Source organism: Manis javanica, chromosome 14 (assembly GCF_040802235.1).
Source record: "Manis javanica isolate MJ-LG chromosome 14, MJ_LKY, whole genome shotgun sequence".
NCBI classification, from domain to species: domain Eukaryota; kingdom Metazoa; phylum Chordata; class Mammalia; order Pholidota; family Manidae; genus Manis; species Manis javanica.
In genome coordinates, this window is record NC_133169.1 from 13050621 (window position 1) to 13122709 (window position 72089).

Consider the following 72089-nt stretch of genomic DNA (forward strand, 5'->3'; position numbering starts at 1 on the left):
ACTTAATTGTTCAATTCTAGTATACATGTATAGCAATACCAGACTTGTTACCCTTTACCCCATGCTGTGGGGCACAACTTTAATAACTAGAGTACAGTGCTTATGCACAGTTTCTTTGGCCTGGAGTCTTACACACTAATTTACACTGATTTCTAAGGTTACTTATGTCAACACTGTTGCCCCCCTCCCTTTCAGTAAGATTGTTTCATATATTCATAATACAGTTAGATTATTTTGTCACATTCTGCATTCCATCTTAACCTAAATTTTTAAAAAATTTGTGTACATTAGAGTTCACTATTTGTGCTACTAAATGCATAGTGTCATGGATTCAGAATTGTAGGGAATTTGTTTTACCCTGAGGCTAGTTTAGAAAAGTTTCTTTCAGATTTGTTATTCATTCTTTCTTAGCAAAGTCAAATATGCCTTTAGGATTATTACTAAAGTTAGGAAAACTACTGAGCTTTCATAAATGAGCTGAAGATTTGGAAGAACTTTCCATGGACTACATCTGGTGCCATACATTTCAAGCCTTGTTTCTCTTCCACACCCACATACTTCTGATGCCACAGGCCTGTGTCTTTGTGTCACAACAGCAAGTGAGCCCACACAGTGGACAGTTGGGAGTATTCCTGGAAACCAGTTTTGCTCTGGAATAGCTAAGGGACTTAACATTATATGAAGGTGTTTGGAAACACATAAAACACCCCACAGCTTTAAATAATTGCAACTTAAATATACTTTTGCATTAAAAAAGTGTAATTATGTGGACACAATCCTACAACTCTTAGAAAACAAGGGATCCCAAAGATTAAATTTATTGTTTCAGGGTAGATCATTCTGAGTCAGATCATTCATTCATTTTTCAACAAATATTTATTGAGTGTCTTATATGTAAAGAGCTGTATATTCAAGACAAAAATGAGACACAGTCCTTGGCCTCATGCCCTCATCAAAAACCTATTTCAGCAGAAAGAGAAAATACAAATGGCCAACAAATAAACATGTAATTTCAAAATCTTATTTATGAAGAAAATTAACAGGGCACTACAACACAACATAAAAGGAGGATCCAATTTAGAAAAATCCTCAATGAGGTGATATTTAAGCTCAGACTTGAAGGAAGAAAAGCAGTCAGATATGCAAAGAGCTGGGAAAGAGGCTGCCAGGAAGGAAAACGGCACAGCAAGATACGGGAGGCTGGAAAGAGGTCAGCCTCTTCCTGGAACTCAGGGCTGGAGTTTAGGGAGAAAAGGAAACAGATACAGTTGAGGCTACACAGGGAGACAGGCTGGACCTTCCTTGCAGAACCAGGGAAGAGTGAATTTTGTTTAAAAGACAGAGAGATAGCCCAATAATAGGTTTTAGAAAGAGAGTGACTGGTTGAGGCTTTCTTCTTTTAAAGAAGAATTCTGTAAGAGGAACAGAGGGATTGGGAGGGAGGTAACGAACGGAGCAGGGGGACCAGTGATCGGAGTTGAGGGCTGGCTTTTCCATTTCCAGACCGTATGGCCTTGGGTAAGTTATTTAACCTCTCTTAGTCTCGGTATCCTAATCTTTAAAGTGGAAATACAGTTCTAATATCTCACAGGATATTGTGAAAGTTGAATGAGACTATACAAGGAAAGTGTTTATTAAACACAATGGCTGGCAGACTGTCAATGCTCAAAAATCATTAGCTATTATTACTCTTATTATTATTGTTAGTAGCAAAGCAAAGTGTAGTCCTAGGAGAGAACTTGGAATTAACAGAGCAAGGAAGGACCCAGAGATAAGTGCCTGAAGCCAAAGTCAAGTTAAAAGAATGCAGCCTCAGTGGCCTCAATGGGGGAAGGGCTGGAAGGGGAGGCCGGGAACCACATTCTGAGCAGCACAAATCACCCAGCGCATGTGCACTGAGCACAGTCCTTCCTACCTGCAGTCAGAGTTGTGCTGGAGCCCGGGGATGCAGCCACACAGCAGATGGCCCAGGAGCTGAGTTGGGCTGGGGCCCAGGAGCTGAGTTGGGCTGGGCCCCTCAGCTTGCCCTTTGGCTGCCCGGGGTGTCCTCTGATGAGACACACACCACCTCTGAGACAGAAGAGCAGCTGGAACTTGCAGAATCAGTCAAGGTCTGTCTGGCCTTCGCTGTTTTCTCTCATCCAGCCAGGTGCACCATTGAGTGAATAAGGGAACAGGAAGCTAACACCCCAAACAAACAGAAGCTAAGGAGAATAAACATCTAACTTTTATTTACTTTTGTTGTTATGTTCATAACATGGGCAGCAAGGAAAGGAACTATTTCAACCTCTTCAATAATCATTTTTAAGTCAGTAATTTGAAGCACAAGCTTTGTGAGAAGACAGTATGAGGCTAGTTGCTTTATATGCAGTTAGATATCCAGTTGGGAGGGTATGACGCAAGACGTTGGGATACACCAATGAGCAAAACTGGTGGAATTGCTACTGTCACAGCCCAGTGGTAGAAAGTTATACAATTAAAAAATAAGAGAAAGGCTGTATGTTCTCAGAGTCTGGGGGCCATCCTTGTCTGAGGAAATGTGAAGAGTTAGACAAAAAGTTGCTTAAATTATGCAGACTCTCCCCCAAAGTTCTCTTTCCTGAGAAGCTTACAAAATGCTTTTCTCCACTCACACTATTCTGTTATCTCCTCTTCTTTCCCCAATTCTCTATTCTCTGTCCCTGCAAACCTGTTCAACCTCTGTTTTCCCTTTGCCTACATGTCCTTTGGCCCAACCCTAGCTCGAATTTTCCCCAAAGCCTATTTGTTTCTCATATAGAGTATCTGATGCCCTCTGGACTTCTCCAATTTGCACTGCCATCCTCTGAAAATAACTGAGCATTTATTTTTTTCCTCTCATACATATAAAACATTTATTGAGTATTTATAATGTGTGTCATTCACTGAGCAACTTTTCACATTTAATTTTCACTTCTACCTTATGAGATAAATTCTGGTATTTTCCTGATTTTTCAAACAAGAGAACTGAATTGTAGGAAAATTAAGTAACTGGCCCAAGCTTACACCGGAAGTAGAATTCACCAGCCTTGACCTCAGGTTGGTCGATTTCCAAGGCCATGCTCTTAACTATTATGCCATTCTGTCTCCAAGTGATTGTGATATGCCCCGTAACCTCTGGATGACCTTCACATGGGGAGGGGGCTTTGTTGAGTTAGCAGGGGTCATGGGAAACTAAGTTGCACCTGCCCATAAAGAGCAGCTCCGTTCCGTGAAAGACAGGACAGCACCAGAGGGCCTGCCACTGTGCAAGTGGTGCCCAGACTTCTTGGCACTGTGTGGGGGATGTTCTCCCCAAAATAAGGGATGGAGAAAACATCCTCATCCCTCATGGGAGACCCAAGCAGGCCAGCTTAGAGCAGGAAGAACAGACTCCAAGGGGCCTAGAACATGGTCTCAGGAGCCATTATAGAAGAGAGGAAGCAGAGATCTGGCCCATGGGGTTGGTGGGCTGGTTGCTCAGAGTCCAGGGGAAGATGATAGCAAAGCCAGGCTGTCTCAGGTGCCAGGGCAGCAGAGAAGGGATGGTTGCAGTTGCATAGCCACACTTCTCACAGGAAGCAGTCTTAGGCAGAAGGAGCATCTGTGAAAGTGGACACTGTGACAGGCATGAGCCAGGCCCAGGGATTCCTTTTTGAAAATCAACCCATTTATTTAGTCATTAAATACTTATTGTGCACCTCTTGGCTTCTAGGCCTGAGTCTAAGGACTGAGCATTTGGGGCTGAACAGAGGAGACAAACGGCCCTGTCCTGTGGAGGTTAATTTGTGCACCTCTTGCAGCGAAGTGCATTAATCAGTGATGAAAATGCACCGGATGACAACGGCAGTGTGGGTATGACAGCCTCAAAGATAAGCAGTTAGAGCTCTTAAGAGAAGTAGTGAGGCAGCAAACACTCATGGTAACAAACTTCTTTATTTCATAGAAAATGTTTATTCGGGAGTCCTTTCAAAGATGCACCTGAGCATGTGCAAAGTAGAACATAAATGATCAAAAGTGTATTTATACCCATGTTTTCAGAAATCTACCTCATAGAGAGAGCAGGATGTTCCCATGAGCAGGTGCCCTAATTTCCATGACTGGCTTTACAACACCCTGTGTAGTTGCTAGTTCCACAAGTCATTTGATGGCAAGGCTATTCCAAACATTAGATAGTAACAAATGTCTAGTAACAACAATCATAAATTATAGTCTCTAATATTAATTTTGTAACTAACCTTTCTCATGACCGTAAACAAGTCATTTCAGTTTAGTAAATTCTATGTTCCTTTCTTGGAAAAAAACAAAAGGGGGTGCATTAAACAACTTCCAGGTTCCCTTCCCATCCTGATATAGTATTTCTGTAAGGTTCCATGACGGAAATCTTCCAAGGGATTAGTATAAATAGAATGTAGCTAAGATGCATACCGGATGCAGAAGATAAGACACCAAATCAACCACAGGGCCCCAGCTCTGGGAGCCTCTATCAGGCAGTCTCCTGTATCAGGAGTACTGGACATATGATTGTATATGTAAGATAAATTCTAGCCGAAATAAGCAGGCAAAGAGAGGCAACCAAGGGCCTGGTAGTTTATTTGAACGCAATTCCCGGGCGAGATTTCCCAGTCTACAGAAATGGAGGCTGGGGAAGTCAGGCATAAGTAGACAGGCAATGGGTTTTTAAAGAAGGTAGGGGAAGGCCGAGCTCAGATTTACAGCGGCATGAGGATTGGCTAGCCCAAGGCACATTTTTCAGGTTGGGAGGGGGCAGCAGCCGGGGACTTTGGCACGTCATCAGTGTTCGACGTGCTCACTCCTCCCTCCGGTGCCTCCAGCCTTACAGTATAGACTATAGGCATTTTCACTCAGATGTTCTGCGGCCTCTGAGCACAATGTTCGTGACCGTGTATATAAAGGGGAGGTGCTTTAAGAGCAATGGCAAATGTATAGGACCCCTTGAAGAATGAGGAAACTGGCAGGAGTGAATTCCCAGAAAATCCAAGCTTATATCTGTGGACAACACTCATTCAGTAGCATCTAACTAATTTCCTAAGGGCCAGTGTGAGGAACAGCTGCCATCATTCTGTGCTGAGCTGTGGTGATACAGTGTAGCTTGTTAAGGGGTTTGGTTCTGATGTCCAGATAACTGAGCACTTTTTACCTTCAAAGATTTTATTTGCCTACTTGTTTTTGTTCTTCCCTCTGCAATCTGTTCTCCCACTGCCTCTGCTTTTTTGCTTTGTTTTTCATTTGTTTGTTTGTTTTACCCATAGCCGCCTTACTGAGGACCCGAAGGTGACTCCACAGTGCCTGATGTATATTCTGAGCTTTGTGATGGCCCGTTTCTCACCAGAGGCTTTTTAAACTTTCTATCAGGATGACAGGACTACAAGGCTGACTGACCTTCATGTGCTTACTTAGGTATGAAAATCTGTATTAAGAAATCAAGAATTCATGAAATAAACCATTATTTGCTTTAATGATTCTCCTATTTGAAATAGGGAGTCCATGGCCACTGTGGGTATGAACTGAAGGGAAAATCAGATCTTGTCAAGTCAGGACACGTTCTTGCTCTATGAAATGTGAAAGATCAATTCCCCCCTTGAACTTCATGCTTTCTTACCTGCCAAATGAGAATAGGAGCATGTGCCATAGAGCTATGTAAAGTTTAGATGCGATAAAGTGTACAAAAGCATTTTGGGAAGGACAACGTGAAATACGATTGTTACCATTGTTATGACACAGCATTGCACTGGAGTTATTTGCAGACATATCTCATCCTTTAAACTGTAAGCTATTTTAGGACAGAAAGTTTGTCTTATATCCAAGGGTGACATTCAAAATATTTAACAACTGGTAGGGCGTCAGCCAATCAGGCTGGACACTGGCCTAATCAAAGCAGATGCTGGCTGTAAACAGCCAGAATGCCTAAACCAGTGCTTAGATTAGCCCTGTGCACATGCACAGGACTCTTTCAGAGGTACTAGTTCAGTGCCTTGCATATAAGGGATGCTCAGTGAATGAGTTGAAAACATTACCTTCCTTGTGGACTTCAGTTCACTCATGAAATCTTTAGAGGAAGTTCCAATGCAAAAATGAGCTACATCTCTTATTCTAGTTCCCCACAATTTCTGAGGGCATGTGATCTACTCCTGCCCTACTTGACACCCCAGTGGAATTTTCTTTTTTCCAAGCTCAGTTCCTGGTACTAATCCCTGAACACCTGAAGCCTCTATCTCTCTCTCTTTTTTTTTTAACCTGAGTTACAGATTCATTAGCCCAGACTTTTCAGAAATGTTATTATTAGAACTTTAATCACCCATGTCCTCCTTTTAAGTTCTTTCTAAAATTACTTTCTGATCATAATTATGTCAATCAGGGGCCAGCCAAATATAGCTGTGGCCCTTGAACCAAATCAGGATGGGAGTTTCCAGCCATAATCTATTATTTGACTCCAAATGGTTGTGCTAGTTTCCCTTCCCCACTCGTTTCTCTGTCCTACCTATGGTCTTTGGCATAAGCTAACGACATAGCAAGTGGAGATCTAGCGATGAGGATAAACATGTCAGAACTGGGTCCATCTTAACATCTACTGCTTTGCTGGAGTCTGTGGCCAGATTCTGCAGGTCAGATCTTTTAAAAATGCAAAGGCAAAAATGAGTTGGTAAGTAAATAGTATCTAAGAGATAGTAAGTAAATAGGGTCTAAGTCAAGGGCAAAAGCCAAAATGGTAGTGGTGTTGATGTTAGGAGGTTAGTGACATTCAGATTGGAGGAGAGAGAAGCCAGGGAATCCTCAAATGAAAATCAGCTGACAATGTACACAGGTGGTAGGACTCTATTTTGAAAGAAGATCTCAGCCACAGCTGCTTTTGTTGGGATCCAGGAGATCTTTGATGAATGGATCAGATTCAGCGAGAGGAATATGGCCAGTGGAAGCCTTTCAGTAGTGGCTCACCTGACTTCTAGTCACCACTGTATCCTACCTCTCTTCCTGAAGTTCTGTGACTCCATCTACAGGACTTTCCCAGTCCAGGCTCTGAGGCCACCTCGACCACAGTCAGGCAGAATCTCATGTCCCCTTTTCATCCCCTCTGCACAGTATGAGGTCAAGTAAGTTGTCCCTTTCTATCTTGACTTCACTTATTAATTCAACAAACATGTGCTAGGTACCTATTCTTTTCCAGGCACCGTGCTCAGTGTTGGTGTTACAAAGACTCTATTCCTAGGGGTAAGGAACTAAGATGACAGACATGTAAATTACAAATCACATGTGATAGGAGCAACATGCACAAAAACTCAGATGTTTTTACCTCAAGAAAGGGTAAAAAACTTTTATTCAGTTGTTTCGAATGTCTGGGTTGCGAGGAGGGAACTGTGAGCCAGTCCAGGGCGTTTACATAGATTTCTGAGGAATGATTGAAAGGTTTACCAGGGGAGCAAAGTGTTTAGATTTGGGCTTTTGACAGCTCACTGGGGCAGCAGCATGGAGGATGGCTTGCCTGGGGCCTGTGCCTATATCCAAGCCAGGTTTTGGTGATCTAGACTAAGTGATAATAAGGATGGAGAGAAGAGAATGGATTTGAAAGTTACGTAGGGAAGAGTATCTACTAGGCTAATGAATGATTGGTCAAGTGAGGCGAAGGACACAGTATAGGATAAACTACCCTCCCCCATGTTTCTGGCTTGGACACCTGGTTAGGGGAGGTGCCAACTTCCTGAGGAAGACAGTAAAGGAATAGAAGCAAATTTAGGAAGTAAGTTGAATTCAATTTGGTGAGAGATGCCTATCGTGTATTGAAGTTGAACTGTCAGTAGGAGATTACATGGATGAGTGTTACCCGAAAGCACTTCTTTGCACTGTGCTGAGGAAGGGAGCCTGCCAGAAGGTAAATCAATGCTCTGCCTGCTTCTAGGAGAGGAAACAATTCAGCTGAACTAAACAGTGTGCTTAGTAATGCTGTTTATTTGCATTCTGACACGAGGTCCTTCTCTGGATTTAGACCAGCAGTAGTGTGAGGTCTCGCACTGATGCACGGACTACACTTTGAGACGTCTGCGTCTAGGCTAGGAGCCCAGGAGAGTCAGGGCTGGAAGTACAGGAAAAACATCAGCAAAGGATGCCCTCCGTATACTCCCTAGATTATCCTGCCTCCTTCTCCTCTTAAACTCTCCTTCTCTCCTTTCAACATACAACTGAGCATGTAGCACATTTCCTTTTCATCTCAGAAGCAGAGGTGTCTCCTTGCTTTCTAAGGCTAATAATTGCCTGTGTTCTGCCTCCATCGTCCCTTCACCGGGACTTGGTGCTGACAACTGCCTTCTTCCCACCTTGTGCTTTCTGCACCTCAATTCAATCAGAAAGTCAACCCAGCCTCTGAAGATACCAAGTCCTCCATTCTAAAATAAAACAAAACAAGCAAAACCCCCTGGTGCTGATGCTTCCTCATCTAGCTCTTGACTCTCTCCATTTCTTAATTACAAAACTTCCAGAAAGGGGAGTCCTTGCCTCCGCTAGCTCACCTCCGCTGCCTCCACTTGCTCACCTCCACTGCCTCTGGCCTCCACCTCCCTGCCTGTCTACAACCTGCTTCCAGTTGTTTTGCCCAAATCTGCTCTCTGACCTCAGCCTGCTGACATTCCCTACCATGTTTGACACCTTCAGTTTCATTCTCTCTCCTTGAAACTCATCCATTTGTACTTGCCGCCTGATTTCAATGACTGCTTATCCACAAACTCTTTTCCTTTCTCAGGTGCCTAGCTGATTTGGCAAGTGTGTTCTTTTCCAGAACTATGATTCAAAGTGTGTTCCTAGGTGAGTCACTTCAATTCTGGCTTCTATTATCTTCTGCAAATGAGGAGGTTTGTACTAGGACCCTTACAAGATCTAGCCTAGGTAAAGATTCAAAAAATATTTGCTGAATGCTTCTTATGCACAAAGAATAGGTTAGGCAATGTAGTCAAGATGTTTGAATTATACCAGGAGTCAAAATTCACCTACCATCCATAGTGTGACAACCATCTAACCAGCTACTACTACAGATTCTCTGTGGAATGAGGTGGGGTGTTAGCCAGGGTTCTCCAGAGAAAGACAACCAAGAGGATATATGTACATCTATAGATACAGATAAGAAAAAATATATTATAGGAATGGCCTATGCATTATGGAGGCTGAGGAGTCCCACAGTCTGCAAGCTGGAGAGCCAGGAAAGCTGGTTGTGTAGTATAATTCCGACCAAGTTCAAAGGCCTGAGAACCCAGCTGGGGGTGGGCCAGGGGCTGGTGGGGGCTGTTGGTGCACTCACCATTGATATAGCCCCACAGCTCAGGAGCTGGAAAACCAGGAGCTCTGATGTCCATAGCAGAAGAAAGATTTGCCCCTTTTCACCTTTATGTTCTACTTGGACCCCAGTGGAGTGGAGGATGCCCACTCACCTTGGTGAAGGCTATTTGTTTCACTATCTGTTGATTGAAATACTAATCTCTTCTGGAAACACCCTCATCGATCACACCCAGAAGTAATGCTTTCCTAGCTCTCTGGGCACATCTCAGCTCAGACCAGTTGCCCCGTAAGCTGAACCATCACAGGCAGCATATAAATGAGCAAACAAATAAATATGATCAGGGTTGCTCATTTTTATTTAGCCAGCCAGCAACTATTTATTGAGCACCTACTCTGTCAGACATAATGTTAGCTCTACAAAATCCTCACAAGACCCTGGAGGGCAGTGTTGTTATTCCCATTCCAAGAATTGAGCTGAAGAGTGAGAAAAGATAAGGAATGTTCACAGGAAAAAATAAGCTGGGGTTATAGTTTATAACCTATTTATTCATGTGCTTTCTAGTTTAATGTCTGTTTTCTCAACCATTAGTATTGGATTAACTAGTTAAAAAATTGGTCAAATGAAACTCCAGGTCTCTTGGTTCTAAAGACCCTATCCTTTTTGCTACAAGATTTGGTCTCTTATAAATGCTAGATATGTGTCACACACCTTTTTGGAAACAGAAAAGAGAGTCCTATTCATGAATTTTTGAGATGGTTTCTGTGGATAAAGGGAAGGTTCCTGTGGCCAGGATTCTCACCTGGCCCTGGTCGGCTAGCTCACTACACACATGTGGGCAATACATCGTTATTGACTCTATATAAAGAGCTCTGCCCAGTGCTCTGGGCAACATGGTGGCATGGAAGGCTGAAGGGGGGCAGAGACGAGATTGGCATGGTGACAGCACCAAGGACAGAGACTGAGACGGCTAGCGGGGCCGAGAGGCCCAGAGCCAGAGACTGGCTTGCTGCATGCCGACTCGCTCTGACTGGATGGGATTCTAGTGATGGACCTGCCACAGTGGGAATAAAGTTGGGTATAAACCCTTTCACCCCAAGAATGTTCTACTGTCATTTCTTTGGTCTCATTGAATCTACAGTGAACTTGCCCAAGGCTGAAACCCATTGGCAAGACAGTTTCCATGTCGTTTCTGGCTAGGCCTTGCTAGAGAGTATACACCCTGAGCAACGGGATGCACGTGGCCTTGTAGTCTAGGAAGCAACTTTGGAAGGAGTTGGGGGGGTGCAGGAGCAAATAGTGCAGCGACAGTTCTCAGGAGAGGAGGTGGATTAAGAGGTGGATTCAGTGCCCCATGAAAAGTGATGTAAGGAGTAAGGAATTCACTCTCCCTCGCGAATGCCTCCAGGACCAGGCCTGCTGATCTGGAGCAGAGCTATCCGATGAGACCTAGCACAAGCTACAATTGCAAGTAGTATGTGTAATTTCACATTTCCTAGTGATGCCATTTAAAAAAGGAACAAGACACAGGTGAAAGTAATTGTAATGTATTTTATTTAACCCCATGTTTCTAAAATGTTTCTTCAACATACAATCAATATGAAATTTTTAGTGAGGCATTTTGTTCCTTTTAACTACTGAATCTTTTAAGCTCTGGTATGTCTTTTATACTTAGAATAAACCAGTGTAGCCACAATTCAAGTGCTCAAATAGCTACATGTGGCTCGTGGCTACTGTATTCGATGGGTGTGGGTCTAAATAACCACGGGTGGTCTGTGGAAATCACAGGACATCATCTGAAAGCATGCTAGGAAAGGTAAAATGTCCAGTCCCACCCCTGACCTGCTGAATCAGAACTGGCATTTTAAACAAGATGCTCTGGTGATCTGTGTGTACTGGGAGGTGAAGGAGCTCTATTCTGGGGACAGGCAGGGAGCTTGTTGTCTACTAGAAACCAGGGAGAGTGAACTGCAGAGTTCATCACAGTCGAGCGCCTCACACATTCCTGATAAAGAGCCAGGGAAATGGAAAACATCACGCAGCTGTGAAAATAGAGTACATTTTTGTCTCTAGGGTGGTTTGGTGAACTACGACCTCTTCATTTTGAGAAATGCACTCCTTCGGCCCTTATGCTGAGGATCTTAGAATAATTCAACCATATGTCCATTTACTTGGAAAAGTAAAGTAATAAAAATTCAATAACTGCAACAAGATGTCGGTGTTACTTTTGGGATTTAAAATGGCTTTCTTTAATACACGATAGAAAATTGGGAAAGCCATCTGCACTTACCATGGAAACTCCTGACAGGCTTACAACTCAGGATGTTTAAATAAAGCTTAAATATGCATTTTTGGGGGAAGCAAAAATATCCCTATCTTTCTTCTTTCAGGCTGAATGGACCCAAGTCAGAGGCTCAGAAGCATATCACAGGTTTCCTTTTATAGTTCCAATGTCTAGATTGCTTTAGAATCCTAGCCATAAGCCCCCTTGGGATTTTCTACCTTCTTCTAATAAATTGTAGGGGGCACAATTTATTTTTCTTCTGTCTCAATAATCCTATCTTAGATTTAAAATACATTTTTAGTTGTCCTATTTAAGATTTATTAAGTGTCTCCCATCACCCTTCCAGAGAAATTTTAGTCTTGGAAATGAAGACACTCAGATAAAGATACACTTAATTCAGTATCTTCAGTAGCTCAGGACAGGAATGGAGACAAGTGGCACTCGGCACTCCTCTCTGAGGCTTTGCTTTGCTCTGTCCACAAAAGGAGAGGAAGGTATGTCAGTGGGGTTCTCCAGACAGACAGAGGTAACAGGATGTAGGTATGTCCGTATAGAGAGATTTAAGGAATTGGCTCTTGGATTCTGGAGCCTGACAAATTCAAACTCTGCAGGCTGGCCCATCCGCTAGACACCTAAGAAGAACCAGTGCTGCTGTTGAAGCCTGAAGACTGCCTGCTGTAGACTCTTACTTGCTTGGGGAGATCCGTTTTTATTTTGCTGAGGCTTTCTGAGGCTGGTGGGAGAATTGAATGAGGCCCACCCACATCACAGAAGGCAATCTGCTTTACTCAAAGTCCATCAGTCTCATCCAAATACAGCCCTCACAGAGTCATCCAGAATAATGTTTGACCAACTATCTGGGCACCGTGTCAACACAAGTTGACACATGTCATTAACCGTCACAGACGGAGATCATGGCAGCTTAAACACACAAAGGGAAAAGCTCTGTATCCTCACAGGGGAGAGGCACAGATCAGAGAAACAGGTCTTTAGGATTCTCCTAGGTTTGCACAGAGTGGCTCTGGGCAAGGACTTGACCATCCATCCCTAAATGTTCTCTCACTCAGCTTTCCCAGAGAGCAGGGACTGGCTTCTCTCATCTTTGAGGCCCCCTGGCCTCAGGAGCAGGAGTGACTGGTTAATGTCTGAGTCAGAGCTGCCCCTCATCTCTCCCAGATGTATGGGTGCAGTGCCTGCTGGCGGCAACCCCACTGAGCTTCAGTGCTGTCATGTTTTTTGGCCACACAGCATTCAACAACCCCTTTCTGTGGGCTGATTCTGTGCTAGTCTATTTAACTTGTGAAAATGAAAGATGTCTGGAGCTGGCAACATTTCTTCTACTAGTCTACTCCTTGCTCTCTCTCTGTCCAAACATACCCTTCCCAATTCTGTAGTCAAAAATACAAGCAAAGATGATACACAAAACAAAAATTCCCAGCCTTCTCAGCTTGTCTGCCTGTCTGCCTTCCCTCCTTCCTTCTTTAGATCCTTCCTTTTTCCTTCCAAAAATAATTTTGATGACTAGAGGATGGGAAATAGGACAGAAAAAGTTTCACCTTTAGGGAAAATAGTCAAATGCCAGATAGGCTAGAAGCAACCACCTTCTGGAACAATATAGTGTATGATCTTGATGAGTAAAATGCCTGTCTCTAACTTCTCTAGTCTATATTCTGGAGAACTCATGTGTCATGTGAGGATTGGGACTGGCATTTCTCTTCTGTGAAGAATAGGGAACGCAATTTGCTGGACTGGTTGCTGTCATTAATCCAATTTAAAATTCAGAGTAGCAGTTTTTCAAGTCGCATTAGTTCTCCTAGTTCCTAGGCATAAGAATTGCAAATGGAAGGCTAAACATGACTAACAATTCCCTGTGAACCTCTTAGTGTTTCTGTGGAAAGGCGATACAGTTGGTCAGCCGCCTACACCTGCTGTGTTGTAGGCCCTGGACATCAGCAAATGAATGAAACAGCTCCCATACCTCTGACCACTTTCTGATTCCATCTATTTATCTTCTCTTACCTGTTGAATAACTCGGGTTGACTTGGCCTGACCTGACTTGAGTTCATCTGAGCACTTATTATGTGCGAGCGGTAGTACAGTGGGCTCAGCACGCAGCTCACAGTGAATGCTTAAATTCACCTGCATCCATCACATTTATACATTCATGACCCATACAGACCAAGAGTGTCATTTTAAAGCGGTTGTTTGATTTATCCCATAAGTCAGGAGGCAAAACTGAATACCACACCTGGGTAGGAAGTCGAGGGGGATGTGAGCCACCTTCACAAGATACTAGAGCCAGGACTCCTTCCTTTCAGGGCAGATGGCCCCACTCCCAGGAACATGGGACTTGTAGGCACCATTGATGAAATGACTCTTTCTGAGTAAAGCTATTGATGGGCATCAGTTATGTGCTAGACAATCAACACAGGCCAAACTATCTGTCAGGGAGATGAACACAAGGAAATCCATGCTTTTAAATACTGTAAGAGTCAAGATGCTGTAAAGGAAATGGAAGATACCTTCATTCTGCTGCAACTCAGTAAACAAGAAGGGAGAAATTTTCCTAAGCAGACAATCATACAAAAGGAGTGCTGACTGATGTGAAAATACAAGTATGGTATGAATTATGATGGTCAAGATATTGATATAGCCATACATGCTAGGAAAAAAGAAATTCAAGTTAAACTAGAAATGGGAGAATCTGGTAAACAAAGTGATGTGTCAGCAACCATGGAGGTTCCCCCAAAATAGATACTTAGTCAATAGCTGTATAAATCATTCAGAAGAGGATTGAATTCAGGTACTTCAGAGGTTCCTACATTTCTGCCTCTTGCAGAAAGCCCAGACAAGTGTCTACAAAAGTATCAGATGAGCCAGGGCATGCATCTAGGAAACAACAATTCAAGGGTACGTATAAGAAAACCGCTTAGCTAGTTCACTCATTCATTAATTCATTCATTCATTGAACAGAAACTTCCTGAGCTCACCCTATGTCCTAGTTCCTGTGTCGGCTGCTAGGGACGGGATGGCAGAGGAGCTGGGGTTTGGCTAATAGAAGTGTGATAGGCTTTTCCTTGAATCTGTCAGCCCCACTTGCTGCAGCAACCAAAAACACCGACGAAGTTGAGAGCGCTATTTGGGAGGACTCTGGGAGCAAAATGATCATTCGATCCAGTCTCAAACATGGAGAATGCAGTAGTGGGAGAGAACACAAGAAGACTGAATGAACTCCAGGAAGGTCAGGAGAAAGCAGAGGGAAAAACAGCTAATTCTCATGAAGAGGAAATTAAAAATATCCTGGCGATCTGGAGGGGATATAATATAAGTTTATAAAATCACAAGGAGGATGAATTAAATAACACAAAATGGCTAAAAGCAGATGATGCTCTGGCGCCAGAGTGTCTGGGTTCAAATGTTGCCATTGTGTGGTCTAGCTGTGTGACCTGGGGCAGGTTACTTCGACTGTCTGTATTTCTGTTTCCTCATCTTTAAATTAAGGCTAATAAAAGTAGGACCTACTTATAGTGCCCATGTGGACGTGAAGACTTAAATGATTGAATGCACATGCATCACTTACAACAGTGCTTGGCACAAAGCAAAACGTCAGTGACTGTTACCTGTTACTGTTTTTCCAAATACTAAGTCTTTAGAATCAGTTCCGAAGATAAATAAGGCACACTTGGGCGCACTTGGTAATTTAAAAGGATGCAGTACAGTCTTAACGTAGTAGGTGATGCTGAGAAGGTAAAATTAATTCCTTTGTGTTGGACCTGAAGCCAGTCGTAAGGGCGTTTAGAGGTGCTCACAACGCTTATTTACTTGTCTTTGCATCCCAGGACATACACAACACACATCCAGCCTCCCGGGTTTGAGGACTGTGGGTCTGATGGCATTTCCTAATGAGCAAGTGAGTGCTCGGGGTGGCAAAGGGGAAAGTGCTAAGTTTCTGTTGTAGTTACACAATAATAATAATAGGCCATCCACTGCAGAACAGACATTGCTGGAGGCCCACGGCCAGTGAGTTAGATTTCTGTCTGTTATTTTCATCAAGAAAATCAGTTTGTGTCAGTGGTCCAAGCTCTTGGGGCTAGGCAGAATTCTCTTTTGACAAAGAGCAGTAGGGCACTTGGGAGGTTGTGAATGGGGGGTGAGGGAAGGGGGAAGGAAAGCTAACTGCTTGGCAACTGCTGACACAGGGAGCTTATTAACTCCCCTAACCAGTCAGCCACCTCCTCTACCTGGACACAGCTTGGCTTTGAAGTTTCAGGTATGGCCTTGGCCGTGCCACCTCCATCCTCTGGGCCCCAAATTGCCTTCCAGTAAAATGATGGACCAGGATTAAAACACGAAACAAAATAAGACAAAAAATCCAGCCAGGATCTTTTCTTCAAGTGACATTTTACCTGGTGTCTCAGGTATGAAAAAATATATATCAAGTGTGGAGGGGTGCGGATGGGGGGGTGCTTTCAGAGCTCCCTTGGCTCTCCCTGCTACCACCCCAATCCCCCCACTTGCATTAGCAGCCCCACTCCCTGTGGCTCACCCTAACACAATTTGAGAACTGCTGGCCTGGATAAACTCTGAAGTCCCTTCCAGATCTACCATTCTGTGGGCCTGGTGCCTTTGGCACCAAACTGACCTCAAATCAAAGGAGCAATTCCAGGTTCTAGAACAGCATTGCCAGCAGAAACATGCAAACTGCACAAGTCATTCAAGTTTTCTAATAGTCGAATTCTAAGGAATAAAATGAAACAGGTAAATTTAATTTTATTAACATACTTTATTGAACCCAATATGTCCAAACAATTCAACATGTAATTGATATAAAAAGTAATGGAGATATTTATATTTTTTATAGGAAGTTTTAAAAATCTAGCATGTATTTTTAACTTACAGCACATCTGGATTCGTACTTTTCCCATCTCAAGTGTTCATTCAATAGTCACATGTGGCAAGTGGCTATCACACTGGAAAACACATAGAACCTTAAATGACTCAGAGCCTTTTCCCGAGTCACAGGGTTCTGCCATGAAGTTAATGAGGAAGATCTGTAGGCCACCTGTGTCCAGACTCATAGCTAGTTAAGACCAGCAGTCGGGTCCACTTCTGTGGCCATCAGCCCACCAAATACTGAGGTGGCACCTCTCTCAAGGGCCCCTGTCTCAGGAAGTTTTACCAAGCTGACCTCAAAGAACACAACTGCTCACCACCTCACCTTCCTATCCCTTAGCTCATTCCCTTTTTCCCAGGCTTTATTATTTCAAAGTTTTCTCTAAGCTTTTCTCTGCCTTATTCTAGTGCCTCCAGGAACCCACCTTGACCTTGAGGATTATTTAGAAAATCCATCTCTCACCAAACTCCTACCATCTGCCATCATCCCACACACTTAACCATTTAAGTGCACATAAAGGAAGTCACTTAATTGATACATTTGTTCAATATTATCCATATTGTATCTTATATGTTGGCCTAAAGTTATATAGTTATCTTTTGGCTTTAACACATATCACTTTGTGCTGTAAGAATCATTTGGTTCTTATAATGTTGTTTGTAGGAACAACATTATATGCCTCAGTACAATCTTGATAGGATACTGAAATACAGTGAAAATGATTTGCCATTTCTTTGGGACTAGAACATTAAGGCTTTGCCAGTTATTTGTATACGGATCAGGTTTATGGCCGCTGGTTGGCTGGCTGGTGCCACAAATTTAAATCCAACGTCAGTACTTCAGATAGTATTTTCACATTTCACTCAAAAAATAGAAACAAAATCACTCTTTTTTTGTACAAAAAAAGCTTAGACGTGTAATGACTGAAAAAATCAATCTGTGATATATTTTTTTATTACTTTAATAATTCCAATATGCTATACCTCTCAAGATGCTTAATATTTTTAAAGAATTACATGTTTGTATATGTTATTGATCAGGTACTTCTTCCGTCTCCTAGGTTTGATAAATGATGAGGAATTTTGCCATTTTCTCCAATTTTTCAGCTTGAATGGCTTAACTCTCAGTCAACTAAATTGTAATAATCTGCTAGTTTGAAACAAAAATAAAATCATTGCATTAAATAAATGAGTTACATTTCTTTTGAAGTTACTATCCCCGTCTGGCCTCATAGGAAAAAGTGTTAAGAATTCCTCTGCATTGTATAAAACCTTTTTTTGTTTGGGCTTAGATATTGAGGCATTAGCAATGAATTCATAATTAATACATCGTAAGTACCTTTAATTAGAGGCACCCCACTTCCTAAACCAAGGACAATACTTTTTTTACTAAATGCCTTTTTATCAGTAGAGAATCCTTTTTTTCCTTTTTTCTTCTGAGCTGGGGTGTTACCATGGACTCCATACATAAATGAACAATGACACTGGATGAACAGATACAACAGATGCGAGTCAGAATCAGGACTTATATCCAGAATTCTCCAACCCTGAATCAGGGAACATTTTCTCAATAATTAGGAATATTAGGAAAAGGCAAGCAATTCAAGCAGAGGGAGCAACACAAAACCCTTTCTGTTAAAGATGATTGTAAGCAATTTACTGAATGTTGAAATACTGGATGAAATTTGCTGGAATGTGTATGTGTATGCATACATGTGAAACATATACATATATTCCCGCGGAGAGGTACCCCAGGGGATTTCTCTTAATAGCCTATTGGGCATATCTGGCCATAGTTTGGCATCTTCTGATTTCAGATTTGCACTTAAAGCAATTACATGAAAATGTCGCTGCCACTTACTTAGGCTTGGAGCCTTTAGGATGTCTCCAAAAACCTTCAATTTGGTAAGAGAGAAAAATCACAGCCAAATATTCTACAGTGCTCATAATGCATTACTCCACCGTAACTATTTTTTCACTCTCTAGCCCCTCCCCGCCTCTCAGACAAAAGGAAAAGAAAGGAGTTGCATTTTCTTAGGGTTCTTTAATGCAGACTTTCCGCCGTTCATTTTGGTATCTCCACTCCTTTTTGTGCCCCAAGACAACTTTCCCACGGTTTCCCAGATACTTTCCTGCAGAGGCACAGGCCAGCCAGCCTCGCTGTGACTCTGGTCCTCCAGACCCTCGCCTCAGCTGGCGACCCCTCGGACGGCGCAAGTCCCGACAACCCAGAGAGGCAGCGCCGCCCCCTCGGCGCTCCGCGGGCCCCCCTCCAGTGTGCTTATTTAGACGGCTCCGGCTCCTTTCCGCCGGCCGCGGCGGCGCCAGAAGCGCCAGGCTGCCAGTCCTCGGCTCTCCTGGGGCTTTGCAGGGTGCAGGGGCTGCTGTGGAGGTGCGCTGGGAAAGCCGGCCGCGGGCCGCGGGACCCTGCGCTCCGAGCGGGAGGGGGAACGTGGAGCGCGAGCGACGAGCCCCCGGACGCCTGGTCGTAGGGGGTGGCGCCCGTGCCGCCTCACAAGGCGCGCCCCCTGTAGTTCCTGGAAGGGGCCCAGACCGCCGCCTCCGAGCAGCCCGCCGCAGCGCCGCCTTTGTGCTCCGGGTCAAGCCCGGGGAAGCAGGCGGGGGACCGCAGGGGCGCGACCGGAGCGCGCAGATGTAGAGAAGCCGGAGGGCGCCGCGCCACCGCCGCGCAGGGGCGCAGTAGGGCAGCCAGAGGGGCAGCGACATCTGCGGGCGGGCGGCCGACGCTTCCCGGCGGCGCGCTTCCGGTGCGTGGCCCGGGTCCGCGGGCCGGAGGAGCAGCGACGCCCCTGGCCGCGCGCTCACGTCGGTCTCAGCGCGGGCGGCTCTCTGAGGTGCTTGAATCTTGGATTAAGGTTTGTCAGAACACCTCGGGCGACTTGGAGAACACAGTTTTCCCACCGGGGACAGTGATCTCGCTGTCTCCTGTCTTTAGAAAGTTACTCAGACACTTTTGATCATCCTTCCCGAGTACGAAGGAAAAATAGAGCGTGATCCGTCCGAGAGTGAGGGGGTGCAGGGGGAGCCTAACAAGTGGGCAGAGCCGGTTTTAGCCGGAGTGGGGAGTCCAGCCCATTGACAATTCAGCCCCAGAAAGGGTTAACTGCATCCGGCCTGTTCGGTTTACATGTAAATAGAGAGCAGCTGCTCCGCGCGGGCCCCGGCTGGGCCCTTTTAAGTTTTTGATTGGTTGCCAATGACATCACCGCCAGTGTTTTAACACTGTGGACCCAAAGCGGCGTCGGTTAAACCCTCCTTAAAGAGACGATGCCACGCCCCTGTCTCCTCCCCCTCCAGCCGCTCTTTGGCCGAAGGCCGCTGTGAGGTAGCGGTTAGCTTTTCCCGAGTTCCTATTGGCTCGACGCACCGTCCGTCGGCGGCCGGTCCGCCCCCTCAAAACCTTACATTTACAGTGTGGCAAAAGAGAAAGTAACTATGTTGCTGCTGGAGATCAATGGAGCTTAGTGAATGGGGGCTGAATGGGTGAATCCGTAGCTGAAGCGGAGCGCGGGATTGTGGAGGGCTACCCTTATTTATGAAGTAAGTGGAAGTCACCGCGGCTACTTGTGAGAGCCCCGGAGTGTAGGGCGGTGTGCGTGTGAGTGTGTGGGGGATGAGATGCTCACGGGGGAGCCACAGCAGGTGAGGTTACAGGGTTCCGGCTGTTGGCTCTCGCTGCTCTGTGCGTTTACTCTCTCTGCAGTCTGCTTGGATTTGGGGCGAAAGGAAGATGAGGTTTGTGGGGGAAGCTTTGCGGCAGTTTTAAATATTTGCCTGGGGTGTTTTAGTGCGCTATGTTGCGAAGGAGTGTAAGTGCCCCAGGAGTGGGGACGGAGGATTCTCTATCCACTTAAATCTTCTTTCCAGTCCCTGGAAAGGACGACTAGCGAGGGAGAGGGGATAGCTCAGTATTTCTCTGGGAGGTTTCCTGGGCCAGTCTCGTTGGTTTCACGGGCAGTATATACGCCCGACCCTGTACTGCAGGGAAGCAGGTCTCTTTATACACTCCGTGCGTGTCGTGTGAGCCGCGCACTTCGTGTGGAGTGAGGGTCCCAGCTGGTGTCTCCGTGAGCATGCTTACGCTTCCGTCTCCTAGGAAATGGACTGTTAATCCTGGGTCGTACCCTACCAGGTAACACAATAGCGAAGACTTTCATCGCTTAGTCCAGCGGGGAACCAGTTATAGCTTCTGGAATAGTACTTGCCTTTCAAAAAAAAAAAAAAAATACTACGCAAGGGAGGGAAGAGAGACGAGGGAGGAAAGGGGTTGGATCCGTTGCTTCCGTCCGAAGGTGGGTAGGAGAAACCTGAGTCGGTGGGATCTGCGGACATGATGGGTGCATGCTTCTGTGTGTGTGTGTGTGGACTCTGTGACACTTTGGCTGTGTCAGAGAATGATGACGGTTGTGTGTAGCTGGATAATAGATGACATTTCTCCAGACACCTCTTAAAGTTCCTTTAGGTGAGTGACCTGCACGGGGTTTGGTGCCTTTGCTGTGTGCGTGTCTGAAAGCAGAGGAGCCGACAGACCGCCCCTGTGCACACGGGGGAAGGAACTGCCCCTTTGCAGGCACCCTCTCATGAAACAGGCAGTGGACCCTGTGGGCAACGCTTGCTTCCCCTCTTTACAGGGACGGAAAATGGGGAAGTCCTCTTATGGAATCCATCCTCTTGAAGGCGGAATGTCTATGTGGGACTGAAATGTTGTACATAGTGGCTGCCTCCCATTGAGAGAAGCTCCAGGATGCACAGTCTGTGCCAATGGGGAAATGAAGGGAGGAGAGTCGGAGGAGAGTCGAAGTGGTCCTTTCCTTAAAAGCAGGAGTGAGAGAGAGAAAGAGAGAGAGAGTGAGAGAGAGAGTGTGTGTGTGTGTGTGTGTGTGTGAGTGAGTAGGGAGGTGCAGCAAGGGAGCAAAGGGTGATGGATCTGCCAGGGTTAGGGTTTCCAGAGCTGGCTCCTGATTGAGGCTTCCTTTTAGGACACTAGCTTGTAATGAAAGGGGAAATGCACATTCATTTATAAGAGGCTAATAGGAAACATGGGAGGTTTTAATATGACTGTGTTGTGCTTTTTAATGGGCTTGGTAGAATAGAAAGTGAGAATAGCTCCTAGGAAAAGGGATTCACTGGGGGGCTGCTTTCATTCTGATTTGCAGAAAGTTGACATCCACCCCTGTTGTATATTTAGCTGCTGTGTATTTCTGTGAGCCATACGCACTCTTGGTCATTCCTTTGCCTTTGCAGTGGGTGAAGGAATTAAATGGAAAGTATGCAAGGGTGGACAACTGGGTCTTTCTCAGATGGTTGTAGTATACGTCTGCCCAGGAGATGAGGTCCAGAATAGATATCTCTTAAGAGCCTTCCTTTATGTCTTCAGTTTACCTAATTCTTTGTGCTTTTACCCTCCCTACGGCTGAACGTTGATGTAGGGTCACAAAAGGTTGTTCATCAACATTTGCATAGACTATACATTTAACCTTAGACTTAACATCTGATAGGTGGGGGACCCTCAGGTATGACATCCTCTTTGAGTCTGTCAAATGAGTTTCAAGCTTTGAGAATGTCATGATAAAGGGCCCTTAGGAGGACTGTGCTCAGAGATGCAAAGGCCTCTCCTAGGGATTGGAGTAGACTGCCTTTTGTGTCACATGACTTTATTCTTTCTTTCCCCCTCCCTTCTTTACAGACTGTCTTGAATTCTTCTTGAATTGCCAGTTTTCAGCCTCCTCATGCCTCCGTCTCCTTTAGACGACAGGGTAGTAGTGGCACTGTCTAGGCCCGTCCGACCTCAGGATCTCAACCTTTGTTTAGACTCTAGCTACCTTGGCTCTGCCACCCCGGGCAGTAACAGCCACCCTCCTGTCATCGCCACCACCGTTGTGTCCCTCCAGGCTGCGAATCTGACGTATATGCCCTCATCCAGCGGCTCTGCCCGCTCCCTGAATTGTGGATGCAGCAGTGCCAGCTGCTGCACTGTGGCAACCTACGACAAGGACAGTCAGGCCCAGTCCCAAGCCATTGCCGCTGGCTCTGCCACCACCACCATCGGAACCTCTGCCACGTGCCCTGCCATCCAGATGGTCAACAACAATGAGAATGCAGGCTCTTTAAGTCCATCAGGTGGGGTGGGCAGCCCTGTGTCAGGGACCCCCAAGCAGCTAGCCAGCATCAAAATAATCTATCCCAATGACCTGGCGAAGAAGATGACCAAAGGCAGCAAGAGCCACCTGCCGAGCCCGGGCCCCGTCATCATCGACTGCAGGCCCTTCATGGAGTACAACAAAAGCCACATCCAGGGCGCTGTCCACATCAACTGTGCCGACAAGATCAGCCGGAGGAGACTGCAGCAGGGCAAGATCACTGTCTTAGACTTGATTTCCTGTAGGGAAGGCAAGGACTCTTTCAAGAGGATCTTTTCCAAAGAAATTATAGTTTATGATGAGAATACCAATGAGCCGAGCCGAGTGATGCCCTCCCAGCCACTTCACATAGTCCTCGAGTCCCTGAAGAGAGAAGGCAAAGAACCTCTGGTGTTGAAAGGTAACCCCCCACCCCCCTTCCTGAGCACAGTCCTGAGTTCAGTTCACTTGGGGTTTTCTCTTAGAGGTGCCAGTGTTCTTACCCAGGCTACAGAGTGCCCAAACAGACTTTCTTCTTCTTGTCTTCCCCTCCATACCCTCTCTTAATTATTCTGGTATCGTGAGAAAAAGCCGGAAACACTGAACTGGAAGCCAGAAGATCTGGGTTCTAGTCTTGATTCAGTTTCTGATTTGCATTGTGCACATCATTTCACCTCCCTGAGACTGTTTTCTTATCTTTCTAAATGGGGTTTTATGCCACCAGATGGTATCTCAAGTCATGTCTGGTTGGTAGCTCTAGTCCCATCAATAACTAGGTGGAAAGTTACTGTCTCTCAGAGTTAACCAGTGTTGACGGAATGAAGGAGGCAGCAACTACCTTCAACAACACATAAACCTAAAAGTACCTGTTCTTTTCATGGGAAAGCTTCTTTCTCACCTCTCTGACCAGCCTGGTTTTCATACGGTTTATAAAGTGACCTTCAGGAAGGGTAGAGATCATTATTATAAAGCCACACAGAAAGTGTATGCTCACCAAAAACGTCCCTTCCTCTGCCAGATTTCCAAGGAGACAGAGACATTATTATGAAATATTCTCCAACCCATTGTTCTTTCTGGCCTCCCCAGGCAACTGTTGGCCCCATGGCTCCTCCCAAAGTGGGTTGGTGGGTTGGTGGCACTGTACGCAGAATAACAAGGAGGTCAGTGCTGCTGCGCTCTGGCAGGAGGACCTAATTGTGCCCTGTAATCTGAACCCCTTCCCCACAGCATTGTCTCTCCTAGCAGGGGGGCCGTCGTCTTGTACCCATCCCACTTGCACCTCTTTGTCCTCATATACCATTCTTTAGGGCGCCAGCACCACTCCTTTTCTTTGGTGTCCTCTGCTGAGTGCTGGTAGTGAGAGGTAGTCATCTTTTTTATTCTCTTCTGTCTTAAGTCACAGTACACAGTTTCTGGGCCACATCACCAACCAGTCTTTGGAAGTATATTGACCAAAGGTGTTGCTGGGTTCCCTTAAAAGCCTTGCATACTTAAATTGCAGCAGGTCATTGAGATGAGCAAGTTAGTGGTTTTGTCTTTGTGAGGCAGTTCTGCCATTCTCTTTGTCTTCCCAGTGATGCATCCTGCCTTTTATTAAGTAGTGTTCTTGGAAGTACGTCTTCAGATGAATGACCTGCTGCCCCCTACCATCCCCCACTGCTCTCCCAGAGCTTCCACTCCTTGGACCCAATTACCACTTAGGCATAGCTTTCCTTAGTGTGTGTCGGTAGGCTCTGCCAGGAAGGAGAGCGTCGTGGAGGTCATATCCAGAGGGTTTCAGCAGCACCCAGGCATTTTCTGTTGTTGATGGGTTTTCTTGGGGTTATGTGCATATTTCCTCTGTGTAGCTCTGTGTTTTATTGCTTTCTGTTCTTGTTTGGTTGACTTTGAGTGATTCCGGACAGGTTTATCCAGCTAGTGTTTGCTCAACAGGATCATGGCTTGTCCCATCATTTTCAAATGAGAAAATAGAATCTACAAATTCCCCATCTGGAATAGTTTGTCTTGGGGAGCAAAGAGAGTGGGTAGCCGGTGGTCTAGATGGTCATTGCTTCGCTTATGTAGAGTAGACATTGGTGCGAAAAAGCAGGCCTTTTGTATCTGTATAATCTGAGGACAAGCATCAGATGATATAAATTAAGATGACCCTGGACTTGAACATGAGGGTGAGCAGAGGGAGTTGTAGATCCCACCTCCTATTGTGCAGTAGGCATTGTTGTGTGCGGGGGCAGATCGTCGATCACAGAAATGAATCTCCGGGGTGTTCCTGATGAAAGTGGGGTTCCTCTCCCCTTCTGCTGTGGATGCAGCTGCTAGTCAGGGCAGCCTGGGCTCGTTGCTCAGCGCCAGTGAGGAAGAGTGTGTCCGTGGGGCGGGGCTGGGCATGCTGCTGACCTCACCACCGAGCACCCTGGGTGGCGCCCTGCGGGCTCGTCATTTTCAGGTTGGTGAGACTCAGCGGCGGTCGACCTGGAAGATGCGTCGGTGGTAGAGGTTGGATTATTTGTAGCTTTTGGGGTTTCTTCTTCAACTATCTGGGCATTTGGTTGAAAATACGTTGTTAGGAGCAAAAAAGGTCTGTAATCTACTTTATTTCTAATTATCATCATTATTGTTTTGGTTTATTTTGGGGGAATGGCCTAAAATTGGGGCCACTATGGGAAAGAAGGGAAAGAGATCAATATTAGAACGTCCCCAGTTTCCCATCCATCTGGGTAAACCACAGGTTAATGCCGTAGCACCAGTGGAGTGAAGATTGGGGTGGGCATCTCTCAGAAGGCATGGGCCGCACTTTCTTCCAGATTCTTGAGTGGGTCAAGCAGACCACTCTAGTCTGGCTTCTCTGCCCAGGTTTATTTCAGTCATCTGCTTCCTTGGTGATGTAAGATTTTATTTTAGCAAGAGTGGTAGTGGTACCATTTTGAAATAAGTGATTTTCGCAGGGAAGGTATGGTGGTGCGGGTAGTTGGGTTCTAAATTAGAAACTTCTGAGGCCTCATTAATTTATTTTCAGAGATTTCAGTACAGTCTTGGCTAATTTTTGGCTGGCCCATCTGATTCTCTGGTTTATGTTTGTAAACACTGGTTGCCACCCGCCCTGTCCAAGTTTCATGTCCCCCTGTTTCGATGCCATGTTCTCCATTTTTGGTGCTGCCTGTCAAGTAGAGCGACTGCTCAGTTACCATTTTAGTAATGCTGTGTCAGGTCGGGAAGAAACTGATCAGAGGCGCAGAAGCCCCTGGGATTGAGTTACTGTTCTAATTTACAGTTCCCTCCCTCCTGTGATCTGTGTCTGTCTGAATCCATGTCTTATTCTTATCTTCCAAAGAATAAATGGTACCAGACCTGTGCTTCTACTCAACTTGATCCAAATGAATACGTATTTAGGGATTTGCAAAGTCTTTGAAAGAATTACAATCCATTTTACTCATAGTGGATTTTTTAATATAATTTCTAGCAATTCTGGTTTTTCCATAATGAGAGCTAGCATCTTTGCTTATGTTTATAAGGCTTGCTTTTCAGCAAATTTGGGTTCAGGGAAATAAGTTGTCATTTACCTATGTAGGAAGGGATAGTCTATAGCTACCTCCTCCTTAAAAACAGTCTATACCTTTAAAAATTTTATTGTAAGATTTTTCAAATTTCTAGAAAAGTAGAAAAGAGTATAAAGAACACACAAGTACCTATCACCCAGGTTAAACAATGATTAACGTTTTCCCTATGTGCTTTCTCCTTTTCATGGGTGTTGAAATATTTCATAGTATAAACAACATTTTGATGTACTTAGATATGTTTCATGTTTCAAAACAATGTTTTAAAAATAAGAAGGCTGGGAATATTTTGTAGGATAGGATAGACAGCATTTCACTCCTAAATACTTCAGTGTCACATGCTCATTTTTGAGAGTTTTTCAAACTCAGAGGTCAGCTATGACTAACTGGCTTTCAGGTTTATGGAGAAGCATCCCCCCTGTGAGTGGGGGGTCTCCAGGCGCCTCTTCAGGGGTCTGTAGCTGCCCGTTCCCAGTGGCTGTGTCAGGGCTCGTGCCTGAGCTTGCTCTGTGTTATCAGCTCTCACGAAACAAAGACTGACTGACTGCTTCAGTCTCTTGACGGGCCTGCCTCTCTACCAGAGGTATTTATTTACTGGGGAGCCGGGGAAGGAGAGAGTCACTTCAGGAGGCCCATTCAGACAGAATATTTGATAACAGAGGGAGTTCGCTTTTATAGTATAAAACTTTCCCTCATAATTCCTGAGAAATGAGCAAAATAGACTGCATATTTTTACATAGTCAGAAAGGATTTTGAAGGCAACACTGGCAGGCAATACTGAGTTTGCTGACAAGGCGAATGGTTAAGCTGAGAAATTGAGAGACCCTGTGAAAATAATTCTTTCTGTTTCTGCTTTCTTTTGTGGGGGGAACAAAAGTCTTTCTCTTATCTGTCAGGGACATTATGAGGACTTAAGATAGGTGAAATCAAGACCTATCTATATGCATAAACTTACTGCTGTATTCTGAGCTTCTGCTTATATCCAAGCATGCTGAACATTAACTTTGTAGCAAATGCTGGAGAAATTCAGGCAGTACTTTGGGTCCAGTCTGTCTGAGATCTAGTCTCGGTTCCCCTTAACCCCTTACTTTCTCAGTTTCCTCATTTACAAAAAAGAGGACATAACATTAGCTGTCTTATAGTGTTAATTTAGGATTTAAATGAATTAGTGTATTCCAGGTATCTAGACCAGTTCCTCATACATGCTAAATGCTCAATAAATGTAGTTTAATATTATTACTATTGGTTGAACAGACATGCTGGTGCCAGTAAAAGGCAATTTTGGCTTCTTTTCCAGAGGAGTACATATAACAAGCTAGGTTAGCAGAGTGTGTGTGCACACGTGTGTATGTGTGTTGCTATGGCCTAAAAATAACTGGGTGACTGTTACCTAATTTAGGTAGCATACAGTTAGAGTGCCAAGTAATTATAAAAACATGTTGGGTCAAGAGGCCACAGTAATTTGGGCATATCCTAGGATTTGTTTGTAGAGGAATTTGTCAAAACTTGATGATAAATCTGTCCAACTTATGTTCCATAACTAAACAATGAAAGTATTAAAACTATTAAGCTTTGCTTTCTCTGGCCTCTCATCAGGTTGATTTATTTTTGGGATAAGGATTGTAGTCTGACTATAAAAGGGTAGGCGACAGGAGGGGGAGTGGGCTTCATTTTGTAAAGTTCTGGAAGTTTGGGTTGTGATAGAGTGTGAGGGAAATAGGAGAGAATTCATTGAAAGGCCTGCTCATTTCTTTAAGTGAGCCCTGAACTTGTTCGTAGTTGACTGGATTCTGTCAGAGCATTTGGATAACTATTCTGCTTTCTAATTAAACTGTAAGTGAGAAGGTATGTGAGCTTTCTCCCCCAGCCCCATCTTTGCTCCACCTGCTCCCCATTGACTGCGTGTTCCACAAAGTGGTACACCTGGCTTCTAATCTAGGCTTTTCCACTCAGTGTCTTTAGGTGACGCAGGATAGGGTAGTTCTCAGACCCCAGGTTTTCTCCACTGTAAAAATTGGGATAATTCCAACATCACAGATGAAATGAGACGATGTAAATAAAGTGCCTCGCACACAGACAGCTCTCCGTAAATCAGACCTCTGGGCTGTGCCCCCCCCAACCCCCAAGCCCTTATATTAGACACTGATTCGGGGGTGGTGTTGGTAAGTTGCTCCAAGCACAATACTGTGAGCATGTGAAGTATGATCCGCTTGACTTTGCCAGTTCACATCAGTTAAGTTAACCCTCTGGCTTGCCAAGGGCAAGTTCAAGAAACTTCTCTCCTGGTTGTGGTTGATAATGATCTTAGATTAGAAAAAGCGGGGTGGGGGGAAGAGAGGCTTGGCAAAATCACTGGGAGCAGACATCTCCGTGCGGCAGCCTGTGGCTCATGCCCCTCGGAGCTAGCTGTGAGCCTTTTCCCAGAAGCCAGCTTTGCTTCCTTGGGCTCAGTGTTAGCAGCAGCCTGTCTCCCTGCCCCAGCACTGCCGTGGAGCAGTTTGGGTATAAAAATGTGTTGATTTGCAGTGTGTAGTACATTTAATTCAAACAGGTAGTTAAGGATACACTACACAGTAGGGGTGGACATCAAATCCCAGGAGAGGTCGTCTCACCTTTTTCAAATGCAAGAATCCCAGCTTCTCCGACAGGAAGGAACCTGAGAGGCCCCCTAGTCTGGTAGCTCTCACTACATGCTCATTGGAATTATCTGGGGTGAACTGGGGTACACCCTGCACATTATGAGCTTTAAAAGTGCCCCAAATGATCCCAGATTGCAGCAGAATTTCGAGCATCATTGATCTAGCCCAAACCTCTCATTATGCAGTTACAGAAATGGGGCCTAGAGAGGTTTATCACTTGCCCAAGGTCACATGCATGATTAATTTTAGAGCTTGATCCTTAGTGCTAAAAAAGGTTTTGCCAAGTCGATAGATTGATACATGTGTTATTATCTAATGATGACAGTTACCTAATGTAGAGCATACAAATACAAAAGAATATGTTTGATCAGTCATTTTGAGTATTGATACTCAATAAGTGTTGAATTTTGAGATTTCAGGAAGGACTAGAAGGACCTACATCTAAGATCTTTTGAAACCAGCAGCTCATGTTCCTGATATTTACATAATATAATATTTCTCATGGAAATATGGGACAAATAGTAACGTTGTTTTAATCCCATCTTCTAGGGAATGAATGGCTTAAGGAGGAGCTGGGAAACATGTATCATTATCAAAATGCACCCTTGCACCAGAATGTCTAGGTTTCTAGGGACCTTCTGATAGGTTGGTCTCCATGGTGTTCAGCCTTGTGGATAGAGGAGATTCATTCATTTGTTCAACAGATATTACTGAATGCCTTTTATGTGCTAGACACTCATCTTTAGGCTGCAAATCTGCCATCATAACCCTTATAATGTAAATGCTAGAATGATAGCATATATAGACCAGGCCAGTATTCCAACCCTTTCCACCTTGAAGATAATGTACCTGTTTGTATTCTCCATCCTACCATTTAGGGAATGGTTCAGTTTCAGGAAGTGTCATTCTCCTGGGAAGTTCTTGTTTATAAGGCATTTGACATTTTTTCTTCTGTCTTCTTCCTCTTCCAGATAGAGTCTGGCCTTTTCTAAACACATCTTCATGGACCAACAGAATTTCTTCCCAAAGTCTTGATGTGGAAAGAATGTTTTTTTTGTTGTTGTTGGTGGTGGTGCTAATGGTAGTTTTTAATGGAAACAGAAATATATGTTCTTTCTCTGCCTCAGAAGCTGAGGGCTGACAGGCCTTCTCTGTGCATTAGAGTGGAACTTTACAATTTGGGCCTCACCAATTTTGGATATGTTGCTGATAGGAACAAGGTCTGTGTTTATTTTTTTCCTGAATGCTATCTGTGAAAAGGGGACATGCTAGGCAAACAACATTATAAATGATATTTCAAAGAAGAGAGTTTGGCCTGCTTAGAGAAAAAAAGTTTGCAAGTACTATACAATTGAAAAACACTCTAAGGGACAGGGCTGGGATGAAAGCACAGGGCTCTGCCATTTCAAAGCCTGTGTTATTTCCCCTGAACCATGTGGGTTACTCTTCTGCAAATTTTCATTGGCTATGTTTCCATGTACCGTATACTTGACAGTCATAGCATATAACCTTACTAATTCAGAAAAATTGGAGGGAAGAGAAAATAATGAGTATGACCCACAGCTTTTATTGTAGAGCATTAAAAAATATACATTTTATTTTCAGGGTGATGTAGTGTCTCATTATAAAGTCTTTGACTCTTTAGATATTTTCATCCATAACCAAGAGGGAAGATCTTAGCATCTTTTTTTTTTAATTCAGCTTATGTCAATATCTACTATTATTTAGAGTTGGAGGAGTAGATATATTCCCCCACCGCACCCCAGCAAGACCCATGTTTTGTGCAACAGAAAGGAAAAAGAGCCTTGAGTCTGGGCTTTTGGGTAAGGAAATCAGCTGTGCAGCGTGCTACTTGCATATAAGATAAAGGCTGTTACCCCAAGTTCTGCCTCTGGCAGAGTGGAAGATAACTAACAGGAAGGGTTTGCAGATTCATCAAATTATCTGTGTTGCCCTTAATGCATTATTTGTGGTGAGGGCTTACTCATCTCTTTTTCACCCCTTAAGATTGAATTTCATGAAAGACAAAATGAGGCCCAACTCTTCCAGTGAGTTCCAGCGAAGGGTTTTGTTTCTTTTGTCTCACCACCTGTATAGGACCCCCGCCAGGCATCTGTTGCCCATTTCTCAGTCTCGTAAGTAGATGAAACTGCCCGGTCCAGGGGCTAGTATTAGCCAGCCACCCTCCCTTGGACCTGTCATACGAAAACGTGAGCTCCACTGACCTTAGCTTGTGTCCCTAGGTAAGGAGGCAGTCAACACTTTGCATTAGAACATCACTACCCAGTTCTTTAATTCTTAATATTTATTCTGTGGAGGAAATAATCCCATATGCTTTGAATCATGGCTCTAAGGTCAACTACCACTGGGTTACGTATTACCAACCATTGCTACTGGCAAGTGAGAAGAAAAATCAAATTGGGAGAAGAAAGAAGGGAAGAGAGTAGACAGAACACTGTGAAGGCTGAGGGTGCCTGAGGGTCGCAGTAACAGAATCTTCTAGCTCCCAGACAGGAATCTGGAAGGAACTCCAGTATTCAAGACTATGAGTTATTGTCATTAGTTGTTAGAGAGTGTCTGCTTCCCTTTTCAAATAATAAAACTAGACACAGACTTCTAAGGGGGCTTCCTTGAAGGGATAGGGGACATTTCCTTGGGTCTTGTATTTCTAATCTTATTAAAATAGCACATTTTTATGATAAGACTTTATAAGAATGGTTTTATGGTTCTCATGAAGCGATATTTTTAATCTGACACCAGAACAGCATTTAATCACATATAACTTCTCAGGGTCATCATCCTATCATCTCTGAAATTATAAAATTATTTTCCAGATAGTTTGGAAAAAAAAAGTGAAGAGCCATTGAATGCTTTCTGTGTTGGGCACTGGGCTGTCGCATACATGTCTGACTGAGTTGTCAGCACAGATCCCCGGTCTTACAGATGCAGAGTCCGAGGAACAGAGCCAGTGTTCTGCCCCACCATGTGGGAACCCAGTTCTTATGATCTCAAAGCCCAGTTCTTTTCACTGTGCTTCATCTCAGAGGTGTCCTAAGCCCTTATAGTTTCCCCCTTGCTGCATTTTCTTGTATATCCTCAACTGAAAATTCCAGTGCTAGGAAGGGCCTACCTTGTGTCCTCAGAGAAGATAACCCCACCCCGAATTCTCTTTCAGCTTTTGGAAACTTAATAAATTTGGTCCATGGCAGAGGCTTTTAAGGAGTAAAAAACTAAAGAAACTTGAAAACTGCAGTAATTATTTCTAACATTTATGATATGTTTATTATATAACAGACTCTGTGCTCTGAGCATTATATGTCATGATAACACTCCGGTTTACATATGAGTGACTGAGACTCCGAGATGTCCCGGTACCTGTCTAGGGTCACTCAGCTGGGGCCTGGTAAAGCCTGGGCATGGTGCTGGCCAGCTTCCGCTAAGTGCACTTTCAATATGGAGAACCTCAGAGTGCATTCTCCTTGTTGCCCAAGGATATGCTTCCTTCTTCTGCACATATGCATATAAAATTTATACTCCCACAAATTAATATTATTTTCTTGAGTGGGAAGTAGATGAGTGAGAAGACAGGTGTAAAGTTAGATATAGTGAGTAAGGGAGAATATATGATGGGTATGTATGACTACATCCCAGAGACTCTAATCCCAAGGATATTTGATTTTGTTTTATATTTGTTATCTGTTCTATTAATATGGATAATAATAATAACTATAGATTTTTTTTTTCCTTCAAGTGTATGAAGAAAGACTCTCCAGTAGCTTATCCTTATCCTTTGAGAAAGTTAATTCTCCAGGATAAGTGAACAGGGATCTTATCAAGCTACATACTATTTATTGTACTTCTCTTCTGCTTTCCTTTCCTTGTTATCTTCTTCCCTTCTATATAATCTAAGCCTACAATATGGCCCAGGTGATCTGGGAGTCCAGCAGGGACAGACCCTGGAAAAGACCTTATTGACACACTTGAAAAAAGAGCAGAATGGGCCCCTGGGTACCTTCTGCTAGAAGTAGCGTTCATCCAGGCAGAACTGAGCATTTGTTCCAGCTGACCCATTTCACAGACGTGCAAACTGATTTCTTACACAGGACCATAGAAGTAGCTGGTAGCAGAACTGGTATAGGCTCCCTGTTTCCTAGCCCTCAGTTCAGTAATTAATTTTTCAATCTAGCAGAAGTATAATCCTTTGGTTTGTATCTGACTTGTTATTAAATAAGCAAATCTTGCGGGTCCAAGTGTTTGGCCAGATCACTCCATGTTTTCTTTTTCCCTTTCCCTTTGCAATAAGATTATTAAGTGACTCCTCAGCCAGTGGGTCAGCTGAATTTTATTTATATTCAGACTTTCTATTAGACATTTATATCTTTCATAGCAGAGGGAGTATAATATGGAGGTTAACAGCACGGATTCTAGAGCCAGACTGCTGAGTCCGAATTCTGACTTCACCACTTACTAGAAGCACGAACTTGAGCAGTTAAATACAGTATGGCTCCGTTTTCTTACCCATAAAATGGGGAAGGTAATGACACTTTTCTCATGGGATTAATTGAGGACTAGAGTAGGTAATATGTGTTCAAGTGCTTTGGACAATGCCAGACACATAATAGCTAATGTTTATTAAAAACTTACCATAATTATAATATCAAATATATGCAATAATAATTCATCATTATCTACTTATAGCCAAGGGCTACAGTAGTGATATAGTTGAGTAAAATGAATTGACTTCGCCAGTTCATTTTGTACTACTGGCACAAAAAAAGTAGTAACAACTCTTTGATACATGGCAGATCTTTTCATTTAAAGGTTTGGAAAAACCCAGTTTTTCTAGCAGGGTGGATAGATAACTACAGCGGTACTATTTTTCTGAATCAGTGCCATACTGGAAAATTATATACTATTTCAATGTAAGGAAATCTTATAAAATTAAGTCTTAGGAAAGACTCAGTTATATACCCGTTGTTGAACTATTAAGGGAATTTTATAAAGAAGAAGACAGATAATAACACTAATCTGTCTGACTGGCCTAGTTTCATTTTTACATATTCTTTTCATTCTTTCCCCATATATGTACATATTTTGCAGAGTTGCTCATATAGAAACTGAAATTCATTTTCACTTTATATTGTTTGTACTTTTGCTTCCTGTATAGTCATCACAGATATTGTTTTAATGGTGTAACATCTTATTTTATGCATGTGTCACATTTTACTTAATTAATTTACCTATTAAAACAAAGTTAAGACTGGATCTACGTTTTGGGGATCATAAGAGAAACCTTGTTTTCTCCACACCCCACTGAGGAATGAAGGCTCAGGGGAGGCACCTTGGGTTAAATTGATTTTTTTTCTAATTCCCCTTCACTTCTTCTCTTACAAATACAGAGTCAACTGTCAAAGATACTGGTTTTTAAGGAAGTCTTCATCCCTGATCACAGGTCTTCACAAACATTCCGATTGTGTGTGCAGCACACAAACTCAATAAGGCATGTGTTGTCAATCTTGGGCTTCTCCTTTGGTGGCCAGATTAAGGAGGTGTGGAGGTACCCCTTAGCTAGATTAACGCCCAGAAGCTACTATGGAAGTGAATGAGCTGGCAGGGCCAATACCACCTCATTTCATAAATATGAGTCACTCCCAGTTTTATGCTGTTGATAAGACACTTTGAAAGGGACATGTCACAATAACAGCAGCAAGAATTAAACTTTGTGAGGTGCTGAGTAATATATGTTTGTGTTTCCCACCCTCCCTCCTTTTCTTCACCCTGAGGCATGAGGGCAGTGCTGAAGCCTCCTGCCTGCTTAAGCAAATGCAGTCAAAAAATACATCAGCATGCAAAGACAATTCCCATTAGCTCTTTTTGCCAAATTGAGGTAAAATGCCCTTTAAATAGGAGCTAATTTTCTGACAGAGAATTAGCTTGTCTTCCTTGATAAAGTATGTGAACTGGATTGGATTCATTATAATTAATCTTGCATATTAGGTAAAAATGCATTTGTCTGCCCTCACTAGGTGAATCTCTTCATTTCTACCTTGAGGGGACTAGCAAAACCCACCCCCACTCCAGTGAGAACTGAATGAATTGGATGAGGGCCCGGGTATGAGCAGCTCTCTGTTACAGAAGTGCGCAGAAGCTGAATGTGGGGAGCCACCATTGAAAGAGACAGTGCGTCATGTTAATATAATATCTCTTATCTTTTTAAAAAAACTTGGAGAGTGCTTCACGGCCTGAGAATCAGATGATACAAAGCTGCCTAAATAATTACCTTGAGATCAATCTCCTGCTAGTGACATTTTTCTGGATTTACAATGCAAAGCTTTTTCCAGGGAGTGAAGAGAAGGGTGATTGTCTTGGTGGCTGGGCAGTGATGCTGGAAGGTGGCCCAAGGGCCAGGAGGGACTCCTCAGGGACTCCCTGAGCCAAAGCTCCTTCCTGGGGGTTTTCTTTCTCCCCACTCCCCCGCCTTTCAGGGTTCCCTGAGACTTCTCCATCTGCCTGCCTGTGCCCTGGGAGCATCTTTTCCCATTGAAAGCTATGGTCAATGGTCTCTTGATTTTGTCAGTATGAAAATGTGAGTTGGGGAGATGTGGGAGTATGGGGAAAAAGTGCATGCTATGGGTAATCTATCTGAGAGCCTCTGTTCCAAGCTGAAGTGTTTCTTTTCTTGAGAAGAGAGCAGCTATTTGATGTTCTGTGGACGCTGACTGATAGGGTGTGGCCTATTATACCTCAGATTTTAGTCATTGGTCGCTGCTTTTCTGTATATGTATGGACACATACATTTTAGTTACATTTGTAAAATGTGGATGATAACAGCACAGAACATTAACTCATTTAGTGGGGATAACAACAGTTATGATTTCTAGCCACAATGTCCAATATGGTGGCCATGTGGCTACTGAGCCCTTGAAATGGGGCCAGTCCAAACTGAGATGTGTTACATGTGTAAAGTGCATACCGGATTTCAAAGACTTTGTGTAAAAAAAATAAAAATAAACTAGTTAATAATGATTTCTGGATTGATTACATGTTGAAATGATACTATTTTGGATGCTTTAAGTGAAATATATTAATAATGTTAATTTTACCAGCTTCTTTTGACTTTTTAAAATGCAGCTACTAGAAAAAAATTTTGTTATATAGTAGCTAGCATTACATCTGTACTGAATGGTGCTGATTTCCACATTGTAATAACGGTATTATTCTCCCTACTTTTTCAATGAGTAAACAGGCTGAGGGAGGTTAGGTAACTTGCCTCAAGTCACGCGCCACAGATCTGACTCTGGGGCCCATGTTCTTCGCCACTGCAGAACTGTATCAGAGAGGACTTGTCTGACTTCTGTCATCAGTTCCTGGAAGGTAACCTCTAATCACACCTGAGCTTACGCTAATGAGATGATTCAGAATAGGGATGGGTCATCAGGAACAACAATGTGGTTAGAGGGTAGGAGGTTTGTATTAGCCTGCCTCTTCCTGGGAAGAAAAGGGGGCTGAAAACTGAGTTCAGTCCCATGACCCGTGGTTCAAGTAATCAGGCCTATGGAATAAAACCCCAATAAAAATTCTGTACAATGAAGCTCAGTTCCACTTGCTGATTAACAAACATGTCGATGCGCTGAGAGGGAGATGGGTCTTTGGGGCACAGAAGCTCCCTGTTCTGGAGGCTCCCTCCCACTCTTTACACACTATGTATCTCTTCATTTGGCTGGCTCTGATCAATATCCTTTATAATGTAACTGTAATAGCAAGTACAGCACTTTCCTGAGCTCTGTGAGTCATTCTAGAGAATTATCCAACCTGAGGGATTGTGGGAATCCCAGAATTTTTAGCTCATCGGTCCGAAGTGTGAGTGATCTGGGAAGCCCTGAACCTGTGGCTGGCGTCTGAAGTGGGGACAGTCTTGTTGGGGATCGTGCCCTTAACATGTGGAGTCTGTGCTGACTCTGTGTCATTAATGTCAGAATTGCAACTGCAGTTTTATAAGAATAGATCACTTTTCATCTGGACGTGTGTTATAGGGGCTCAGTGATTGGAAAAGCTACAAGTACTGTAGCTTGACTTGTCTCTCTAACTCCATGTTCTAGGTGGCAATGGCCATTTACATTCTGGACTTGTAACATGACTCTGAGTCATCGACCACTAGGTCAGTGTTTTTGACCGCTGGGCTCAGCCTGGAGACAAGGGAGCTTCTGATCCCACCGCACCCACTACACTCCACCCTGCGCCTCTGGTGGTCACCCCTGCTTCCTCCTCTCCCAGAGAGCACCCCAAGAGTAGTAGTGACATACATCTGTGCTGGCACCTCTTTGATACAGGAGGTTCTTAAATATTGATGTTGGGGTTAAGTTCCTTATAGGAAACTGATGTGGGGTGATAATGAGTAAGGCGTGTTTTGTTTTTTTAAAATAGTTTGCATTGTCTCGAATCATACTTTCATAGTGTGTGTTCTATTCCATCTCATAAACACTGTTCAAATCAATTGTCTTTTCTTTGGGGGCTTTTGTTTGGATTTTGAAACCATGATCCCATGTGTTTTGTTTTTCTTTTTTGGTATGTTTTTCCTTTCTATGCTTAAAATAGACACTGTTTCTGGCCTGTGGTCCTGGTAACCATCACCTTCTGTTCATGCTCAGGCCTGGCTCTTGTCCTGGAAGGCCTCTTAGGTCACTGGCTCCTAGAAGGTGGAGTCCTATGAGGTATCTTGGGGCTGCCCCAGAAGGCGCATATCTAAGAAAAGCCAAACTTGAAGGCTGTAGTTATCATAAGGGAAGATTCCTTCGCCCATGCAAACCAGGAATGGAAAAGCATTGCAGAGTTGTAAAAGAGGTCCCTTGGGATGTCCAAGGTGACTTGATTTCTGTGTGACTAGGGCCTGCCCTGGGTGCCTTTCATACTGTCACTGTGTCAGGCTTACTCTTCAGAGCTGTTCGGTTTTAAGGTTGGGGATGGTTAAGTCGTAGGGAGCTCTCCCTGCCACTCAGTAATTGTGGGAGTGTCAGCCCTGGTTTCTAAGAGGGGTAAAGCGTCTTCCTCAGCACCGACTAAGGAGGTACAGAAAAAGTAGGTCCTCTCATCTCACACCGCACCCCCGAGCATTGTACTTTCCAAAGGACTGGAGGCTCAGAGACCCTTTGTCCATCTTTCAAGATTAGTCATATATTCCCCCGGTGAGAGAGCAATAGAGTTATAACAGTCCTTTTTTAAAGAGGAAGCTCCTGTGTTTGAAGAAAAAGCTCTTATAGTATGATTGTGTTTTAAAATGGACTTAAGGTTGAGTTGCACAAAGGAACACGGTTAATGAGAGTGATAAGAGGAACCCAGAATTCCTGGTTTGGGATCCAGCACTGTGTTCCCTCAAAGGGAGGCAGAAGAAATGGCCCCTGGGGGTGGTGAAGACGCTGTCTGAATCATCTGTCTGTTACAACTCACCATGTTTAAGTGGGCTGGCCAGCTAGTTCAGAGAGGCCCAAACCAGCTCTTGTTGAGTTTTGTACACTCAGTACTGTAACCCAGCCCTTTTATTTATTTAGTACTTCATTAATGTGTACTGAACTGAACTCCCACTGTTCCTTGCCATCCCCCAGGCTGGGTGCTCCCTTTAAAGCCCTCTTTTCTCTTTCATGGGCTGCTTCCCATCCATCTCTGCGTTCATCACTCATACAGAATGTCCAAGGGAGAGGTGTGGAAAGGGCAGAAAGGGTTAAAAGCCACCAGGTGTGAATTATCTCGGATCTCAGCCCTCCGTGGGTATTATTATTTGTCACATTTAAGGTCTTGCATTCCTGCAGGCTGCCTCTTCTCCAGGGGCCTTGGCAGCCCTCCTTCCCAGCCGGGGCAGTCATCGGGTTTTCATGTTCTCTTGCTGAATTCACCTGTCTGGCCCTGCACCTGCCCTGCATGAGTCACAGCCAGGTGACATCTTTTCACGTTGATCTGCAGTGTGCTCTTTAAACATTTCATCTGCTCATCTTTGGCTAAGTTTCCTCTAATGTTCCTTCGATCCTTTCTTCTTCCTTTCAATGAGGTTATCTTCAGAACCTATATATACACTTACTTATTTTTTAATGTCTCAAATCCCTAGCATTATGCTGAACAGCACATAATAGGTGCTTTACAGCTAACTGGCCCTTTCTTGTCTCATTCCCAAGGTCATTTAATCTAGAAATGTTTAATGAGCACCTACTATACAGATCAGGTATTGCTCTCTGTGCTAAACAGTGAATGCTTTTAACATTTTTATTAAGGACTACCAGCATTAGCTCATTAATTCTCACAATAACTGTTGTTGCCTGTTGGTACTATTATTTGTCCCGTTTTACAAATGAGGAAACCAGGATACAAGAAGGCTAAGCCACTTTGCCAAGATCACACAGCTGGAAGGTCGTGGAAGCAGCCTGAACCGCCTGCTGTGCAGTTATGCTCTATTTCCTCAAAGATGGCAGCTGTGTTCTTGAAAACTACTTTTTAATAGTAACAACAAAGTGAATGAATCAACAAGTACTCATGATATAATGAAATAAAGATGGGAGGGTCTCAGTAAATTGAATATTAGGGAGAACCTTTTGGGATCACATTTGATCTGAGGTCTGAATCATTTTTGTGAAGACCTAGGGGAAAGGCTCCAGAAAAAGGGGACAGCAGGCCCTGAGGTGGGGGGCAGATCACCCAAGCCTCAAGTACCCTATGATAACCGCCTTCATTCTTACCATTGTTCATCAATATTGTGTTTATCAAAGCTATGTTATAGTTAAGGAATGCTAGAATTGGGAGAAATGTCCCAATTCATGCCTTTAAAGCAGCGGCAGTGGAGGTCACAGAGCTAGAACCCTGTTGTATCACTTCAGTGTGGAAAGAGCTGGGTTACAAGTCCTTGTTGTCTGAACTTGTGTCACTCTGAGCAGTTCTAGGCATTCACATACCTTTCACGAGCATGTGACTGGAAGTATTATGATGGTACATGTGGGGATGCATCCCAGGTCAGCTCCCCATTCCACGTGTCCCAGGTTGAGCCGACCATTGTCTGGCTGGCCCTCCACTTAGCCTCAAGTCCATGTTGAAGATATGTAATCCCAGCTCATCTCCTCAGAGACATACTGGCCTCTTGGTGATTTTATTTCCCTGAGTCTCTAAAGGTGGTCCAGTAGGTGGGCACACACTTTTGTCCTGATGCAACCTTGTGTGTATCTCAGTGCACAGAGGCCTCCCCTGGCTTCAGGCTGACCTTTCCAAGCTGAGCCTTCATGTGGTGGTCTGACTACTGGGGCAAGGCTGGCATGGCATGGCTGGCACAGAGAGTTCCTGCCCGGCAGTTGATCGTTAATGCTCAGGCTTGCTTAATATTCTTGCCAAATGTAGAATTCAGCTCTTGTGACTTAGGGAAGTTGTTGCTACACCTTTTGTGAACTGAAAACGTTGGTTCAGTGAAACAATTCAAATTTTGATGTTGACACTTGATCCTTTCCCCTGCCACTTCCTGAATTCCCTAAGCCACAGCCCCTTTGACCTCCAAATCATATGAAAACACATCATCGTAAAAGCTGTTTGTTTGGACACGGGGGTTTCATTCGAAGCAAGCTAAGATGCACACATTTTTGGCTGGGCACTTCCATACACGATTGTACTGCTGGAGCCCCATCCGCCCCTCCGGGCTTCACTTGTGTCACCTCAGTTTGCTTCCTACCCCCTCTCCTTGTCGTAGATGTTTCTAGATGACCTTTTGTGACCATAATTTCCAATGGGCATGTTTCATCGTGGAAATATGCTCTCCCTTGATGTTTGCTCTTGATATCCTTAGAGATTTATTTAATTGGACTCCACTTAAATCCCAGTGGGAAACATACTTTTGCTGTGAAGTTGTGATGTGTTTAATTTGGGGTCCAAGATAAATGTCAGTCCTCAGGGGAGATAAATTGTGAAGCAATCGTTTTTCTTTTGTACAGCGTACTTACTTTAATGAGTAGCTTTACTGGGCTTTCTCTGTTTGTTTGTTAAGCAATGCTTCACTATTTAAACTTCTGCACTGAAAAGCAAAGAATGTTTTCCTTCTCTTCAGAGAATTAAACAATGATGGAGAGTATCTGGTTGAGCTCTTGGGGAAAATATGGCTTTGTGTTTTACAGCACTTTCCTCCTGTTAACATTCTTCCCTCTGTGGCCTTCCAGTATGACCCCATGGATTGTTTTCCCCTCCCTTAATCCGTCTTGATGGATTAACTGGTATTGAGCTTTTTAGTGAACAGGGAAGGAGGAGCCCTAACACAGTATAGAGTAGCCTCTCAAATATACAGAAGGTCTCCAGCCAAAATATTCTTCATCCCGAGGATCTGGAAGGGCATGGTCAGTGCTGACCTATGAGGAAAGTATATAACTAATTCACGAGGGGGTCTTTGGGAAAAAAGTGAGCTTCTCTGCCTGTAGCCGGTTCATGTAACTAGGGTTCTGGAAGATTCCATGGGCTTGCCTTTCATGGGCTTGCTGGTCTGTTAGGCAGCATCCCTATTCAGACCTTGGGCCATTTCTGGCTTGACTTTAGGATATGGTACCAACTCGGGTTGGCTGCCAGGGGCCAGTTTCTAAGGCAGTCCACAGATTTTGGCATAGTTCTTCAAAAGTAAGAATTATAATTTATATTTTAGAAGGTAAGCTCTACTGGAAAATAAAAATGGGACTGTATTATTCTGTTTGGGTTACTGTAACAAAATATCATAAACTGGGTCATTGAAACAGCAGAAATTTACTTTCTCACCATTCTGGAGGCTGAAAGCCTGAGATCAGGGTGCCAGGATGGTCGGGTTCCGGTGAGGGCTCTCCTCCTGGCTGGCAGACAGCTGCCTTCTCACTGTGTGCTAACCGGCAGAGAGAAAGACGCTAAACACTCTGCGATCTCTTCTTTTAAGGCCAGTAATCTCACCACAAAGACCCCACCTTCCTGAACTCATCTAAACCTCACTATCTCTCGAAGGCCCAATCTCCAAAGACCATCACCCTGTGGGTCAGATTCAGTCCATAGCAGGTACAAAAAATGATGTTTTCTAGGAAAGAAAGGGTATGCATTTTGCCTAAGTTTTGGAGTATAGGAAAACTACACCTCCTGCTGAATTGACATTTGTTCCCTCCCCCTTTTTCCCTTGTCCTTTCAAACACATACTGATCACCTGCTACGGACTTCTGAACATTCAGTGGCTTCTCACTGAACCTAGAATAAAATCCCAACTGCTTTAAGTGCCTTAAGAGGCCCTCCGCAGACGTTTTGACCGCCTCTGATCATTCTGTCCCCCCTGCCTGCTCATTAAGCGTCACTGTCACTTTAGGCCCCATTGAGGCATCCCAGTCCCAGCCTCCTGAGTACCCAGCCTTTGCCCATAGTGTGGCTCTCTCTGCCTCACGTGTTCCCCGGGGCTCCTGCCCCTCCGCCCCCTTCCCATGGGACCTGGAGGGTTAGAGGAAAGCAGAGACAGTCTTTCGGGAAAGTCTTTCGTGCAGAGAACGTGCAGGCCTTCGGGAACACGGGGCTGGAGCTTGGCGATCTTGCTCTCAGCCTCTCTTTCCCTCCACGTATGCAGCCTGTGTTTGACAGGCGCACTGCTTAGTGGAAAGCTGATCACTGGATTGAATCTCAAAGCCCTGTCAAGGAAAGAAAGACAATGACTTTTACTCCCTTTAAAAGGCATTGTTTTGGTGGGAGCAAAACGTAACCGAGAGGCAGATGCACTCCCAGTGAAAATGAGACTCTCCAGGTTGGACCTTCGCGGTGTGGGTGGGCGGAGGGGGCAACCGGACCCCCCCCCCGGCCGGAGCTGATTTCATCCCCCCGCGAGGCCTGCCCTGTGGAAGGCTTCCCTGCCCCTCCGGCAGGGGGAGAGACCCGCAGTAGGAACCTTGCTGAGACAGAGTGGGGGGGGTGGCTGGGGGTGGCTGTAAAGACGGGGTTTGGGGCACTGACAGTCTCAGTGTGTGGGCGGTAGGAGGGCTTGCTCACTCTTCCCGCCCCCACCCTCTTTAAAATGAGTTTCAAAAATATTCTTCAGATTTACTGGAAGTCCAAGTATCAAGGTATTGTAGGTAGACTCCCCCGCCCCCCCATTCCCGTGCTCTGCCTCGCCTCTCCGGGAGGGGTTTGAGAGAAAAGGCAGGAGGGGGGAGGACTGGGAGGGAGAAAGAGAGGGAGAGAGCAGACACCGGCTGCCTGGAGAGGGGGGGCAGGCAGAGGGTCCTCTTCCTTCAAGTCACAGTGGTGGTGGTGGTGGTGGTGGTGGTGGTGGTGTCCCGGGGGGGGAGGGGGTCCCGGTTGTGGGAACTCTGAGATCTTACAGTTTGAATCCTGCTCACATAAAAGTCATCTGCTTATTAAAGAAACACAAAGCTGTTTAATTGTTGTCTTTGTGGAAAATTTCCTGACTGTCATCAGCTGTTGCTTCTGGCAGGGCCTGCCGTTCTAATGTAAATAGATGAGGTAACAGATTTAAAGAAACAGGCTATATTTACATACTTGTGAAGCAGCCTCTCAAACAATCTGCCTGTGTTATTCAAATACACACAAATTAAGCGTATGGTACCTAAACACCGGTTACTCATTAAAGCCTTACGGAAGGAATGATAAGATGGGGCAATGGAAGTGCACCTCCCTTCAAGGAGCGTAACAAGAAGCTGCCGCTTTTGTGCAGCTGAGCTACTTCAGGCTGAAATGTAATCCCCAGCCATTTTTCTGCACCAGTTCTGTAGTGGGGGACCTTTTATGCACCAGAGGCAACTTCTCAGCTGCGGGTCCGTGGCAGTGGTTGTGGGGTGGGGGTGTGGGGAGGGCACTGAAGGAGAATCTTTTAAACTTGGGACAAAAACATGCCAGGGTCAGCTTGTCTTGGAAGCCATTACCATTAAAGCTTCATTTTCAATTTTTATAAATCACTGGATATTTCTGACTCAGTTCACTTTTTTGAGTTAAGTTATTTAGTCAGGAATTAAAGAAATGTATTTCTATTGAGGGCAGACCAAGCTTTTGGCAATCAAAGAAGGCAGTCACCTATTTTAACACGTAAGCAACAAGAGCCCCTGATCAGGTTAATGATTGAAGGCAGCTGTAGAAGTAATACGGAAGCAAAAATTTAGCTGAAAGTACATTGCAAATTATACAAAGATTGGGGGGAAGCAAGTTACTATCTTTAATTCTTGGTATACATTATCGTCAAGTGTTAGCTTATTTCCAGAAGGCTAGATTATGTTGTGGTGGGAGGGACACACCAACAGGTAAGATTCCTGAGTTACAGTGACTATACAAGCGGTGTCTGTTTTAAATTGTGATTTTTGTGCAGCACACAAATTCAGTGAAAGAACTGACTGTATTAGTGACTCAAAATTCAGGAAAATTCTGGTGTAAACTTTTCGGGAATTTTCTTTTTTGCCTCTCAAAACATTACTGAATACAGCTTGGTTAGATAAACGAATTTTTAATACAAGAACAAGAGTAAATTTTAGTCTGCTATGGGAAGATCGTTTTGTGAGGGGCATTCTTGAAGCAGTTTCTACCTATGATTTGTCACTGGGTAAAACAGACACCAGGGAGATCCTTTTGCTTTGTCTTTTACTTTTTGTAAATTATTTCCAAAAAAAGAGATTGATCTTCTATCTTAATATCGCTTCCTACAGCTGTTGGTATCAGACATACGAACAAATGAACTGTCTTTCTGTGACATACGGTTACTTCTGTGTACAAAGAGATTTAAATAAGACTATCCCTATTCTCTAAAAACTGAAGTTCTGTTAAAGCTATTCATTTGGGTATACATGGAAAGGAAACTATAAAAAAGTGAATAAATATTAAAAGCAGAGTTTTGGTTGTAAAGGGAGGGTGAGGCTGCATGTGTACATATAATGAGTGTTGAAACTAAGATTTTTATAGTGACCCTGAGAAAAGTTTTGAACATCTCAGCTAATTAAAGAATTAATGGTGTAGAAAAGTAATGCACACACATATATTTATATGTGTTTTTTTGTATCTATTTCTAAACTTTCTGGGAATGTGTATATATAGATATAGATAAACATGTAGATATAGATAAAATTTCCAGAAAATTTGCCATGAATGCATTTATGCCTATTTGGTAAGCCTACTTATCTCTTTTTTCCAATTTGATTATAATCTTAGGGCATAAATAGTGAAATGCAATGAGATTTCCATTGGAGACTGCCACCAAGGCTCAGCCCTCATTCTTCGTGCCATGCCCTCCTGCATTTGTGGAGTCTAACCTGGGACCCAGCAGCACCTTTATAAGAGTAGGGCTGCAGCAGAGTGCCCTGGGGCCTCTGCTTTGGCTTCCTTTCCCTTGCCTGGGCCTGGCTCTGGCAGAGGGTTGTCTTTTCCCCACTTCTCTGAACCAACCATGCATCCTTCCAGGTACTCGCCTCTAGCTAAACCTATTTTAGCCATCCTAGTCCACTGTAATCCTCCTGCACCTGACCACCTGGAGTGCTTGTTATCTTTGCTACTCTTTTGACAACTACTCTCCAGGGTCTGAATGGCTTCTTAAAGACACCAGGATGGGTGTTTTACACACAATTTCACCGAGTCATTGCAACAGACCTGAGTAGTAGTACCTCCATTTTATAGGTAAGGAAAACTGGTCCAGAAAGACCCAGGGCCTCTATTCTGATGTCAAGAAGAGGCTTCTTTCCTGCTGACTTGTGTGTGTAGCATAGCCTACCTTCTAGAGTTGGCTTCTAAAGTATATGTGTAGATAACCTGTATCTCCTACCAGAGACCAGATGGTAAAAAGCCCATGAGCTGATGTAGATATGTCTTCCTGGAACACAACAGCATTTGCCCAAATAATTCATATGTGCTCAATTGGATTCAAGATCCTAATTTATTTTTAAGAGTTTGAAGCTTTATGGCACCTCCTTGCTTATGTCTTTTCACACAATAGATGTTTCATATGTAAACAATGAAATGACATGATTGTAAGACACTCATCTCTCTGACTCATGGTCCCTGCCAGCAAAACTACTGGACTCAGCCTCCTAGGTCTCTCTTTCCCAGATAACAAAAATGTTTCTTTATCCCTTTGTCTCTTCTTATACCTACTGACACAGCACTCTCACTGACTCATTCTCTCTCTTTAATATAGCCTCCCTTAATTCTCCCTTAATTCAGGGAAAGAAAACATATTCCCTGGGGACAGGATCACAAGACAGTTCAGGTGACACCACCTGGTATCGAACTTGAAATGATAATTACTGTAAAATACCCACTGTGTCTACAGTCTATAGAGGTGATTTCATGGAAAGCAACAGGTAGAAGTAATCTATGGATCTAGCTGGTATCTTAGGCATTTCTTCTGTAAAGGTGGGTGCTTTTCTACCCGAAAATTGGTGAAGTGACTCTGACCCCCTCTCTGAGAGTTTCAGCTCTGGAAGCCTGATGTCAGCTCTAATTTATCCAGGCTTTGTTTGTTCCACAAGGATCCTTGTGCATATAGAATCTTGAGAGTCTGCTTTGATGTACTCTAGTTTCCATGGAGGACCACGAAATAGTATCCGTTAGGGCCTATCCTATACCACCATTTTTCCGAGTTACAGTCATCGTATCTAAGTCATGCAGCATGTCATCCATAGTAAGAGCCCTGTGAGATAGAACTGTTACTATTATGCACGTGGAGCCTGAGGTATGGGGATGTCACATAACTTGCCTAAGGCAGTGCTAACTGGTTAGTGATGGGAGCCGGGATTTGAGACTGTAGCCGAGTCTGTGCTCTTAAATCACTTCCATCAAAGCACCTTTTTACTTTAAAAAAGTCACCCGTAAGAAAAACCAGCCAGCAAAAGGGGTGATCAATGCTGGCAGCAAGCTTGTGGAAGAGTGCCATTTTTAGTCTCTCTCCACCTTTCTTTGGGTATTCATTCCATTTGCTGACCTTCAGGGAGAGTTTGAAATTTCTGGAATGTGCCCACTCTCCAGCTTAGCATGAAACCAGAAAGCTTGTGTGTACAAGTACTGCCCATCATTTTAACGTGGCAATCTCTTGCTCATAGATTTTGTATTTGGATGTGGTTTCTTTCATTTGCCACCCAGGGCCCAGCTTCGGAATTACCATTACAGAGGGCTGTTCTGTTTCTTCGGACTACAGTAGCCAAAACAGCAACGCGAGCCGAACCGCATTGACAAAGAGAGTTTTCCCACTAAAAGTAGAATCCGTTGCTTCAGTGGCACTGTCACCTAGCTGACCCCTCCCCCGTTGGAAGAAACTGGAGCGTTGTGTGTCTGCGTATTTTTCTTGAGGAGTACTGTGGATTCTTTCTCGTTGCTGTTTGGAATCAACATGCCGACCGTACTCAATTTGGGCAGAGAACCTAGTTTTGAGATAAGGCTTGCAATGCTTGCCCCCAGCATTGTTGCTCATGCCTAGAAAATATTTGCACTGATAACTAGGAGAAGTTGTGCGCCTAAGGAAATCACACAGCCTGGCAGGGACGGGGAGAGGGTGCTGAGGAGGGGAGGGCAGGGGAGGGAGAATAAGAGCAGTTTTATTTGAAGAAGAGCAGTATAATTAAATATTTTATTTATCCTCCTCTGAAAAAAGCCAGGAAACTAAAGATGTACAGTGTTGATTGGGAAAGCTAGGCAGACAAAATGAGATCAGATACTATCTAGGAAGGATTAGGCAACTGTTGCTTTTTTAGGATAAAAGTCTACTATTTAAACTTTAAAACTGCTCCGCTGCCTCAGCCCCTAGTTCTTTTTAGGGAAAAGTGTAAAAGCAAAAGCTCTGGAACATTAGCTTACTTGTCATTTAGTATCTGTATATTAACTGGAATTTTTTAAAAAGTCTTTAAAATGGTAGCTTCCCAAAGTAATGGGGAAAAAGTGCCTAATATGAGCTAGATATGGTTTCAAAGTGCTTTATTAACTAGTTTGATCCTCAAAACAGCAGTTGAGGGAGGGACCATGATTCGCTCTGTTTAATAATAGGGGGAAACTGAGGAGCCAGGAGGGAAGAAGCTGTGCAGGGTCTTCTAGTTAGTGTTTGGCAGTTCTGGGATTCAGACCCACGCACTTGGGTCTCAGAAGCACTGCACTTCGGGTTGTCACGGTGGTGATGATATTGGGGTAGTGAGACATTATTTATCAAACAGCTGGTTATATATCAAAATGTCTACCTATGCTTCATGAACCACATGTTATGGGTGGGTGATGTGCCCACTTTACAGATTAGTAAACTGAGGCTTAATGAGGGAAAGTGATTTGCACCAGGTCTCACAGCTCTTAGGAGACCGACTCATGATTGCAGCCTGCATCTGTCTCCCTCTAACCCCTATTCTCAACCACCACGTGACACAGCATCTACTTCAGTTGTTAGTTGTTGTGTTGTGATGTCCTTATACAGTAACAACACATGTGAAATGAAGGTCTTCCTTAGGTGAAGCTCGTCAGTTCAGCCCGATGGTATGGGGCAGAGCGGAGAGAAAGTAGGTGGAAGAGAAAACTGTATTAATCCTACTTCTTTCCTCCCTTCTCCAGCTTCCAAGAGAATAAGCGATCTTCCCTGCAGACAGGTCTCTAAAAAACCACCACTGTGGGCTGCTGCTGGCTCATTTTGTGTTAAGCACCATCCCCAGAGGGAGTTCTGTAACTGCACTGTACAGATGTGCACAACCCCTAATGGGAACTGCGGCCTAAGCTGATCGGCGGACTGGCGATTGAACAGGAGACTATTTCTTCGTGTCCCTCAGTGAGAATTTCCTTGTCCAGTTACTATGTTTGCATTATAATAATTCCTTTCTATCCACTCTGTCTGTAAATATTCCATGAGCAGAGTTCCCACATGGCTTAAACATACAATACACACCTCATTTTGCCCACGAGCACCCCCTGTGATTTGGAGCGTTTTGTGTCTGTCTGTCTCCAATTCCCTCCCTCCTCCCCCATGGGCTTTTTCTCCCCATTAGGCAAATGGAAGGCCCATGCCACCTGTTAGCATTACATCATTGGCTCCCCAGAACACAGTTGCACCAAAGGCCTTAAACAAAGTAGTTCTTCTTGTATTGTTTGTACTCAAAGAGCTGATATCATGCCAACTGATGTCATTGTGTGTCTTTGTGTAACTGCTATGGTAACTGGGCAGGTGGGGAGCCGCCAGCTGATGTCATTGGGAAAGGAGGTGTAGAGACAGAATTTTAAAAAGCTGTATGCTGCTTTTTTCTGTCTGGGGGGTTTTCTGGCGTGGACTTTTTTCTTTTTTCAAACTAGTTGCTTCTAAGACAAATTACAGCTTGAGTACCCTAAATAAGAAGAGAGAGAGAAGTGCCCCTCTTACCCCTACTCTGCCCCCCCGCCAGAGATTTCTTTTGAGTTTGTTATGTTGTTCTTTGCTCTCATCTTATATGGAAAAGTGTAACAACTGCCTTTTCCTTAAGAAAAAGAATTGAATTAGGTTCCCATCACAGAATCAGGGTGGAACTGTTTACTTGGATTTTATGGAGGCAAAGCTGAACAGATTTAAAATAATTCTAGGGTCTCTTTTGTGGCGCTTGTGAGGGTGACAGTGGGTAATTTCAATTTGTTTTTTTTAAGTATTCACTAGGGAAGTTTCTCTCTTTTTTTCATTTATTCCGTCTACTTTAAAAATGATCTCTTTGGGCCCAGACAAACTTTTTAAAATCAAGATTTCATAGCAGAATAGACTAGTAATATGTAAAGGCAGTGTTTAGTTCTAGAAATTAATTAACATGAATTTGTAGCTTTTGTTTTTCCTTTCAAAAAGCAGATAGGTTTTGATACTTACCGATGAGTGAAGCCATCATGATATTCCCTCTAAGTGATCTTTGGGTCATGCGGACCTTAATGGAAATATGGCTTCCTTAGTTTACACAGCTAATTCCGGGTATATTGGCCGTGAGCAGCCCTGAGACTCCGTCTAGGTTACATACAGTCTGGAGCTTCCTGCTGTGGTTGCCAAAAATGAGACCTGACATGGAGAAATGCGTGTGTCAGGTTCAGCAACTAAGTGAGCAGGTGGACTTCCTGCCCTTATTTCCCCACAGGCTGTTCGCACTTTGCGTTTCCTGTCTTATCTCCCGAAACAATGGGTGGACGGAAGGCATCTGTCTAGGGGGTCAGTGTGTTCTGATGGCTTTCAGCTTACTGGAGGTCCCCAGCTTCCCCCTCTTTTCAAAGGGAAGGCCAGTATATCTAGTTGTTTGATTAGAATCAGAGCTCATTTGGTAGTAATAACATCAACTCAGATTTCCTCGCCCTTATATGGTGCAATTTGACCCTCATAATAATCCTTTGGGCTTATCCATAGGTACGATGCAGCTAACAAATATTAAAGGAAACATTTAAATGATAAACTATGATCCATAAATTTCCTAACTTCAACAGTGTTCTTTTCTGTGTGGTCCTCCAGCTGTTGATGACGTGTAAGGTGAATGTTTTTGAATTGGCAATTTTTCATTTACTGTTAAACAGGAACACATTTCTTTGTTCTCATATTCCTTTCACAACTTTGAATGACTACCTAACATGCCACTGGATGACTGTAATAACTTTTCCCTGTCTAAAAATTTGCTTTGTTTTTTATCTGGCCTTTTCTGCAGAACAGATGAGTGCTGTAGTGATGTGTACACACCTAGCTGGGTGTCTTTGGCTGGCTGGTTTCCTTAAGAGGTGACACTGCTCTTGCTGAGGTGGGAGCTTTGCACACTTCACATGCATTCATTCATTCAGACCCCCCAGTCACCCTAAGAGATAGTTGCCATTGTCCTCATTTACATAGGGGGGATCTGAGGCACAGAGAGAGGAAAGTAACTCACCTAAATCACAGAGCCAGGGAGCTGTGCAACTGGCATTGTAGCCCAGGAAATCTGCTTTTCCCAAGGACCTATTCATAACCACTCTGCTGTATTGGGAGAACATTTGTCGTTCCGGTTGAGGGGAGCTCATGAAGGGTACAAAGAACACACGTACAGTGTTGAGAAACGGGTGGAAGGTCTCTGCCGGAAGAGGTCACCCGTGCCTTCTCTGCTCCCAAAGCGCAGGGTTCTCAGAGGCCACTGAGCGAGCGGCTCTTTGACGCAGATCAGATTTGCCGCTGATGAAATAGCCTGACGCTGCGTCTCATTCCTTCCAGGGGAGCATGCCTGTACCACAGTTTGTATGAAGAAGCACATATCCAAGGTGCTGCATGCAGGGATATTCTCCAAAGCCTGTCCTGGGGTTCTGAATGGACTTTAATTTGGATTTTGATTTTTGTTGTTGTTGTTTTTAGTGTACATAAACAGCAACTGTGGGGAAGGTGGCATTTTTCTGCCAGCCCCAAACTGACAAAGCCATTCTCACTTCCTGTGTTCTTGTTCCAGGCGGCCTTAGCAGTTTCAAGCAGAACCATGAAAACCTCTGTGACAACTCCCTCCAGCTCCAGGAGTGCCGGGAGGCGGGCGGCGGCGCGTCTGCGGCCTCAGGCATGCTACCTCAGTCCATCCCCACCACCCCCGACATCGAGAACGCGGAGCTGACGCCCATCCTGCCCTTCCTGTTCCTCGGCAACGAGCAGGATGCCCAGGACCTGGACGCGATGCAGCGGCTGAACATAGGCTACGTCATCAACGTCACCACTCACCTGCCCCTCTACCACTACGAGAAAGGCCTGTTCAACTACAAGCGGCTGCCGGCCACCGACAGCAACAAGCAGAACCTGCGGCAGTACTTTGAAGAGGCTTTTGAGTTCATTGGTAACTGTCTCCCCTGGGGAAGCCGCCTTTTCTGCTTTCCTTTTTCCTCTGGCTTTTGCTTTGATGTCAAGTCCCAGGTATATGCCTGTGTGGCGCAAAAGCCTCTCCGAGATGGTTTGGAGCGCAGCCACCTGGTGCAGCCAAAATAGTCTCCTGAGGCAGAGGCCTGCAAGTGTAGTAGCGCTGTAGTAGGGGCACTCATGTTTGGTGCCCCTACAGCAGAAGAAAAGCCTTGGGCTTAACAGCCGCTGGGGCTCGTTGATTTGCTGGGCAGTGGGCAGCTCTGGTCTCTTGGCCCCACTGTTCCCCTTGTTGATTTTGCCTTTAATGCAGGACCATGAAATATTGTCTGGAAAGAAATTCTGCCAAAATAGTCTCCTGAGGCAGAGGCCTGCAAGTGTAGTAGCGCTGTCGGGATGGAGAGAGAAGGGCAGTAATTCAGTTTGGTTGGGGTCTGTTCAGCCAGAAATCTTCAGCTCAAATGCTCATTGGAAAAGTGGTGGGGGTTAACTCTGATGTGTTCTGTGACTTAATTTCTCGGCACCTTGCAGGAAATAAAACACAGGAAATACACCCCACCTCCAGACTCACTCTTGCTTCCCTTACCTTGAGTTAAATTAATTTGTAGTCGAGGCAAGGGAGCATTTGCTGAAGAGTTGCTTCTGAAAAAGCTTCTCAGTGCAGCAAAGCTGTGCTAAGCGTCTTTATGCGTCACATCAGTGCAGAGGAAGGAGAGAAGGGCTGGCCAGGAGTGGCAGGGGGAGAGTTGATTTTTCCCTCTACTTGCTTTGTCTCAGTTCTTAAACATTGGGTGGCTAAAGGGGTATCAAAGGTGAGTGCCAGGGCGACGGTGCTAGACTTCCTTAGGTGTCTTAGCCCAAACTCACCAAAGTAGGAAAGATCAGGTTGTGTCACCCAAATAGTTCCCAAGGAAGAAAATTCTAGCAACATCAAGCTTTAATCTCCAGAAGGAAGCCACTGCCAGCCTAGGCCTAATTCTAACTTTACCTTTTGCTGCCGCCAGTTGCAAATTTCAAATTACTGTTTGGGGAACACCTGGCTTCTAGCAAGGGATCGAAATTTTTTTCAAGTGACTCCAACCTTTATTACCACAAAAGGGTGACCCAGTACTTTTCCCAAATATTGCAGCAGGTTGTTACTGGTCTCTGCCCCAGGAAGAGTGCACTCATGTTTGGTGCCCCTACAGCAGAAGAAAAGCCTTGGGCTTAACAGCTGCTGGGGCTCATTGATTTGCTGGGCAGTGGGCAGCTCTGGTCTCTTGGCCCCACTGTTCCCCTTGTTGATTTTGCCTTTAATGCAGGACCATGAAATATTCAGTCTGGAAAGAAATTCTGCCTGGTCACCAAACTCAGAAAAGTAAAGTGACTTCTCCAGGGTTGGAAGAATTTCAGTGTCAGAGAACCTGGCTCCAGACTCTGAGACCAGGGTTCTTTGTACACCATGCTGGGGGAGCATTTACAATCCCTTATTATTTCCCAACTGGCAATGCTTGTGGATGCAAAGATACCTTAGCTTCTTTATTAATAATACCTGAATCAAACCTTGAGCCCCGAGGAAGAAATATTTGTCAACAAGTCGATGAGAAACTTCGTTGATGTATCATGTTATGACTGTAGTTTTATCTGACTTAATTCCAGTGGGAGGAAGTTAGGAAATTACTTTCCACTTAATGAGTAGCGTGAGATAGCCTCTAACTTACTCTAAGAGGATTTCAGTCAAAGCATCCACATCCCTTACAGATTATTCAGGCTTATCTGCTTTTTTTAGAAGGAAAACAAAACAAGTAACCAATAGCATTTCACCTGGAAAATTATTCAGCATCACAGCCTGCTTGTGCACAATTTTATTTTCAACTGTTAAATCATTGGATAAGATGAAATCCTACAGTCTTGCTTTTAGGGAAAACACAGCATGTTTTATATATGTCATAACAATCACTGAGAGTCTAATATAAACTAAGCAAAGTCTAGGTTTAGGGTTTAACTCTGCCAGTTTATTTGTTCCTGAGTCAGCTGGCATTGTTCCCATATTCCCTGAGCCTGGGTAGTTAGTGTTACTCCCACTACCCAGACAGGGGCATTGAAACTCTGGGGCACTACATGATGCACACAAGGTCCACTCCTCTAGTGTGTCGGAGAGCCAGTGGTCAAGTCTATCACTTTAGAGCTCATCTTACCACCAAGTGCTTCCCAGCCTTGGTATGGAGATCAATAAATAGTGTGTGCTGAAGAGAAGAAATTAAAAAGGCGAGATACTTTCCTAAAATACTGTGATCTATGAGAAGGAAGCTTAATCTATCAATTTTTAAGATGAAAATTTGCATGACGTTTCTTTTCTTGGTCCACTGGTGGGTCTAAGTTAGACCACTGTGCTCCTTGCTGTGTCCCTCCCCTGCTCTTCATCTAATTGGTTTTCCTTCAGAGACACTTTCTTGGGATGCTTCTTAGTGTAGAAGTGTCATTAAGAATCCATTCAGGCAGTGCCCACAAACTATTCTTTGAGCTTTTAATATATCTGAAAACTTACAAAGTATGGCCTCTTTCAATCGCTCTGGATTCTGAGCCCTTGCTGGAATTCCTCTGTCATCACAGTCACACATCACTGTCACGTTGGAACGGCACATCTGGGTGCAGAGGCGGTTGAACGTCTTTAGCTAACTTGGCAACAGTGCGGTTTTCTGGTGCGAGGCTCAACAGAGTAACTTTCTAATTGAATTCTCTTCCTTTAACCTCTGTAAAAGTTTCGTAAGGTTGAAACTCTTAATCCATTTTATACCAGGTCCTGTACAGAGTAATTCTGTAGTGTAAAGAAACAAGCCATGATTTCTGATTTCTCTAGCACAGGTAGGAGAGACATTGTTAACACGAGTTTTGATAAATCACATAACATGGCAGTTGGAATTAACATCTTTAATGGGAGGGTCTGCTAAATCAGTAGCTGGCTGAACATGTCAGTTAATTACGCTGTATCTCTAGCTTCAGTTGGCTGCCATCATCAGTGAAATAAACAGCTGTTATGAATGATTCCTTCACCTAGTCTTCTCTTCCAATGGAGAAATGCAACTTCTAATTCATGTTACTATTGCTGTTAGCTAGTTCTGGAGATTGTGACATAAATGTACACAATGAACTAGTGAAATATGCTTAGTTTCAAAACCATTTTGATTTATTCTTTCTCTATAAAAATATGATGTTGTCAAGCTTAACTAAAAGTTAATCTCTCTCCTCCCGTCTCTTTCTCCCTCCCTTCACCCCTTGCCCCTCTCCCTTTCACTAGAGGAAGCTCACCAGTGTGGGAAGGGGCTTCTCATCCACTGCCAGGCCGGGGTGTCCCGCTCTGCCACCATCGTCATCGCCTACTTGATGAAGCACACTCGGATGACCATGACTGACGCTTACAAATTTGTCAAAGGCAAACGACCAATTATTTCCCCAAACCTTAACTTCATGGGGCAGTTGCTGGAGTTTGAGGAAGACCTAAACAACGGTGTGACACCGCGAATCCTTACACCAAAGCTGATGGGCGTGGAAACGGTCGTGTGACAATAGTCTGGATTGAAAGGACTCCTGTTCTCCCTGAGGAGACGAAGAGGAAGGAAGATGGATTCTTTCTTTCTTTCTTTCTTTTCTTTTCTTTCTATTTTTTTCTTTTTTAGATGGGGGTCAAGTTTGTGAATGGAAACAAAAGTTGTTTAAAACCTTTTTATTTTTAGCAAGTGTGAGAAGAATTTAACTTTTGATGCCGTTGAGATTTACTTCCCGTGAACTGATAAAACGGGGAACCTAAAGAATCATTTTTTTTAAGCCAACAATAAAAATATAACAAAACTTGTTTCTTCCCCTTTTCCTTTGAGGCTCTTTGTAGAGTTTTATGATTAAATAGTCTGTGCAGGTTCATAGACCGAAGATACTACACTTTAAACCAATGAAAAAGAACCCAAAGTAAGTAGAAAAGACATTGAGACCTGAAGGCCTGGGATCTGCCCGGGTCGTCCACAGAAAAAACAAAAACCATCCAAGCCGAGCCCTGTGGCCGTCCCTGGTGCACAGAGATCAGGGCAGCCTAAGTGGTCTAAGAACCCTTCACATTCTTTAAAGAGAAAAAGATTCTGTTGATTTTGTGTGTTTCATACTCTGGATTATTCTTTTTTTCCCTTCTCTGGGTGTAAGAGATTTTTTTGAAATAGCGAGGAACTGACCATTCTACCATATGCCTTTACTGGCCTCTTGTGCAATAAAATGGTGTTTGAGTGTGCAAACAAGTTAGAGCTGGCAGTTGAATAATAGACAAATAGGGCAAATTTGCCAGTGTGGAGAGAGAAAGGAATTAAACAAAACCAATTACTTTCCTTCCCACCTTTTTCCTTTGATAATTTTTTTTTGATTTGATTCTGGTTACAGTGCCACAAACCTTGTTACATATGTATATCAGAATGTAAAAAAAAAAAAAAGACAAAAATTTATTTAAAAATATTTTTTGCAAAAAAAACAACTTGGTGTGTTTACGTTGATTGTGTAAAAATTTATTTTCATTATATAAATGAAACTCATTTTGAGGTGTGTCTTTTTTCCTGCTCTTTTCCTCAACTCAGGTTCAAGCATCTTTTTACCTCTGGTAACTCGTACAGGTAATGAAATTGGAAATAAACACATGATTTTATGTGGGGAAAGAAGACTGGGGAAGAGGAAATACTCTCAGTCTCAGTGAAACAGAGAATTAGGAAGGAAGCATCCACCTGCCCTCCGCTTCCCCAGTGCCAACCTCTTCTGCAAGTGTAATTCCTCTTACGCAGGGGAGGCCTCAGGGTAAAGTCGCCTTAAAGATATGGGGGTTTCTTCACCAGCCTTTGACCTCAGGTCATTGCCAGATTGATGGTTAGAATTCTGTGATCGCTGCAGTGGCCATTTGATAAATAGTTGTGGCAATCTGGCATTGAGGGGTCTTCCCCCCCAGTTGCCCCTTGCATACTTGACATCTTTGGTAACTTGAACCACATAGCATGCACTCCAGGAAATTTCTATTTCCTACTCTTTTGCCAGCAAATTGACCTCAGCTTCATAAGCACAGTTTGCCTATCACACTCAATTAATAAATACATAGTTGGTATTCTGTGGGTTCCAACCCACAGACAAGTGGGGGCAGGGATAAGGGAAGAATACACCCTCTAAGTTTTCTACTTTTTATTAAAGTAGATGTTGAGGGGGACTTGGCTAGAGAGAAGAGTCAGAGCAAATTGAAATTTTCCTGGAGTGAGTGAAAGAGTTGAAGAATTCTGGCATGTCCAATTCTCTGTGACAGTATTTGACATATTTTGGTAAACATTTGCTTAAAAATGCTATATGAAATACTTTTTGACTTTTTTTAAGTAGCTTTGCTACGAGAAGTGGTTTTTCTTTTATTGGAAAAGCAGAGATTAAATTTAACAGGAATTAATTGAGAGCTCTCCTGAATTATTTTAGTTTACTACAGTGTGTTATTGGATGAAAAGTAACTTTCTCTTATGGTGCTTTCTATTCTTCAGACTCAAAGTTTTCTTGATGCTAGAGCATATTTAAGGGATCAAGTTGATGTATAATTGGTGATTTAACATACAGGGTGATTTACCAGACATTTCTTTTTTTGATTCTCAATCCAAATGTTTAATTTCTGATGGAGTGTAAATTTCCCTTTGTTTTTGTTTTTTGTACAAAATAAGGAGAATAATCACTACAGTTTCCCTTATTTAGCTACATGGAAATGAAATGATTTATGGTTTTTTTTTGAAGCTTATGAATTTGAGAGAAAGACTATCCTTTGAGAGAAAGACTACCCCTGGGGCAGACAGGAATCCTGCCAACCAGCATATCAAGTATTTTGAGAGTGACTTGGGTCTTTCTTGCTAATCTTTTCTGAGTCACCTAGCCTCCATTTCTTCATGAGGAATGTTAACTACTTCATGAAAAGAATATGGATTAACCAAGTGATTGCTTTAGAAAGCAGGCGCCCCAGGTTTCTCAGCCTTATGAAGTTCCTAGGCTGAGTTGGGAAGTAACTGAGTGTTGTCTTCCTAAGAAAGCAGAGTCCCTGACCAATGCATGCATCCTTCTAGGAGTCCAGCAAGGGTTGTTTTGTGCTTAATTAATATAATGATTTAATAGAATGAATCTGTAATATACCCAATAAAAAGAAAAAAGAAAAACGAGATACAGCAGGCATGGTTACCTGAAGCTGAACAGACCAGCAGCTCTATATACATTTATTTCAACAATAATTTTCCAATTAATGCATATTAGGCAGGGTATAGGGTTCATATTTCATGGAAGAGCTCATGGTAGCTACTTGAGGATTGACAGGAGTGGTGGGAGGTGGGGGCAGGGAAGCTGATGAGTAGAGGGCGCATACAAGGAAAACACAGAAGAAATGTACGCAACCCAGCAAGCACATGTTGACTTATAAAAGGGGAAAGATGACCTGAAAAGCAGAAAATTGGAGGTTATAGTGCAAGAAAACTGAAAAACTATATTGGAGTATAGGTCCTGAACCACATGCCAGAAGTTGACAGATAGAATGCTAATAAATTGCTCTGACCAGATCTTCTGCGAGGTAAATCTGGCAAGTCAGACTAGATAGAGATCAAGCAATAAGGCTGCCACCTTGTTTGTGAAGGGGCTTTTATAAATAAGCCACAACACATCATATCCGTGTTTTATCCCCTAAACATGTGACATCCAATCTCAGGAAGTTTTTTGGTTTCAAACTCTAACTGGAGACAATCATTATGTATGCACGTGGGCAGAAGAGAGGGTAGAAAATGATTATTAAGCCCTGGCCCCCAGAAAAATGGGCAATAAAATATTTAGGAAAACTTCAAAATTAGACTTCCTGACTTTATGGAGACTACGAATGCCAATGCTTTTCACAGTTCTTGGTTTCCTCCTTTGTGAAAACCTTTCTCTCCCTTTGTGACAATGTTTGGTGGAAGATAAAGCAGAAACAGAGACAGAATGAAGGATTTATTCTGGGAAGTGGGCAACTGTGGGATCTAGTGAAGAAGTCAGTAGCAGTGTTGCATCTGTGTCTGATGATGGGCTGCAGTCTGTGTGGGTCAGTAGCACCAACAGTTAGCCAGAGATGCTGGGCCTGAACTGCAAAGTCTCATGTGAATTTCTCTTAAGGCTAACCGTAACCCAGCGTGAAAGAGGAAAGGGAATTCTGGCAAATGTAGTTTCTGATGTAGCTAAGTTCATGCTGTGCGAAACCACTACAGTCCAGCCTTGCCAACTTAGCATCCATCCACACTACTTTTAACCTTACCTAACTTCCAGACAAAGATACTGTAAAATGATATTTCTACCTAATAAGATGCAACTGTCACTTCTACAAAGCTGAAAACACCTTCTCGCCAAAAGGGTATACATAACTTCATGGGTAACTTTACCCATTTTTGAATAATGTTCATTTTTCTTTGTTTGAGATCTACTTTCCTTTTGATAATCTGGAATCTACAACTGCTTATGTGGTTACAGCTGACTTTTTTAACTTCCTTCTTTCACCACCCATTCCATATACCCTTTGTTTTTAGCAAACACCTCACCTGATCATGTTTCTCTGCCTGTTGGGGTGACCTAAGTCTTCATTTTTGAAGGATCTGAGCCTTTGGCAGTCCTGCCTGCACTGGGCTGTCTTCCATTGACTTCTGTTACAGGACATGAGAGTGTAAGCGGAGCCCTTCGTCCAGCGATATTTCTTCTTACTCCTGTTGCTTAGTAGTAATCCAGTCTCCCTTTGATAGTCCTGGTAATCTCAGCCAGTACAGTAACCCCATTTGCCTCTTGTTTCTTCAGCATAAGGAGGCACTCGGCAGTACCAGCTTCCAGTCCGACGGAGCCGTTGCTGGGTCGCCTACCAGAATCATTCATCCCTCCGGAACTAAGGCTTCTAGACCAACAGAGCCCAAAGTTGCAGAATAGATAAAACAAATTTTTCAAGTGGATCCCTGGAGATAACAAGTGAGAGTAGATTTCCCAATTCCACTCCTTGATTTCAGGACCTGTGAATCCTGGAAAAGGTAGAAGCAGCAACATATATTGGTTGACAGTGAAAGAGAATTCACTGCATCTTGCAGGACGTTCCCCAGGCCCTGATGAGTGTTTCCATTCATTTAGCAAAGCAACTGTATTGTCAAAAGGGTTTTTCCGTTGCCTGAGAGGACAGATAATGGTAAGATTAGTGAGTTCCATGAGCATGAGACTGGTTTCACACTTCATTAAGTTCCTTGGTCAGAAGCAAAGCATTGTGCAATACCAAGATGGTGAATAAGACATAAGAATTCTATAAAAATTCAAATACTGAGTTTGGCAAAAGTATTGCATGTGGAGAAGGCAAATTCCTATGAAGAGTAAGTTCTGTGGAGTGAGAACAAAAGACCGCCCCTTCTGTTATAGAAGTGATCCATGTAATCAGCGTACCCTCAGATAGCTGGCTGATTCCCTGGGATTGGTGCTATTTTAGGGGATCATTGCTGGGCTTTGCTTTGGATGGGTTGGACACTTAGCAGCGACTATAGCCACATTATCCATGGTACATGGAAGTTCATATTGCTAAGCCCATGCATACTTTCCATTTCTGCCACCACGGCTGCTTTGCTCATGAGCCCATTGATCGAGAACAGGAGTGACTGGACAAAGAAGCCTGACGGTCCACAGACTATGTCATCTTGACCACTCTTAAGGTCCTTCTATGCTGAGACTGAGCCTTGTTCACACGGGAATTCTGTGCCCTTTCAGGGAGTTGTGTCCATTCACTTCTTCCCCAGACTTCCTTGTCAGCAACTTTACAATTACATTTCTTCCAAGTCTCTGAAAATCCATGTAAACCAGTAGCCACTGTCCATGAAACAATATAGATTCATACTCTGGCTACCTCTCCTTTCAGACAGAATGAACAACCAGGTACACTGTTCGAAGGTCTGCCTCCTGGGAACATTTTCATCACCCCTCTCCTCCTGGGCCACTCCCAAGTGGGGCTGTAATGGTAAAATCATTCACGTTTGGATGTTACCAGGATATCATGCAAAACCTTCTATGAGCAAAGTCAAACAATCCACTAGTCACAAAGAACTCCCCATGAGGCCATAGGTATGAGCTCCAGGAGGTATTATAGTAGCAATAGAGACCATGGGTATCTGAGTCACTTGCTCATTCAACGTCTAGCTGATCTTCTGTATCATATGCCCACTTGATACTGGAATGCTGTTATTCATGCCCATTTTAGAGGCTTAATGGGTTGACAACACTTAGTTCTTCATGGGTAATTCAAGTTGCATTATAACTCAATGGTCCATGATCAGACTTCAAGTTTCAAACTGTTATTCAAAAGAAAAGATTTTCTGAAGAACCACAGTTTTGCTCCAAAATTCTTACTGTCTGTTCCATGATTCACCAATCATGCAAATGACTCCATACAGGATCCCTGTCTAACATACACACATTCTAGTGCAGGGGATCTGCTGGATCTAGATGTCAGAGCAGCTTGCATGACAGCCTTGAATGACTGCAGAAAGTTTTTATTCTGGACCACACTCAAAATTATGAGTTTTCACATTTTTTGTAAACCGATTGGACTGGCAGGCCCAGTGAGGTATATGTTCATTCACCATGAAGTGATACTGTGGCATGCTCCAAACCACTAGACTTCTAGAAATTTCACTTGGTGTAGGCCCCTGAATTTTGTGGGATTTATTTCTTCCCATCCGTCATTCAAGTGTCTTAACAACATATTTACAATAGCTCCTTCATTCTGTTCACCAGGTATAGTCAGCATGATATAAGTTGCATGGTGTCTTGTGGAATGGATAGGCAGTTATGGTCTCTGTAGACTAGATTATGACATAGGACTGTGGAGTTAAAATACCTCTGAGGTAGGACAGTGAAGGTGTATTACTGACCATGCCAGCTGAAAGCAAACTGCTTCTGATAGCCTTTACCAGGGGTCAGCAAACATTTTCTGTAAAGATCTAGGTAAGAAGTATTTCAGGCTTTGTGGATGTATCATTTCTGCCACAATTACTCAACTCTGCTGTTGAAGCGCAAAAGCAGCAGAGACAATACAAACATGAACGAATGCGCTGTGTTCTAATAAAAATTTATTTACGAAAAGCACAGTAGCCTGAGTTTGAACCATGGGCTGGCAGTGTGCCAACCCCTCCTCTTTTTTAACAGGTATAGACAAGAATCTTCCAGATCAATACTATTTCCTGGCACCAGAAGTTATATTTCTTCCATTAATGAAACCACATATAGAACAGAAGCTTCAATTGGAGCCTACACACCTGACTGAGATCTTAAAAACCCACTGTCACTCCTCAAAATTCATCTGTGTTCTGCATAGGCCACATATGAGAAATCAGTGAGACACGGTAGGATTGTCATCCTTGCATGTCCTTTCTTCAGTCTCTGTTCGTGGCACACATCTCCACAGTCTCTTTAGGAGGGCAGTGTTGCTGTTTTTCCCCTGCTATTTCAGCATATAGCTTATTGATGTATAAAAAACCTCCTCCCAAACTTAGTGACTTAAAAACAATAAAAATGACATTTTGTCCATTAATGTGAAACTTAGTCAAGCTCAACAGAGGCAGCTCATATCTGACAAGCCTATGAGGATGAGAAGCGTCATCTGGGGCTGGAGAATGTACTTCCAAGATGTTTTGCTTAAGTATTTCTCATGGTTGCCTAGAAACTCAGCCAGGGTTGTCCACTGGATATCTTGGCTCCTTGCCACGTGGGCCTTTCCAGGGGTGTACCTGGGCTTCCTCAAAACGTGGTATCTGTTTTCCAAGAGTAAGTACTCCAACAGGCTTGGATGAAAGACACGATTTTGAAGTCACCTAAACTGGAAGTCCCATATGGCTTCTGCTGCATTCTGTGTATCACATGAATCATTAGTGCAAAAGCCCCAATTCAGGGGAGGGGAATTAGACCCTACCTCTCAAGTAGAAAAGTGGCAAAGAATTCTTAATTCACCATGGTTCACTTTGCACAACAAAGCCAATATATGGAAAAGTCATCTACGGGAAGCAGTAATGTGGTAATGACATTAAGGAAAGTAGCGACATGTATTCCCTTCGTTTATTACCTCGAATAGTGTTGTAGATCAAAGCTAACATCTGAACTCCACACTTGACCCAAAGATTATCTTCTCCCATTCTCCAAACCTCCAAAGAATGGGAATAAAAGACACCAGGGGGGAGTTAACCTTACTTATGATTGTTTAGCCTCCTTGTTCTGATAGTGGAGCCAGTTTTCTAAGAACCAAACAACCCGTCTTTGTATTTCACACAGATCAGACTTCTACAATGTAATAGGTTTTTTAAGTGACTCGTTTGAGAGGCATTTTGTACTCTGTAACTCATGGCGAAGTCCCTGAATTGTTTTCCTTCCTTTAGCTTGATATACTACAAAGATAAACCTGAGTGTTCCTCAAGGAAAAAAAGAAGTCCACAGATTTGTCATATCTCTTATGTACTATTAGACGATGTCTAGAGAGTCAGTGACCCAAATGCTGGCCTGGTATTGGAACTTGGGATGATCCCTCACCGCTGGACATTGGATGCCCCCCTGGTTGCACACAACATAAGCTTTCAGACTTGTGCCTGCCAGAAGGTGCTTGAATTCTTACTGGCCAACTGTGAATCTTGAAAGTGGACTCTGCCTTATTATTGGTTTACTCACAAGTAGAACTGGAGGCAGGGATTCCAGAATAAGTAGTTAGTGGATCAGATAGTCTCTGAAAAACTGGTAAGGAAGACAGGGTAGGGAAAAAAGCCAATAAATAATGGGTTATTAATAGTTATCATTCCAATAGCCAAAGCTTAATTTCAGTGTAGAACATGAAGCTCAGAATTGTCCTCCCAAGGAGTGAGAGAGCTGGGGAATTTATTAATCATTCCCAGTAGTCACTAGATGGTGGCTAATTGGGTGGGGGAGGGTGCATCAATTCTGTGGCACTTCTGGTCTTCAAAAGGCAGGCGGAGTGGCCAGGGAAAGTCCTCAGGCAAAGAACCAGTTCCTGGCTCTTTCCAAACAGGCTGCCTTGCCCTGGAAATGGTGATGGGAATACGGCGGAGCACTAACTGTACCTCTTACAGGCCACATAGCTGGTGGAGCAGACTAATAATTTCTTGGGATTCTTTGCCCTTTTAACTAGCCACTGAATCCCAGTGAAAATAGATATATTCAGAGAAGAATGGAAAATATCCCTGTATTAGGGCAGAAATCTAGACTATCTACTTTGTCTCCTGTCTTATTCCATTCATTGACATTACTTTTTACTAATTAGACCCTATTCCTTCATTCGTCTATTTATCATTTCTCTCTCATCCTTTTTACTAAGAAAGAGTTAAATGTGATAAATTGTCATCTACTTCCAAAAGGTATTATTTATTCCTTGGGCATTGGCTCCACACATGGTCAGAATCAAGTCTTTGGAGGCTGCATTTCTCTCTCTTCCTACCCCAGCTACTTTCATTCAGTCAGCACATGAGCCATTCAGCAACTTGGAAATTCAAGGTTAGTTTGTTAATCAGTATTGGCGCTTCCTTGTGATGGAGAATACTGTGGGGAGAAGGGGAGGGGGTCTAGGAGAATTCCCTAAAAGCCAGGTCTTTTGTGCCAGGATAAAGTTGAGGTCTTTATCATGAGGCTGCTGAGCCTTCCACAAACATACGATATATAATCCTTTTAAGAAATGTTTAAATTATAATTATTTCCTCCTGAATCATTTTATGAGTGGACAATGCTGAAGTTCAAAAGGGGAAGTGAGCACTTAAGTCAGTTTTTTCTTCATTACCACTGTTGTCATCTTAGGGGATAATAAGTATGTTTCCCCTTCAGGACAAATGCCAACTGAAGTGTTCTAGAATACCAAACACTACATTCTTCTCTTAAGAATTTATCTTGTACAGTAAAAACTAGTTAGGTCGAGGAATCAGAAGTCCTGTGTGACACTGACCAAGTCATTCAGCCTCTCTGAGTCCTAATATATCCTACTTCACCTGGTTGTGAGAATTAAATGAGTGAATGTGGGCAAAGCATCTAGTATAGTGACCAACACAAAGCTAGGGGGCTGACAAATGTTATTTCTCCTGATAAGAGCGAGCAGATGATTCAGTTTCCTAACATCCACTAAATCACTGGGGGATCCACTGTGCCATGTTTTATATGAAACACATTCTACGCAATCAAGAGAAGAAGCTAGAGAGACAAGACAAAGACCAAAAGAGTCAGTTCCAGAAGGGTCACGAGGGACATTGCCTTTCTCCTAGTCTGAACATGAGTGGCTGGGATTCTCATTAAAGAGATCTTCCCAAACTAGGAAGCACTGTGCCTTAACATTTACCCACTTGTTTGCTCATTCAGCAACATTTGCTTCATTATCTTGCAGTGGTCCAAGATATGGCAAGTTCTTATCATGATTCTACCCTTAGGGGAGCCCAAAGCCTCTCATGTAGTCTATTCAGGTTATATGTTTATGTCGGGCCAAGAAGATTTGGTTTGTCCTACTCCGGATCCAGTCCTGTGATCCAATTTGGACCCAGTTCTGTGTCTTCCTTAAAAAGGATGTAATATTTTATTGCTGACTGATCAAAACACTTTGATACCATTGGTTTTTGCCATCTAAAACAGTTATTAGCTCAAAAAGATTGCAGAATATTAAAACATCAGCTTTTATGAGCTGATGCATGCCACTGTATTTATGTGAGATGGCATCAAAAAGCTATTGTCGACCCCATCATGTTGTCATGGCAGGCAGTACCCCAAAGATCTATTTTTATGTCTTTAGCTAAAGCTTTGTCTTTCCTTGTTTTGGACAGTAGGGGGAAAAAAATTACTGGTTGGAAGTGGTAGAAGGGACAATGTCAGGATCAATGATAGAACAGCAGCAAAATAATTATTATTGCAATTGTAATGCTCTACATTTCAACAGCACTTTCTCTCCAAAGGTCTCACAGCTCTTTTCTGAATGTCGCTTTTGAATACAAAAGCATTTACTGAAGATAGTGGAGAAAAAGAAAAAATTATAATTATATTAGAATTTTACTCTGAAATATAATTCAATTCATACATAATGGACTTATTGGAAATTGAATTATTTACATACACATGAACATTTTTATGGCATGTTTTTTACAAAGGAAGTCCCAGGGTATATCTTTGAGGAGAACATTAAACATACATATTAACACATTTCCATGTACTGAGTAGGGAAACATGGAATAAAATTGTCAGAACACAGGTTGAGATGAGAAGTGAAAACCATCCCAGCCTGCCCAACACTCTTGCTAGGAGTATTTTAAACGACATGGTTCCAGGATGACAATAAAATATGACATCTTTTGTTTCTGCAATAGCAAGAAAAGCTAGAAAGTTTCTTGTAGGATTGCAGACATACAGAAAGAATTAGACCCAAAGACATATCTAAGACAGATAGCAGGCAGGAGGTAAGCAGGACCTCTATGGAGATTACAAATGGACTCAGTGTATCTGTGAACCCTCAGAAACCACAACATGTAAATTGTATTATGTGTTTGAGCACATTTGTTATGATGAGGATGTCTATACCTTACATGAGCTTTTCCTATGGTCTCTTAACCAAACAGGTCAAGGACTGCCAGCCTTGAAAAGTGCCTTGAGGTCATGGATTTAGCATTGCTCTTAGAAGTAACCACCAAATTTCACAGAGCTTCTGCAAAGTTTGGGCTTTTCCTACTCCTCCAGCCAAAGATGAAAGGCAGCAAAAGCAATCATAACATGGGAGATTCTAGAGAAAGACTGCCTAGTTTTCAGCTTCGTACCCTTCCACTTTGCAGTTACATGACCTTGGCTATGTATACTTGGTTACTTATCTCACCTGCAGTTGTGTCCTTGAATGTGAAATTGGGATGATAATAGCATCAGTCTCGTCTGGTTCGGGGCACATGCAGTCTGCCACATTTTTCTTCACCTGATACTTCAAACACCATGTTCCTTCTCACCTCTGGGTCTTTGCACAAGCTGTATCTTCTGCCCTGAAACTGTTTTGCCCCCATTCTTTCCCTAGCTGATGGCTGCTGACCTCGCAGGTCTCACCTTAAAGGAAAGCTCTGACCCACATAACTTGGTTCAGACCCTCTCTGTTATGTTCTCTGTGACCCACTGGTGTGCTGGGAGTTGGGTCACACTGGCTAATGGGAGCTGATTGTTAAATATTCTGTAATTTTCTAAACTGGCACCTGCTGGTAACTAGGAATCAACCATGGTGGAAGTGTTTACTCTATGGAAATTGTCAAATGCTACCTATCAGGACTTTGTTCAAGCTAGTTGACCAATGTATGTAGCATCTTGAACATTTTCTTTGTGGAAATTTTAATGATACAATTATTTCTGATTGTTTATTTAAGGTTTGCCTCTGTCACCAAGCTGCAGGCTCCATGAGGCAGGGGCTATGTCTGTCTATTCATTGCTGTTCTTGTGGTACCCAATACGAAGTCTGGCCTGGGCCCTGAACTCTGCTAAAGAAATGGATGAACAAATAAGGCAGTCTGGTAAATGGCACCTATGCTGCTTCCTTGGACAAGAAGAGAGTTACTCAGAAATTAAGGAAATAAAACCAATATTGAGATTCCTTTTATGATATTCTCTTCCATGTGTCATGTGACAGCTGGTGTTATAATACACATACAGTTGTTAATATGGGGCCATTAGAAGCTCCTGCTAACCACATGGGGCTAAAAAGATGGCATCTATCCCCCATCCAGATTTGGAGAAATGCAGATTCTCACCTTATTATAACTGTCCTTTTTGGTAATCTGGATAGACTTAGAGGTCTCAAAGGCGCCACCGTGTATGGTGTAGCTCTTTGCTGCCCATAGCAGCAGCTTGAGATGGATGTAAGTGATGCAGAATGGCCTGTGGAACAGTACTCTGAGGCGGTGTGCTGTGTGCCGCCCCGTGGTACTTCGCAGCTAAGAGAGGGTATCACGTGGGTTTTGATTTCCTGAAGCCCATGAGTTGGGGAAATACAAAGAACTAAAGAAACATCATACAGCCTATCAGAGATGGAGAAACTGGGAAAGACTCACCAGCTGAGCTACAGCAAGGCCCCCAAAGCACCTGGAAAGTTAGCAATTTGCTTTCTTGTCTGAGGCAATTGACCTCTGCTGGGGGCAGCGTCCACCAAGAAATGATTCATGTGGGTCTGCTAGGTTAGAATGTCACCTGCGACCACACAGGGGCTTCACGAGGCCAGGCCAACTTGGCATGAAGGAAAAGTGGGTTCAGCGGAGACAAGGTGTGCAATTGCAGGAACACACCCATCTACTTCTCTGTCTTGGGGATGCCAGTCACTGAGCTTAGACAAGTAGCATAGGCCCTATAATATCCAGTAAGTACAAACACAATTGAATATCCTAAATCAGTTAGGAGAGTGGCCCTCCCAAACTAGGCCACTGAATCCTCATCTCAGCCTTTACCAGGTGTAGAGAAAATGAAAGTTAATAAGGCCAGGATTCTCACCTGACCCTGGTCGGCTTGCTCATTGCACATGTGTGGACAATGCATTATTACTGACCCTATGCAAAGAGCTCCACCCAGTGCTCTGGGCTGCCTGGCTGCAGGGGAGAAGAGGCTGGAGTGGTAGCAGCACAGAGGACAGAGCCTAAGACAGCTGCAGGGGCAGAGAGGCCCATAGGCAGAGACCTGCTTGCTGCCTGCAGACTCGCTCTGAGTGGATGGGATTCTAGTGAGTGACCTGCCACTGTGGGAATAAAGTTGGGTATAAATCCTTTCACCCCAAGAATGTTCCATTCTCACTGAATCAAGAATGAACTTGCCCAGGGCTGAAACCCACTGCCAAGACACCAGGCTTGGTGGATAGACAGGCGTTGCTCCTGGAACTCATCTCAGGATCCTCAAATGTACATGTCTTGGAGCAATGCCCAAAAGTCAAGTTACAGAATAATCAAGGGCTTCCAGACTAGATATCAAATCAAATACGAGTTTACTCAGATCCCATTCTAGGAACCTGAGAAGTACAATTTTCTGATTGTCAGACATTAAAAAACACAAACAAATAAGCAAACTGCTGGGCACTCCAGCAGTCAAATGACTGGTTTATCGGGGAGAACCCACTTTTATCCACTTCTCTCGCACATAAAAGGCAGCAAGTTGAGCCTTCAGAAGAGTGTTGCTCAAGCTTTAATGTTCACACAGACGTCCTGGCTACCTTGTTAAAAATCAGGTTCTGATTCACCAGATGAGAGATGAGGCCCGAGACCCTGCATTTCTCCCACCCCTTCAGGGGTTCCAAAGTATGGGGAAAATGGAAATTCCTATGGCCAGGATCCTCACCTGACCCAAACGACATGATGAAGTAATGGACTACTGCTAGGCTACTGCTCCCACACCCATCGGCAATGAGCTTTTATTGACTGAGTCACTATAGAGAGAGCTCTGCCCCATGTGGTGGGCAGAGGCAGAGATGGAGGTGGACTATGGAACTGCAGACTGCTGGATGCAGGCATGATCCTTGTGCCTGACCTACTGCCATAAGAACAAAGCCAGGTATGAACCCTTTTACCCCAAGAGTGTTCCATTATAATTTCTCAGTCTCATCGAATCCGTAGTGAACTTGCCCAGGGCTGAAACCCTCAGGCAAGATGCAAAGCTTCTGATTCAAGGACCACAGTTTGGGTAGCAAGCCACAGATTTTACAAAGAGGAGATTGCCATGGAGAGGAGTGGGCATAGGAGCTCAGGATGGTGCCCTCTGGGACCCATGGTAGGCTCTGCCCAGGGATCTGACTTTACGCTCCATACTCCAATTTCTAGAATATAGCCTTGTGTCAATTTCTAGGAAACAGAGATGATAATAAAATCTATGACATGGAGATGATAATACTTGTTATTTCTTACCCCTCAGCAATATCATGAGAACATAACTTACTGGCTGCTAAGTATATTCAAATCTGGAGGGTTGCTGGCTCCTTACTTAAGAGCACCTTCTCATGAGGACAGAAAAGTGCTTCATAATGACCCAGTGTCTGCACCACTGCTTGGGGCTGGAGGGTGTTGCAATGACATGCCTTGGCAGCCTTCCTCACCCCATGTTTTTTGTTTTTTAAACTGTTCTTGTCAAAAAGAAGGTTTACAGACACGCTGTACTCTCTATGTGCCCTCAGTCCTTAGCTAAGTTGTCATTTTTAGTGGGCTGGTGGTAAACTTGTGGCTTAGTAATCAGAGCCTGTAAATGTCAGGATGTTTTGCTGGGGCTGATGTGGTTTTTCACTCTTGAATTGTGTCTGACAGCCCGTGTGAGGCTAAAAGGCCAGGGCATTTTTAGCTTTAGTTAAGTAATACCCAAATCCTCCAGGTTGAAGTCAAATCCCCCTTTTACTGCTTTTGGAGTACCAGCTGGAGGGCACAGTGTATCCTCAGCACCAAAGGTGCCGGCACAGATGGGGCTGCTCTGGGCTGATTCTCCTATATTTAACACGGCCCTAATTACCGAGAGGTCTCTGAGTGAGGAGGGCTGATGAGCAGCTCAAGTTCCCTGCATAGAAATAGCCCCAGAATAGTTCCAGTGTTGTTTCTAATTGCAATGGATGAACAGACTGTCTCATTAATCCTCCCCTATCAGCATGCAAACTGGCTGCCCCAGAATAGCCCTGATCTCAGCCAGCCTACAGCCAGCATTGGGGCTGGTGGTTTTGTACATATTTGGAAAGGGAAGGATCTCCTCCTCGGGGATGGGTGTTTGGGCATGAGAAGCAGTCTATGGGTTAATCTTGGGGTGACATAGGAACAGAATGTGGAAAAGTAAAGAATACCACATTTGGTTTAGGCAAGATTGGTTCAGAAAAAAACCTATGAAGTAGCTGAAATATGCCCTCCAAATGTCCCCAGCATGTTCTTGTGCACTTCTACCTCTCTGTGTGAACATTTTGCTCTTTAATTCTCCTTGTTCTATCTTTTCTGTCTCTACTCAGTGTAGAATCTGATAGCAGTCATTTACACCTTAGTATGAATGTGTCACTAGTAGGTTTTTACATGTTTATAGTTTTACAATTACAAAGATTATTTTCCTGTATGCACCAATTCTACTAGACCCTCACAGCAATCTCGTGAGTTTAGCAATGGCAGGTATTATTATTATTATTATGCAAAAGAGGAAACTAAGGTTTGGCAAGTCATAGTTTGTGAGCACCCCAAGATCACACAGTTGGCAAATGGCATATCTTGGACAAGAAACCAGACATTTTCTCTTGTAGTTCTGGGAGATAGTTGTTCACTTGTTAGAGAAATATAGTATCTTACTTATGCTGGAGATGGCACCATGCAAAGAGAAGATTCTGGAATCAGGCGGATTGGGATTTCAGTCTCTATGACTCTGGGCACATTGTGAGGATTACATAAGATAATGCACGTAAGGAACCCCTAGTCAGCAAAGTGCAAGTAATAAGGAAAAAAAAAAACCTTAATTCCACAATACTGAGCTGTTATGCACTTTCCCTTGGGGAGAAGGAGATAAATCTTCCAGGACACAGGTTCATAAAGTAATGTGTGGGCCAGGCTTCTATCCCTCTTCTCTCTCTCCTTGTACTCCTTCTCCCTGCCCCGCCCTCCCAAACCCCTCACGAAGCCTCTTGTATGTGCTAGGTTCTATGGGACATAGAGTAACTTGGAAGTCAAGTTGTCCTCAAGTTCCACACTGTTAAACTCATCAATTCCCTTTTACACCCAACTACCTCAGCAATGTGGAGAAAAAGGCAAAAGAGCTAGAGAAAGGAGAGGAGGACTACAGGTAAAATTTGTTGAGAAGCTATTAGGCTCCACCTACTGTTAGATGTTTATATGTATGTGTGTGTATGCAAATGTAATTTTCGCAAAACACCATGAGGCATTCTTCACATTATAGAGGCAAAGAAACATTCAGAAAGGGTAAATGACTTGACTAAAAGAAGACAGGCTAGTGTTTCAACTTATCATCCAATAGGAGGAAGGAAAACATACAGATGAAAAACAAAAATAATAGACTTGCCCAAGAAGACAAAAATCAATACAAATGAATATAGACACACACTCTACAATCCCAGAACTTCAAGGGCACCTCAGTTATTTTCCCTCCCATAAGATCCAGTCCTTCATTGCCTCTGGCCCCATCTTCAATGTCACTATCCTTCTGAAGCCTTCGCAGACCTTCTTCTTACTTTCCCGTGTCGGTCCCTTGTCCAGGTGGGTTGATCTTTCCTGCCTGTATGTTCCCATAGTGTGTTTTATACCCAGCTATCCTGCACTACGTCACTGAATGACAATCTAACAGTTCACATATGTTGCAAACTCTCTCAGAGGGGTGACACCTGCAGTGCCTGATAAATTAACCAAAAAATAAATGGAAAGAGTCCACTTCTAGATGAGAGGAAGCACTATATATAATAGTTGGAAATTACTGAGTATGTATTACAAACACTGTCTCCAATCCTTTCCATATATGGTGTCATCCAGCCCTCATAAGCTCCCTGAAAGGTAGGCTATTGT

The 72089-nt window shown here is 43.6% G+C and overlaps 1 protein-coding gene across 3 annotated transcripts; it reads left to right on the plus strand.

Annotated features, from left to right (window-relative positions):
• Positions 1-19176: 19176 nt before the first annotated feature.
• Positions 19177-56090, plus strand: DUSP10 (dual specificity phosphatase 10). Of its 3 annotated transcripts, none has more exons than XM_037014478.2 (4): positions 19177-19309; positions 22162-23015; positions 51149-51520; positions 54818-56090. In XM_037014478.2, exons 2-4 carry the CDS (start codon positions 22205-22207, stop codon positions 55081-55083), a joined length of 1449 nt encoding a protein of 482 aa, XP_036870373.1. In that variant the 5' UTR covers positions 19177-19309; positions 22162-22204; the 3' UTR covers positions 55084-56090. The 3 variants fall into 3 exon arrangements, with proteins under 3 accessions (XP_036870373.1, XP_036870372.1, XP_017504157.2); XM_037014477.2 differs by having other exon boundaries at positions 19192-19330; XM_017648668.3 differs by lacking the exon at positions 19177-19309 and adding an exon at positions 19857-20015.
• Positions 56091-72089: the final 15999 nt, after the last annotated feature.

Excerpts from the sequence above, each read along its gene's own strand:
- DUSP10 (XM_037014478.2), top strand. The coding sequence starts at position 22,205 with ATGCCTCCGTCTCCTTTAGACGACAGGGTAGTAGTGGCACTGTCTAGG. Across the intron at positions 23,016-51,148 it reads AGAACCTCTGGTGTTGAAAG|GCGGCCTTAGCAGTTTCAAG; the intron begins GTAACCCCCCAC and ends TTCTTGTTCCAG. Across the intron at positions 51,521-54,817 it reads AGAGGCTTTTGAGTTCATTG|AGGAAGCTCACCAGTGTGGG; the intron begins GTAACTGTCTCC and ends CCCTTTCACTAG.